This window comes from Cucumis sativus, chromosome 1, assembly GCF_000004075.3.
Source record: "Cucumis sativus cultivar 9930 chromosome 1, Cucumber_9930_V3, whole genome shotgun sequence".
NCBI lineage: Eukaryota > Viridiplantae > Streptophyta > Magnoliopsida > Cucurbitales > Cucurbitaceae > Cucumis > Cucumis sativus.
The window spans coordinates 16,771,662-16,843,750 of NC_026655.2; the positions used below are offsets into that span (position 1 = coordinate 16,771,662).

General features: G+C 31.9%; 4 protein-coding genes across 5 annotated transcripts; 1 reads left to right on the forward strand and 3 right to left on the reverse strand.

Annotated features, from left to right (window-relative positions):
- Window positions 1-4,870: 4,870 nt before the first annotated feature.
- On the forward strand, window positions 4,871-8,798 carry LOC101205385 (protein NRT1/ PTR FAMILY 6.2). The gene is made up of 6 exons (XM_011657989.2): window positions 4,871-5,030; window positions 5,148-5,253; window positions 6,669-6,886; window positions 6,978-7,522; window positions 7,668-8,011; window positions 8,097-8,798. The coding sequence occupies exons 1-6, from the start codon at window positions 5,028-5,030 to the stop codon at window positions 8,621-8,623; spliced, it is 1,743 nt and encodes a 580-aa protein (XP_011656291.1). The 5' UTR covers window positions 4,871-5,027; the 3' UTR covers window positions 8,624-8,798.
- A 4,375-nt stretch (window positions 8,799-13,173) lies between these two features.
- Window positions 13,174-16,827, reverse strand: LOC105434485 (probable helicase MAGATAMA 3). Of its 2 annotated transcripts, XM_031881722.1 has the most exons (6): window positions 16,656-16,823; window positions 15,867-16,036; window positions 15,418-15,656; window positions 14,591-14,843; window positions 14,042-14,332; window positions 13,174-13,572 (listed from the first exon to the last, which is right to left on the reverse strand). In XM_031881722.1, the coding sequence occupies exons 2-5, from the start codon at window positions 15,899-15,901 to the stop codon at window positions 14,065-14,067; spliced, it is 795 nt and encodes a 264-aa protein (XP_031737582.1). In that variant the 5' UTR covers window positions 15,902-16,036; window positions 16,656-16,823; the 3' UTR covers window positions 13,174-13,572; window positions 14,042-14,064. The 2 variants fall into 2 exon arrangements, with proteins under 2 accessions (XP_031737582.1, XP_031737586.1); XM_031881726.1 differs by lacking the exon at window positions 13,174-13,572 and having other exon boundaries at window positions 13,754-14,337; window positions 16,656-16,827.
- An 8,785-nt stretch (window positions 16,828-25,612) lies between these two features.
- Window positions 25,613-33,913, reverse strand: LOC101210874 (2-alkenal reductase (NADP(+)-dependent)). The gene is made up of 5 exons (XM_011657990.2): window positions 33,680-33,913; window positions 32,530-32,710; window positions 32,268-32,434; window positions 30,996-31,078; window positions 25,613-25,985 (listed from the first exon to the last, which is right to left on the reverse strand). Exons 1-5 carry the CDS (start codon window positions 33,911-33,913, stop codon window positions 25,613-25,615), a joined length of 1,038 nt encoding a protein of 345 aa, XP_011656292.1.
- Window positions 33,914-56,319: 22,406 nt separating this feature from the next.
- Window positions 56,320-59,273, reverse strand: LOC101214191 (heme oxygenase 1, chloroplastic). Its single transcript, XM_004150814.3, has 4 exons — window positions 58,584-59,273; window positions 57,370-57,593; window positions 56,813-56,920; window positions 56,320-56,696 (listed from the first exon to the last, which is right to left on the reverse strand). The coding sequence occupies exons 1-4, from the start codon at window positions 59,032-59,034 to the stop codon at window positions 56,604-56,606; spliced, it is 876 nt and encodes a 291-aa protein (XP_004150862.1). The 5' UTR covers window positions 59,035-59,273; the 3' UTR covers window positions 56,320-56,603.
- Window positions 59,274-72,089: the final 12,816 nt, after the last annotated feature.

Genomic DNA, 72,089 nt, shown 5'->3' on the forward strand with positions numbered 1-72,089 from the left:
GGAAAGTGCTAATTGCCATTGGTATATAGTCCTCAAGTGTTGGTTCACTCATGTCATACTTGACCCAAGCATTAAAAAAATAATATAATATGAGCCAAACTTATTGACACAAAGCCTACAACCTTAAAGACTACATCTATATACATTGACATGTAACACACTTAATATTGGTTATAATGTCCTAAGCAAATGTCAAAAGATGATTCTATAAATAATCTCATCTACATCATTTATGATAACAATTACTTGAGTGCTTATTTAAACTTAACACTTTCTATATTAATTCATGCATGTTCGGCTCGACATACAATGATACAAAACCTAAATGCATTTGCAAGCTCAAAGGTGTATCATATCAGTAGTCTAAGATGTGAGTGCCAAAACTTTCTGACCTATATAAGTTGTCTTAAGTCTCAGAAAAGCAGTTAAAAAAATATAGTTTTGGCAAGAACCCCAAAATATTATTAAACCAGCATGAATAAATGTGTGTGTGTGGCACATATGTCCTCCACAAAAACAACTCATCAAGAAAGACCAATAATATGACTTCAACAGTGTTGAAAAGCAAGTTGAAAAGAACCACTACTTCTTCTTCTCTTAATGAAAGACAAAAAGAAAGCAACCAATGGAAGGGTCCATCTGGGGTTTTTTGAGGGTCGATGCGGAGAAAATAGAGAGAAGATTTGAAAGAATTATACTTAGTGGTGGGATCATAATCCTTTTGCTTTTTCGACTAATCCTTTGTGGGGTACCAAAAGCACTTCTATGAAAATTGGGTGGCTATGTAAAGTTATTCACAACCAGCCATAATAATAATAATTCTGTCAAACAACGACCCTTCACATATCTATACGATAGCATAATAAATATTGTTTGCTTTAAATAGAAGCTCTCGTGGTTTTATTTTTTATTTATTTAAAAAAATTAATATTAAAAATGGTTTTTTTCAAAATAGTTAAAAATAGCAAATTTGACAAAATATTTACATCAACATTAATATATTTTTATCAATGACATTTTTATTTACTTTGCTATTTTTTGAAATGTTCGACGACCATTTTTATAGAGTTGTAATGTTCTACTTATAATTAATTTGAAGATTCATATTCTCAATAAAAAATAATAATTAATAATAATGTTAAGATATCATATTTTGGTTTATAATTTTAAATTAGTTCTTTAAAGTAGATTTTTACAAATTCTAGATAAATCAATAATATTAATAATTTTTATAGAAGAAATACAAGAGGTAAAGAATACCATTTTCAAATTTTATAGCAATAAAAGATGCTAATGAATAATAACAACTGTGTGAGTGACGCTAAGACTAATAGTTAATAGTAAAGTATATAGCAAACAATATTAAAGAATTACAAATGTAGCAAAAAAAATATATCAATAATAGTTAGGTTAAATCATTAGTAGACGTCACTATTGTTTGATATACTCCTATCACCTAGAATGGTTTGTCTTATAGAGTTTGAGAGTTATATATCTTACACAATTTTGTATTAGTATATTTGTAAATTGCAAGTAAGGTTGTATTTTTGGATTAAAAGTAAACAAATTTGAAAAGGTAGGAACCAAAACTAAAACTATTATAATCATATAATAATGTTTCCTTCCAAAACTCTCCCTCTTATACTCTCCACAAAAACTAAAGGTGAGAATTGAGAGATGGAGAAACTATAAGGTTATAATTTGCTAATTTTGGGAGGCTCCAATTGGTCTTTTGCTCTTCTTCCACATTCCAATCTTTTCCCTCAACCGACCTCTATCCCCAAAACATTTGCTTTTTCAATATATATTTCTTTTTCTTTTCTATATATCATTTATCTTCTTTTCTTTTCCCCTTTCTTTTTCTGATGAATCAATTTCCATATCTTCCTTCCACTCATAAATTAGGTGAAAAAACTTTTAGTGGGTTATTAAGATTTTAAGATTGTATCTAGTACTTAACTTAACTGGTATATTAGTCTTCATATTTGAAAAATATATTATGGTACTACATAATAGACTTTCAAACTTTTTAAATTGTCATAGTAGAACTCAAAATTTTTCCCAACACCTTTCTTGGGCAAATGTTTTAATGGCTCATTTTGTACATTTTAATTTTCTCGAGCTTTTCAGTCGAATACCAACTAGGACAAAGACTAAGATGGACTACTAAACTTTCCAAAATCTTTTTTTAGTATGCATGAAACTTTCTCAAATTCCCTATCCATATATTTTAATCTCAATCCCCAATTCAGTATTTGATTCTCGTAGCTATAGATTCCTTCAGGTATTTCTATTTCAATATACATTCAGAGAGAAGCTATTAGACTTGTGTGGCCACCACTGAACAGCTTGGACTATATTATAGGGATTTGCTGGTATTAAAGCGGGGAACGTCAATTGATTGGAAATTTGGATTAGGAATAGAAAATTTGGGGAAGATCTCACCTACCATAATGTTTTTGGAAAAGCATGCGTAAGATTTTGGGGAAAACTGTGTACAAATAATCCCCATCTTTATATGCTTTGTTTGTGAAGTTGAAGGGGTCTCACATTTAGAGAAAGTATGGTTTATTATTCCTTTTTATCCAATAATCAAAGGAAAGATATCTCATCAAATTGACATTGTAATTATGTAAATTTGCGAAAGTATGCGTTCATGTATTTGCAAAGCCTAAATCTTGAAAATTATACAAATTTCCATTTTCTATTAAGGAACAAGTTGTCGCAAAACTGATCGCATAGAAGAAGCAACACAGAATCATCAAATGATGAAACCATATAACGGAACTCGAGGAAATAAAGAAGTGCATGATAAACCGCTGAGGAAGCAAGAAAATGTCCGCTAGACATTGAGATTTAATTTGAACGCATACTGTGAAATCCCACGAGACATCAGAGTATGGGTCCAAGTTATTTAATGTTGGTGCACCTGCAAATACGAAAATAGTATGGAAAGACTCAGGACAGTGCAAATAATATTCCTCCTTAACCAAGGAAATGTGCTTTATGGAGGACAAACAAAAAGAGGCCATACTTATTGAAGCTTATATATACATAGATGCATGCGCGAGCCAAAGAAGACATGAAGATCAAGATCACAAGAAAGGAACCTTTGTCAAGGTTCGTCTATCCCTTTTATAGACCGTTCATCTAAAAATCAAATAGAAAAGCAGTGCATTGACCATTGAACCCAAAGAGAACAAGAAATTGTGATCGGTAGCTCGACATCAATATTATCTTCCACTTTGTATTTATTTTGTGTTGTATTATTGAATTAAGGATTTGAGAAATTCTCTATATTTTTCAATATGAACAATAACACCATCACTTCTAAATTCATTCGTCTTCTTCTCTGTCATATTGAGTAGCTATCTCGCATGTAATGAGTTGAGAAGATGGATTAGTATTTAGAAAAGGGCGTGCATGAGTATATAAACTTTAGTCTGTTTAGCTGGAAAATAGATGTCAATAAAACACTTAAGTGACTATAGGTAGTTTACTATTCGAAAGAATAAGTGACTAAGACTTAGTTAAATCAAAAGAAGATGAAAGTAATATTAAAAATAATTAAGAATAAGTTTGTTAATTAAGAATAAGTTTGTCGTGCATAACTACATCATTAACATTTGGAAATAGAGTATTTGAGGCATTAAAGCGTAGAAAGGTAGCTTATCTTAATTAGCTAACAGTTTGACACATCAACGTTACTAATACATATGGCTTGAAAAGAATGTTGGAAAACTTCTTTAACGATATTCATTGCATCACATTCTTTCACTTTTTGTCTACTTTATACTTGATTGCTCAACACTTCTCTCTGCATATACTTGCAAAAACATCGTTCATGTCACTAAGGCAGAAATTCATTAGAGTAAATAATTGCTCATAAAATATATTTGTTAATTAAAACTCTGAATATAATTTATTTTTGTTCTTTGCCAAAAGTTCAACTTAGACATCAATCATAAACGCCAAATCCCTCTCTTCGACTCTGGACTACCAAAAAATCTATTTTTAAGTTTATATACTTGAACTAAGATAGAAAAACTTGTAACATTAGTATATACTTCATACTCTAAACCTCATCCCATTATAGCTTATCGTACAACATTATCCGACAAGCTTTAAAAGTTACGACAGAGTCCAAGCTGTACCATTACATTAAGGGGTTTTCATACAAAACTTGAAGAAGCGTTTTATTGTTGTGAAAATGATGAGAACTCAAATTTAAGAAAAACTGAAGTTAAAACTGAAGAATAAGTTATCCACGTGAGTCACTGAAGAAGAAGTCTATTGAAAAGACACTATGATCTGTGATCTTCCACCAAATAAGTTATTGCACACTGTATATCTCTTTCTATTTCTATTTGTTTGTAAGTTGCCTACTTGACATACGTATTGTTTGTACCGTTGTCTAAAACTGAGTGTTGTTCGGTAATAGATAGCAATATGTATGCAAGAGAAGAAAGTAAAAGTTAAGTTTTCAAATTAGAATGAACAAGGTGATCATAATAATCCCAATGCAGAGGTCATATTCAATAATTTCCAACCACTAGAGATGTTCCATGTTAAAAAGCTTCAAAAGACTTATATTAGAAGACGCAAAGACTGAATAAATAATATAATAAACAACCTTATAAATTACCCTATATGCTATACATAAATATATTATATAAAAGAAAAAATAGAAAGAGAGATAGTAGAAGAAGAAAAGTTTGAATGAGGGCCAGAAACTTCCACTAAATGCTATCAACCTAATCCTTTGTTGCCTTTTATCAACAACAAAAAACAGTACCCTTTCTGCCCTCTCTCCCCAACCTGCTTTTTGGATTCCCTTTTTTTAATTCTCTTATTTCACAATTCTTTGCCTATAAAAACCACCCAACTTCTCCTCTTTTATCAACAACACTCTCATTTCAAACTTCCAATATTAACCATTTTAAAACAAACTCCCATCTCCTCTGTTACACACCCTTGCTTCTATCTCACTGAGCACACATCTTCTCCATATTTTTCAACCTTCAAAAATGGTTGGTCTTTTTTTTCTTTTAACAAAAAAATGACTCAAATTTTATTCTTTAGCTTCATTTTGGTCTTATTTTAAATGGGTGTTTTTAAAAATTTGAATTTTTCTTTTTTGGGTCTAGGACGGGAAGAAGCTAAGTTGGACAGTAGCTGATGCTGTGGATTACAAAGGTTTTCCAGCAGATAAATCTAAGACTGGTGGTTGGATTCCTGCTGCTCTTATTTTAGGTATCTTAATTATGTATTATTCATTATTACTTCATTAGTCTAATTTAATACTCAAACCTAAACTAAGTATCGCAAATGATTAAGTGCACTCTTGTCTCTGGTATATAGTAAAAAATAAAAATAAAAACAAGAACAATTCATAAATATATACACACATATATATTAAAAATTTACAATCGTCTGTAGTGTACAAAGATAAATTAGCACATGCAACTTCCAAGTCTTTTTTTCTTCTCATCAAAGTGCGATTGATTCTTTTTATATTTTTTTCTGATTCCATAAAGGCCTTTCTTTTTTATATATCTATTTTGTTCAAAAAGAGAATCAAGAAAAAGGTTCAACTTTTTCGCTTTGAACCTTCTTTAATAATTTAATAAACACAACTATGATTAACATCTTCATATTATGCATGCCAACTAACAAATGATATTTCAAATTACTCTCTCTCCTTTTATTTCACAGAGTGATATAAAAACTGAGAAATTTGAAAAAGCCTAGTGTTCTACGTAATACAGTACTATAAAATTTTCTGGATATGTTTCTTTCTCGGCGTTTTTCCCTAAAAAATAATAGTGATGAAATTTTTTTGCTGAGGAAATAGAAAGCAGGGAGAGGTTCGTTTAAGATTGGTTTAGGGAGGTTTTTTTTTTTGGCTTTTCTATGAAGGTTTTGATCAGCAGATTCTGTGCCAACAACAAAACTCCAAACTTAAAAAGGAGAATAATTGAGAGGGACGTACGTGCATAGTATAGATAGGAGATTAGTGACGTTTTTTTTATCCTTCCTGTGAGTATATGGAATTTAATGACACAATCTTATGTCACTTCATCACAATCAATAACTATTCAATGTCATGTGGCCTTTTTGATCACTTTGTTTTTGGTTGTAGATTAAATTAATAAGTAAATGTTTAAGAACCTGTTGTCAGGATAAATGATTGAATTACATACCTTTAAAACATGACTATATAATCCTTTTTTTTTAAAAATCTTAGATCGCAGTTCTTTTATTCTAAAATTTATATAAACTAAGTAGTGTGCATGTAAACTTAAGCAAAGAGAACTTAAGTTGTTTAGTTTTGAGAATTGTTAAGAGAATTAATTAGATATGGAGTCGGAAGCACAAAAGAACTAATAAATTATAAAAATGGACGGTTTTTATTTATTTGTGGGACCTACAAAATATTTGGACCAAAGGGAGAGTGGAATTACCCTTACTGTGTTCTTTTCTTTTAGGCCAACGTAAAGTACCTTTTTCTAATTCTACTTTCCTGTTCTCATTTCTACTAAAAAGAAAAAACTAAAACTCTTGCTTTGTAATTTCTTTTCAAAAGGAAAAGTGACGGTAATTATTGGTTACAAATATTGAATCATAAGAAGTGTTAAGCTTTACATAAATTAGTTTTTAATTTACAGGTATTGAAATATGTGAAAGGCTATCAACAATGGGCATAGCAGTGAATCTTGTGACTTACTTGGGTGGGGTAATGCATTTGCCCAGTGCAGCTTCAGCCAACATTGTTACAGATTTCATGGGAACTTGCTTTCTCCTCTGTTTGCTTGGTGGTTTTCTTGCTGATTCTTTCCTTGGTCGATATTACACTATTCTCATCTCTGCCCTCATTCAAACACTGGTATATGTTCATCAAACTAAAAATTCAATTCATGAACTTCACATATAATTAAAGATAGTAAGTAACAATGGGTTAAATTTTGGCACTTCAGGGGACTGCTGCACTTGCAGTTTCAACAAAACTACCACAGCTTCGTCCTCCACCATGCGATGGCACCAAAACCTGCAAGGAAGCAAATGGATTTCAAATGGGAATTTTGTATCTAGCTCTGTATCTCATTGCTTTAGGGACTGGTGGCTTAAAATCAAGCATTTCGGGTTTTGGAACTGATCAGTTTGATGATACAGATGAGAAAGAAAAGGCTAAGATGGCCTATTTCTTTAACAGATTCTTCTTCTTTATCAGCACTGGAACTTTGATGGCTGTCACGGTGTTGGTTTATATTCAAGATGAAGTGGGTCGAAGTTGGGCGTACGGGATTTGTTCCGTCTCGATGCTTGGCGCGATTTTGTTATTCCTTTCGGGGACTAAGAGGTACAGATACAAGAAGAGCATGGGGAGCCCTGTAGTTCATATTTTACAAGTCATTGCTGCTGCAATCAAGAAGAGAAAATTGGAGCTTCCTCAGAATGTTGGTTTGCTTTATGAGGATTCTCCTGATCAAGCTTCACGAATTGAGCACACAAAACAATTCCAGTAAGTTCATTGATCATCTACAATTTTCAAATCATTCAATCAATCTTGTCCATAGTATACAACAAACATCATGTGAAGTTCACGAAATCAATCTTTCCTAAAAAAATTATTTAAGTAAATTGATTGGTGATTCCTTTTTGCATAGATTCTTGGACAAGGCTGCAATTGTTGCAGAAGGCGATTTCGAGAAACACGGTGCTGTTTCAGCTCTAAATCCATGGAAGCTAAGCTCAGTGACGAGAGTGGAGGAGGTGAAAATGATGGCAAGATTGCTGCCAATATGGGCCACAACCATTATCTTCTGGACTACATATGCCCAAATGATCACATTCTCAGTTCAACAAGCATCCACAATGGAAAGATCAATTGGATCTTTCCAGATTCCAGCAGGCTCTCTCACTGTCTTCTTTGTAGCAGCCATATTAATAACTTTGGGTGTTTATGATCGTCTTATCATGCCTCTTTGGAAGAAATGGAAAGGAAAACAAGGTAAATTCAGATCCATCTAAATACCGATCTATTTGTATAGACATTTCTTCAAAGAATCCTGAATAGTTATCTTCCTATGTTACAGGTTTCACAAACATACAAAGAATGGCCATAGGCCTTGTCCTATCAATACTTGGAATGGCAGCAGCGGCACTGGCTGAGAGTAAAAGGCTGGGAGTGGCAAAAGCAGTCGGCGGCGACACAACTACCCTACCGATAAGTGTGTTCTTATTGATCCCACAATTTTTCTTGGTGGGGGCAGGTGAAGCCTTCATATACACAGGGCAACTTGATTTCTTCATAACCAAATCCCCCAAAGGGATGAAAACTATGAGTACCGGTCTCTTCCTCTCAACACTATCCCTCGGGTTTTTCATCAGTAGTTTCTTGGTTTCAGTTGTGAAAAGGGTGACAGGAAACGATGGAGAAGGTTGGCTTGCAGACAATGTAAATTACGGCAGACTTGACTGCTTCTATGGACTATTGACCATACTAAGCATCATAAACTTTGTTGCTTTTCTGGTATGTGTTATATGGTACATGCCACAAAAACGCAAAGACTTCCAAAAGAATGGCATAGTCAATGGCAACTTGGCTGAAGAGAAATGCTAATGGGAAGTATAGAAGAAAAACAAACCAAAGTGTTGTGTAATGTTTTGACTTTCCTTTCGATTTTCCCCTGCATTCTAAATTATCAGCTGAAGTTTGGATTGAGAGTGTAAGATGCTTTATGTATAAAGTATTACCAGTTTCACTCATCACTACCACAAATCTCATTCTTTAGCAATTCCAATTTCCATCAGATTCAAACCCAACTTTTTTGGGGGGGTTAAGGGGTAATCAAATTCCAGACCATGAAGTTAACTATTATGATCTCAATTAATTTTAGAATATGAGACTATTGGATTGACATGTCGACTCGCAAATGATTTTTATAGTGTAGAATTTTCATATCCTCATAAACTAACAGGAATCCGCAAGTTGGACCAAATCACAATATGAAGATTTTGGAGAATATTGAATGGTCGTGCTGGAAAGTTGCAAAATCCTTTTGGAACATGGAAAAGGGGTTCCAAACATTATTCTCTAACTAAAAAGAAGAATACAATGGATAATATAGAAGAAGAAGAAGAATATGCAAATGTACATACTGAAAAAGGACTAGCCGAAATCGCAATGTCATCTCTGTAAAATTTTTTTTGACAATTGTTCTATCTTCTCCGGCAATCTCCTAGGTTCCTCGTCGGCAACATTTTGGTGTAGAATAGAAGGCCTAACTTAAGAAATTAATGACAATTATTTGGTGGACAATTTGAAAAAGAAACACAATTAACTTGATGACTTAAGTTAATGTGCTAAGACTAACAACATAAGTAACAAACAAAGCCAAAATAATAATCAAAACATAAAAAACAGGCGATCCAATTCGATGACACAACATCTACATCTGAGTGTCTTCGATACAAAGAACGAGATCATATATTGCCTTATAAAATGATTTATGAGTACATGATATTGATCAACTGTACAAACCTCAACATAGAAGACTTTCATGTTGTACATAGTGAAATCTAGAATACTCATACAATATCTTGGAGGCAATCGATCTTCTCATGTACATCAAAAGCGTGCTCCCCTTGGCGTGAATTGAGAGTAGTTTGTAGAGAGACATGATGAATGTCATACCTACCCTTGGCGTGAATTCGTTAAGTGTTGTGTTTATTAAAAGTTGAGTTGTATTGTATATAAATATTGTAAATTTGGTATATTATTGTAAATTATGTACATATGACTTACTCTTGAAGAATGAAATTATTGTTGGTGTTGGAGAGTTTATTTTGTTGATCAATCTGCCTTTATTGGAATGAATGTAATATAGAAAATGGAAAATGATAAATGCAAAAAAAGTCAAGTATACTCTCTTATTTGACACGAAAATAACGTCAAGAAATATAATACTTGATGTTATTTTAGCGTCAAGTAATGAAACTATATACATGACAGTCGATTACTTGACGCTTTTTAAAACATCAAGTATAGATTTACTTGACACTGAGTTGGTCATGTATTAAAACGTCAAGTATAGATTTACTTGACACTAAGTTGGTCATGTATTAAAACGTCAAGTATAGATTTACTTGACACTGAGTTGGTCATGTATTAAAATGTCAAGTATTAACGCTTTTTAAAACGTCAAGTAATCCAAATTTTGTAGTAGTGGTCAATGAGAAGAAATGTTTCATTGGGCTCTCTTGAATACAATATTTGAGCCATTGGATTTTGAGAAGAGGGGTAAAGGCGGACGGTGAAAAGGTGAAAGCAATGGTCAATTGGCTACAATCGAGGGATGTATCTGAATTGAGGGGATTTTTTTGTTCTACCAGTTACTACATAAGATTTGTAAGAAGTTATGGAGACATTGTTGTACCTCTTACTAAACTACTACTACTACAAAAAAAAAAAAAAGGATTTAAATGGAGTGAAGAAGCAACTAATGCCTTTGAACAGTTGAACCAGGCCATGATTTATCTCCCCCCATGTTAGCTCTTCCAGATTTCTTAATACCACTTACCATTGAAACAAACGTTTCGGGGGTTAGGTTAGGTGTTGTATTCATCACTAGTAGAAAAATGGTCTACGACGACAGTTATTTACTGTCGCGAACAAAATCCATGACAGTTATTTTCAGTCATAGAAGCGGGAGTCATGGAAAGTCCTTCCATGACACTTTTCAAAAACTGTCGCAATAACTTATTTCATGACATAAAATAAATGTCGTTAGTTAGAATTCTACGACATCAAATAACTGTCATATTTTATTTTATGACAATAAATAACTATCATCATTTATGTATTAACGACAGTTAAATAAATGTCGCGAATTCGTTTATTGTGACATGTTTTAAATGTCACAGATATGTCAATCGCGACGACAGTTTTTTTTAAAGATAGGGCAATCGTGACAATTGATTTTGTAAAAAAAACTGTCATTGTTTTGGTATTCACAACAATTAATAACTGTCACAAATTCATATATTACGACATGTTTTTCCTGTTGCAAATTACTCAATTACTACAATTTTTTTCTATTCTCTTTGCCACTCCGCCATTACACGAACCATTTGAATGACAATAATATAGCTGACAATGACAATTTTGAATTTATAATATTGACACCCATATAGTAAAAAATAGCCGACACTTTAATATATATACGCTATAATACAATTTATAATATTCGTACATTTCCAATCAACTTCCAACAATTTACAAGTACGGAATCCTAGCCCTTAATCAAAAAATATTTTAAATTGCATCAGAATACATATAACAAGATTTTCTGCTAAAACATAAACGACCAACCGAGAATGTTCGTCTCTGAAAGTGTTCTTTGACAGTAAACTCATGAAGTTGTCGACTCCAGTTGAACCTAAAAGATAACATGAATATAAGCATCCATCATAGGACAAGAGAGTACAACTAGCTTTATTATTATTTTTTTAAATATGACTTAGGATTCAAATGTGTTTTCAAAGAAGGTGAAAAGTGCACCAAAAAGTTGTGATAAAAGAAGAACAAAAGGTATAGATATAGAAATATAGTCACGAGAAGACACAAGAGTATACATGGAAAGAGGAAAGAAAACATAGAAGAGTAAACATGGGACGATGATGAAAGAAAACATAAAAGAGTAATCACGGGAAGAGGAAAGAAAACATAGAAGCTACCCCAGGTTTTCATAATTGAAAAGAATCATGGGGGAAGGGGAGAAAAAGGTTGCTTATGCATACAAAAATTGCATAAGAACTGTCCTAACAATCACCTAGTCATTCCACAAAGAATTATCTCACAAAACTTCCTACCAAACAATCCACAAGTGAAGAATGGTGAAAAACTACAATAATGAATGGTAGCAAACAAACATATCAACTAAACTAACGATATGCCAAGAGAACTCTAAATGAAAGAAATGAAGATTTCACAATTAACTTTAACTTAGCTGAATGTCAAGCCAAGAAGATTGTAGCCAAGATTCTTAATTAGTAAGGATTTACATCAAATCATCATTACATAATTCCATGAACAAATGGAGGAATGAGTTAAAAGCATTGATAAAATTTGTTGAGTGAAGAAAGAGTTTTTAAGCAACAATATGCATCACAGCCCAACAAATAGTGGTATTTGCTAATAACAACCTAATGAATTCCTCCCCCTGCATCCCAGCCCAACCATAGAAATTTTATCTCAGAGCAAGTTTAATCCAAATAAATACCTGCTTGAATATTATTGGTAGAATTGGAAGGTAGAATTCAGTAACAAACTAGACAAGTTAATGAGCGAAAAACAAAAATCCGGGGATTATTTGAGAAAATCGTACCTGATACGACCATCTGAATCGTAACTTTAACTTAGGTGAAGCATATCCAACCTATAAATTCAGGAAAACAACATAACAATTAAATCATAAAACCTAAAGAACACATAAATTACTGCAAAAAAAAAAATCAGCATAAGCAAAAATATTGATGACAGAAGGAATGACTACAAACAATAAACTATGCATGCTTTCTCTCACATGTACAAGAAAGAATAATTGATGCCACACATAAAGTCAAAGAATTACAAGTTAATTAAATTTCTAAAACGACATGTCGTGGAGGAGATACAAGTGGTTGTTTCGACATGACATAAAGAAATCAACAACACTGGTGTGATTAAGAATCACGAGTCAATTCATCTGAATCAGAATCACTAGCATTATAGTCTATCGCAATCAATGTTAGCTTATGAAGTTGCCAAGATATGTTGAAAGAGGATGGATAAGATAAGGAAAAGACATTAACAAATAAGAGATTTATATTGTAACAATCAACCTGAATGTTTAGCACTAACTTTCCAGACCGACGATCGACTTCTTGATGCTTTTGTCATCTGAATTCTTCCCCAAAATCAAAATACATCAAAATACACTTGACACCTTTAAAATTAGCTTGCTGTAAAATAAAGTAATACAAAAGAAACAGGAAAAAAAAGAAAGCAATGTCACAACCACATATCTATACAACTACAAACAATAGAAATAATGAAACTTTGGTTGAATACGTTCATATTGTTTCTATATATTTTTTTTTATTGAATATGAAGCTAACCTAAACAGTAAAATGTAAAGAGCAAGATGGAAAACGTGGAAGCTTTAAGAGCCCATTCAATAACATTTGCCTTTTTATTCTTCTGTTCTAAAAGACTCCTCCAGTTGACACTGATTTTTCTCTACTTTCGAATTAATTTCAACGATAAGATTTTTTAATAATATCTCATATAAGCAAGCACAAAGCAAACACAAACAATATTTATCAACTAAATTTCTAAAAAAAAATAAAACAAACAAAATTGAGGAACATGACTAAGAAGTAAAGTAGAGGAAAAGTAGAATACGTTGGAGGTTACAACAAGATTTGAATAACGGTGCTTCCATTACCACAACCCAACCTTCAAAACTTTACAATACTTCTTACAAGAAACCAGTTCACGGGGAATTCCTTCAACAAATACTGCCTTTCCTGAACCCCAAATATAAAATACTCAAATTACAACCAAACTAAGAGAAACAACAAAGTTAGGTTGCTACGAATACAAAAATGTTCAAATACTAAGGAAAACAAAAATATGATGTAGATAAAAATTGAGAACAAGGAAGGAACAACATTCTTCAAAGAAAAAAAATTAAAACCAAAGTAAAAAAATATTACAAGAAAGAACTTACCCAAAATTTTCCGTTCAATCAAACACTAAACAAAAGTCATTTTCTACATCTTTAAAATCCACTTTATTATGTTCATGAATGATAATTTTTATGTGATAGAAATTTGAGTAGTTCAAATGTAAACAAAACAAGATTAATGTTACCTTCCCCAGCAGGTTGATCATCCTAGCAATTTAAAATCAGCCCAGTGGCTTCATGAAATTCTCATGAAATTCATAAATAGAAGTGTTGAAGTCATTTTTAGGGATATAAGCATTTAAGAATACCTCCATCTCCATTTTTTATGAAGTTAATCTTGCCACAACAACTGCAGCAGCCTCTTGGCCTTGGATTCATGATCTTCTACGTTCTTTCCCTCCATTATCTCCAAGCTTCTTCCTTCATCATTGGAGTTGAAATAATCCAGTAGTGGAACTATCTGTTGGATGTCTTTGGTTATGGCATTGGCATTAGCATTGAAGAAACAGCCATGATTCTTGGCATCCATAACCAACTCTTCCCAAACCGAGTTACTCTTTGACAGTGTTTTGATGTTTCCCAATATCCACAAACAGTACCTACTCTTAAGTCAAAGAAAAGGACTAGTTTTCAAATACATTATAATGGTCAATCGAAAGGAAAAAATCATAAATTAGAAAAACATCATATGATGATTAATTTTGAAAATTGTTTTCATTTAGTTAATGAGCTAAAAGCTCCTTTCACTCCAAATAAACAACTTGAAACTCACCCTGCGTTTAATTTAATTTGAATTATACATGTTGAAGTAAAGGAACAAAAAAAGAGTAAGCATACAGAAACTAGAAAGCAGCTACCTAGCTCTTGTAAGTGCGACATTTGTTCTTTGATTACTCGACAAAAACCCGATGGACGATCCTGTATTACACCAAACAGTGGAAATAATAATGATATCTTCCACCCCTCCTTGAAAGCCATCAACTGAACTCACCTTCACATTAAATCCATTACAATTGTACTTCTTCCCAATTTTGCGTTGAATGGTAACGACTTGAGCTGAATATGGGGACACTACACCAATGCTCATCTTTCCTTTTGAGTCAACACATGCTACAAACATATATTATATTAAAAAATATATATGTATTAAAGATTCGACATGAAACAAGATGACACGCCATGGGCACAACATGGACATGCATGTTTTTAGAAGACATACTGTTTTACAGATGAAAAATTATAGTCTATGAGTTCTGCAATTTAACAATATATTTCAAATTTTACTTTGACACACCATGTATTTCACTCTCTAGTTTTGCTATTTTATCTACGGTCTATTTAGTACGAAATAAGCATTAAATATATGTCTAACATATTTTAGTACTATTTTGATTTCCTACAACTACTGTGAGATAAAATCTTTTCCACCAACAAGGGTCTTATACATTTAGGCTTTAGTATCTTAGGGTCAAACGCAGTAGGAAAACTAAAGTATTCGATATGTATGGTACACACATGTGAAAGACACACTAACGAAGTTGAAATGCTTTCATGCTTCTAAGAAAACGAAAGAGATTTACATAAAAATAGCAAAATAATAATGTATATAACAATTTGAGAAAATTTCACCTGACACATAAGTAACCAAACTGAAAACAAAGATCAAATAGAGAAAATATTATACCTTGAGACAAAGAATGAACAATTTTGAGCACAACATCAACCTCTACCATGTTTTTCAAACTGTGTCCAATTTCATCCTTTTCTTCTCGTGCACCATTTATGTTTATGAAAGAATACGAATCGAACATCGGTCCGGGAAGAAACGTCTTTTCATAGGCTTTAGCTTTGACATTAGGACCATCTGAGATCTGACTTGAGTAGAATTTTGAGTTTGGGAAAAGGCTTATGGATGGATGCATTCTTTATTGCACATTGAGAAGATGTTTTGGATGCCCCAATGAGCTTAGCCTCTCAAATAGGGTATGAGAATTTTAAGTCTATGAAATGTTTAGGTTATCCATATGTGTACGTGAGTGTTCAAAAGGTATTTATCATGTTTAACAAATGTGTATCGAAGTGTCAATATATGTTAAAACAAATATGATTAAATAAAGGGAGAAACTTTCTTACATTGCTCTAAACCAATGCTGGCAATTGGCACTCATCACCTATGAGGATTGCATGCTTTATGTCAGCCCGTTGCATTGGAATAACACACTCACACTCTTTCAACTGTGCTGCTTCATCAATCACCAAAGCCTTCAATGGCTCTAATGACTTCAAATACAACTTAAACGTACCTGAAACCGTGCAAAAGAACAATGAAGCATTCTGAAAATAGAAATTCACAATGGTTCTTTTATTTGTAGTTTGTGGAAGACCAAGCAAATCCATGGATTGTTGAACAGATTTCAAAACTACAATGCAATTATTTCTTCTCATCAAAAGCTCCTCATATTTGTTAAATAATGATCCACACACATTGGATGCAATTACCCTCTCAAGCTCCTCAGATTGTTATCGTTAATCACACTTGTTAGATTCTCTAATTTTTATAGATTTAAACTATAACAAAATCTTGTGTTGTTTCACAAGTGCAAATCTCTACCAACCTACACAAATTCTTGAAAACAAAGAAAAGAATTCTGAAGATTGCAAAGAAATCGGCACTAACAAACAATTGGAATGACACCATCAAAAATAATTATAAAAATTTTGGTGAAGATTTTACAATCAAAGAATTTCATGGCTTAATATGGACTGGTGTTCATCTCTTTGGGAAAACAAAATCTACCCTAAAAAAATTCAATCAAAACTAGTGTTCCTCAACAAATAAGTTTTAATACAGAGACAAAAAAACAAAAAGAAAGAAATGGAAAGGAAGAAGAAGAAGAATCAGAGACAGTAACAAAACCTAACCTTAGTAAATGTCTCCAACGTCGACGGCGGGCGTTTGGTTCCAAAGATGGACAGTGGGCGACGATTTGCAGTGATAGACAACGTTGGGAGACGGTCGACGACATTTTCAGAGATCGACGGTGGTTGTTCGTCTGATGGTCTGGTCGGCGGAGTGAGGGTTGAAGAGGAAGACGGTTTAGAGAAGGGCGTGTGAGTTTTCTCTTTTTTGGAATATAAAATTAAGTTATATTTTAATAAATTTAAATAAATCAATTACTTTAATGACATCAAATAACTATCACAGAAAGGTAGAATCCGAAAACAACGTTTTATCCTGCCAAAAACGCGTGTTTTGACATTCTACGACAGTTTTTTCTTCCCTCTCTTTAATTTGGATTGCATTGAACTGTCATAGAAGCTAGTTTTTCTTCTAGTGATTATCACAAGAGAATGCTCCACCAATTGCTTATTTTAGTCTGAAATTGTCTCCACGTGTGCAAGCCAAGTCCATATATGAGAGAGAATTGATGGCAGTATAGAAATGAAGACAATATTTATTGAGCAGAAAATTCACTATATTTTCATACCAAAAAGTTTTAAAATTCTTAATAAAACAAAGGGAAGTCCAACCCCAATTTTAGAGGTGGTTGATTAAACTCCTTGGGTATGACTCTGAAATCTTGAATCAATTCGAGTTGTAAAACAAGGTCGTTGATGCTCTATCCCAAATAAAGCACGAAGTGGAGCTAAATACAATGACTGCCCAAGGGCTAGTTGATATTGAGATGGTTATGGAAGGAGGTGGAAAAAGATGAGGAACTCTAAAACGTAATCAACACTTTCTAAAGCCGAGGTTTTAGAAAGCACTAACCTTCCTTTATAAAGCAAGCAACCAACCACTGATTTATAATTAGCTTTCCCTTCCAGATCGATTTGGAAGGGAAAGCTAATTATAAATCAGTGGTTGGTTGCTTGCTTTATAAAGAAGGTTAGTGCTTTCTAAAACCTCGGCTTTAATTCCATCACTACTTCATACTTTTCATGACTCTATTTTAGGGGCCATTTAGGATTCCTTCAAACTTACAAGAGAATGAATGGAGAAATTCATTTGGTTGGTAAGAAAAATGATGTAAAAAGGTATGTAAAATAGTGTGAATTGTGACAAAGGAACAAAACTGATGCTCTTTTATCGACTGAACTTTTACTACCCTTATCTCTACCCAACTTAATCCTTGAAGATTGGATGATGGACTTTATAGTTGGACTTCCAAAGCTAGGGGAATTTGATACAATCACGGTGGTAGTAGATCATTTGAGTAAAATGACTCATTTTATCACCCTTTTAAGCATCAATTTACACTAAAGAAACTTGCTAAAAAAATCATTGAAGAAGTGATTAGTAAGCATTGGATCCTGAACTCAATCATCATAGATCGTGAAAAAAAATTTCTACGTAATTTTTGGAAGGAATTATTTTTGGCCATGGTTACGTCTCTAAAAAGAAGTTCCACATTTCATCCCGAAACGAATGGCCAAACTGAGCGAGTAAATCATTGTCTCGAGATTTAACTACGCTTTTTTTGCAATGAGCAACCCAACAAATGGCACAAGTGTATGTCATGAGGCAAGTTATGGTATTATACCACTTTTCATTCATCTACTAGAATAACCCCATTCCAAGTAGTTTATGGAAGGCCCCCACCCCCACTAGTTTTATATGCACTAGAGGAAATTTTAGTTACAATAGCATAAAAAAATGTTATCATAGACTTTCGATAACATTTTCGAAATACTACCGTAGTCCATGTTATTGAGAGTTCATGACTTTTCCATTGCGTTTTTACAATATTATAAAAACGCTATAAAAAGTTTGTTGTGATAGAACATATTCTATAAAGGCTTTTCATAAAGCGAAATGAAAATGCTATTAAAAAGTTTTGATAGCATTTTTATTTCGATGAAAAAGCGCTATCAAAGCTTTTCAATAGCATTAAAAATGATATGGAAGAAATGCTATAAAATTGTTTTTATAGCATTTTATACATGTTGTCGTTGTAGTATTTGACTTTCCATAACATTTTTGTAGAGATATTAATAGCACCATAGAAAATTGATATATGATAGTTTTAATTCAATGGTGATAGAAACATTTCATTATATTTTAAAATGTACTATAAAAGTTTTATAGCAATCAAAAAACATTATAAAAGATATTCTATAGCTATTTTAGATCCATTATTGAAAGCCTCTTGTTTTTACTAGAGCACTATTCATCGTAACAATGATGGATTTTAATGTTAACGAACTTTTTTTATTTAAATTTTCTTTTGCAAATAATATTGCAAAATCATATTATAACCATCATACATACTTATAGAAGTCGTTTGCCTAGGCGAAAAAAAGATGTAATTCACATTTCAACAATATTTACCACAATAATTATAATGAAAATCTTCATATTTACATCATACAAAAGAAATAAAGCACTCTAGTCATTCAAAATGTTTGATATAATCATCAAAATTAAAGCACGTTCCAACTTTCGTACGATTCTTTTCCTTTTCTAGCTTTGGATTTTTATTTGGAGAGATTTCAACTACATTCACAAGTTCAGAATTCCATTAGTGTTTGTCATCAAGGCCTTCAATGATAAAACATATAAATGGTAAATAAATAAAAAGTCATAGCTTTCGGTAAGTATTCATAACAAGCAACAGACAATCCAATCCGTGGATGGCTCAACCAGTATCCTAAACAACAAGAAAACGAAAATCTCTAAACTTCACCTAAAAACCAATTTTAGTCCTTGTAAATATTCAAGCAAGAAGGGTTTGACATTTTGTCAATAGAGGTTATTTTGGGTCAGGTTGCACGCACATGACAAGGTCACGACACAATCGAGCAGCAAGGCGCGCGCTGAGGCTACACGCATGACACTGTCGTAAGAGGTTAGCGCAATGCACGGTGGGCGAAGAGCACCAAATGTGAGGGGCACTGGGTAAGCGAAAAACATGTGTGCAACACCTCTTGCAAGGCTAGCACATGTTTTCAATCTCTACAGGCAATAGTTTGGGAGTAACACCACAATTTCTAAATGATATTGTTAAACATGATTTCAGGCTCTACAAGCAATAGCTTGTGAATAACATCATGATTTCCAAAGTATTTTTTGAACAATAATTTCAAGCTTTACAAGTAAAATGTTTTGTTAAACATGATCTCAAATTATTATACAAACCATGTTATTGATCAATGTTTATTGAAATCATATTTCAGGTTACATTATGATTTCATGAATTCAAGGAAATATTTTAAATACTTTCAGGAAAATATTTCATGTTTTCAAATATATTTGTGTCATGCCCGAATATTCCATGAGACCTATTATATACATGTGATTAACTTCATACTCATGGTATGGTTGACGAACCTATTTTTAACTATGGGTCATCATGAAGGGTATATTGTTATGCCTTAAATGAGGAGGGTTAGCTAATCATCGACTATTCCGTCTTCGAACAAATGGGTAAATATTGTCTGTGGCTATGGAGGACTGTCTTCGAAAAACTATGCCAATATTATAAGTTTCATGTTATGATTGTTTACTTATAACTGTATTCAAGCTTCAATTTTATAATAAAACGTTTATGAAAACTTGTTCTATAAAACCATTGCTCACTAAGTTTTTCAAATTACCCTTTCAAAATGTTTTTCCAATTTGTAGGTACAAATTGTGGATCTTCGTGTGCTGAATCTACGATTGTCAGACTAACTTAGTTTTCATTAAACAAGTATATTGTTTTGTTTCAAAATAGTTATGTGATTGTCTAAATACTTATACATTGTTCTTTATCCATGCTACGTTATTTTATAAAAGATTTCAAGTGGGTTGCACTACGGTTTTAAAGTATTTCAAGTTAGTTAAAAGACTTTTGATGTCGAATGTTTCATGTTTTAAAGTCATGTGTCAATTGAGGTTGTTCCGAAGACAAACGACATCAGCTGACATCACACCGCGTCTGGAGCCAAGCAAGCCGATGCTTGGGGTGGAGTGTGACAGTTGGGTTATTAATTTGGATTAACAAAGACTAGCCAAGAAACAGCTGCACTTTAGGACCCAAGAAACAGCTACAATTTAGGACCCAAGAAACAGCTACAGGAAGAAATATAAGAAAGCTCTCAAGAAATGTAGCCAAAACTTCCCACCTCAAGATTACACAAAAAGATGTGTAGAGGCCGAAAGCGAGTACAAAACAAATCATGAAAATTTCGTTTAATTTTATTAAAAGAATCTCTAAAGGCTCACGTCTGTTTCTCTCTTTGGCAAAAATAAGCTCATTGTTTCAATTATTCTTCAGCACTTGGATTTTCTTTCCAATTTAGTTCTTTTTATAGATTAGTGCACTACCACTAGTTTTTCTTCTTTCAATGAAATCATTAATTCACCACCCACAATCTTTCTTAAATGTTAAGTAAAAAACAAGGAATTGACTTAGTAATTCATAAACCAAAAACTTGTTACACTGTGGAGAGCAAATTTACCTAAACCAATGGCACAAGTTTATTGGATATATCAGTCCTCCTGTCGAAGTTCCTTTCTTGTAATATTGGCTTACAGATTGACCTTCGAGGCTTCATTATTTGATTCTTTATATCTAATATATTCATGTTAGTAGATTCTTCTTCTATCTTTACATGTAATTTTAGTATACAAATACATTCTAAGTAGATTCTAAAAACCTCAAAACTGAACTTTATTATAAGTTAAATTTTGAAGTAATCTTGAATTCCAACGAGGTCTTTTGGAATTATCTTGTGCATTTTAGATTTTTGTTGAATGTGTGCTTGGAAACTTTTGGTATCCTTTTGATTACAGTTTCTAATTATAGGTTCTATTTTTCTGTGTTAAAAATTAGTTCTTATTGTACTGCATCCCCTTTTCTTTTTTTGAAATTTTAACTTATTTTCAAGATTCATCGAACAATTGGGTGCTAACATCTTAAATTAGAATTAGGTCTTTGGTAGTTTCTATACTTTGTTCTTTAGTTACTCTTTACGTTGGAATTCTTTCCTTTTTTGTCTAGGCTTTTTCCTTGTTAGAATCTTAGAATAATTATGGAAAGATTATGGGAATGTATTCTTTATTTTCCTAAATCTTTTCCTTTTTTATTCCATTGTGTACTATATTTATTCTCCCCTGTACCTATTGTTTTATTCATTGGAAAATAATAACAACAAACAATCGTGGTTTTTCTTCCGTTATTCGGGTTTCCACGTAAATTGGTGTGAACTCGTTGTCTCTCTCTTCAATATGGTATCAGAGCGGGACAATGAAAACACCCTAGAAACCCAAAAAAACCAAACCACTTATGAAAATCAAACATAAGGGACAGCCATCAATTTTAGTGCTGCCGTAGCTGCTGCCATCGATGCTCGGATGAGTGCTGCCATGGACGAATTATTAAGCCAACTACAGAAAACGTCAGAAAATAATTTTTCGTCATTACCGCAGTCGTCCGCGCCGTCACCGGACCACCACGCGCCTGGTTTTCTTCCTCAGACGGTGCCGACCATCCCATCTGTCCAACCCTTTTCTTCGTCCGCGGCCTATATTGCTCCCCACGCCCCGATTTATGTTCTGCCATCTAATTCCAATCGGCTACCACCGCTTCTGCCGTCAAATCTGTATGGCCAGCCACTCAATGATCCTAGATACCATCCCGATGTTAAAAACTCTCAAATTCACTCAACATTTGAGGTTGGTGAATCTTCGGCATATTCCAACCGTAACGTGCAAGCTTCCTCGGGAATAGTTCATCAACAATTGGAAGGGCTTCGACAACAGATAGCAGCACTTGAGGCTACCTTAGGGACGACATCCACTCTACCGATGTATTCTGAGAATCCGGTAAACTCGTTCCCTAATGTATCCTCTCCTTATGTGACTAATACGGTGACTCAGTCTTCCATGTATCATCTTTCAGGAGAAAAGTTGAATGGCAACAACTATTTCTCATGGTCTCAGTCAGTAAAGATGGTCCTCGAAGGACGACAAAAATTTAGCTTTCTGACAGGGGAAATACCTCGCCCCCTACCGGGCGACCCACATGAACGATATTGGAAGGCAGAAGACTCTATTCTTCGATCCATATTGATCAATAGTATGGAACCTCAAATTGGCAAGCCGTTATTGTTTGCTGCAACAGCCAAGGATATTTGGGACACAGCCCAGACACTTTACTCAAAACGTCAGAATGCCTCTCGTCTATACACGCTGAGAAAGCAAGTTCATGAATGCAAGCAAGGAACCATAGATGTCACATCATTTTTCAATAAGCTTTCTCTTATATGGCAAGAAATGGATCTATGCAGAGAACTAGTCTGGCGTGATCTCACTGATGGTGTACAATACTCGAGAATTGAAGAGAATGACAGGATTTATGACTTTCTTGCTGGTCTTAATCCTAAGTTTGATGTAGTTCGAGGGCGTATACTAGGTCAAAGACCGATTCCCTCCCTGATGGAAGTTTGCTCTGAAATCCGCCTCGAGGAAGATCGCACAAGTGCTATGAATATTTCCGCAACCCCTACTATTGACTCTACTGCTTTTAGTGCAAGATCTTCTAACAGTAGCAGTGACAAGCATAATGGAAAACCAATTCCTGTCTGCGAGCATTGCAAAAAACAATGGCATACCAAAGAACAATGTTGGAAGTTACATGGTCGTCCCCCAGGAAGTAAGAAACGCCCTTCCAACGACAAACAGAACACAGGGCGGGCGTATGTGAGTGAGTCTGCTGAACCTCCTCAACAATCCGATCCACACAAAAACCAAACTGATCTCAGTCTTGCCACTTTAGGTGCCATTGTCCAATCAGGTATACCTCATTCCTTCGGTCTTGTTAGTATTGATGGGAAGAACCCCTGGATTCTGGATTCTGGTGCCACAGATCATTTGATTGGGTCCTCTGAACATTTTGTATCTTACATTCCTTGTGTTGGGAACGAGACAATTAGAATTGCAGATGGCTCCTTGGCCCCCATTGCTGGAAAGGGGAAGATTTCTCCTTGTGCAGGGCTCTCCTTACATAATGTTTTGCATGTGCCCAAACTATCTTATAATTTGCTTTCGATAAGCAAGATCACTCATGAGTTAAACTGCAAAGCAATATTCTTACCTGATTCTGTCTCTTTTCAGGACTTGAGCTCGGGAGGATGATTGGCACTGCCCGGCATAGTAGGGGACTCTACCTCCTTGATGACGATACCTCTTCTAGTAGCATTCCTAGGACTAGTCTCTTATCTTCCTATTTCACTACTTCTGAACAAGATTGTATGTTGTGGCATTTTCGTTTAGGCCACCCTAATTTTCAATATATGAAACATTTATTTCCACATCTCTTCTCTAAAGTTGAGATGACTACCTAATTTTCAATATATGTTCTTATCAAATGGCTTCTCAGACCAAACTTCGACTTCTGCGTTAGCAAGTTGGGCCTCATTGATATTTACGTCCCAACTTGAGGGGGAGTGTTGGAATTCTTTCCTTTTTTTTCTAGGCTTTTTCCTTGTTAGAATCCTAGAATTATGGAAAGATTATGGGAATGTATTCCTCATTTTCCTAAATCTTTTCCTTTTTTATTCCATTGTGTACTCTATTTATTCTCCCATGTACCTATTGTTTTATTCATTAGAAAATAATAACAACAAACAATCGTGGTTTTTCTCCCGGTACTCGGGTTTCCACGTAAATTGGTGTGAACTCGTTGTCTCTCTTTTCAATATTTTACATCAACTTTTAAGTGTGATTAGAATTGTGAACCAATATACAAATTGAGCTCAACGAAGGATGTATTGAGACATTCATACGTTTCATATCCTTGAAAGTTGAAAATAAAATATTAATGATAATTGAATCCTTGTATGTTGTAGAGCTTCTCAATGGAAAAATGGCATGGTAAGAAATGCATAATGCTTGGAGTGGGGTGATACCTCTAACTATTATCATTGGCAATGCCGTCCTTATTCGAGGTTAAAAAATATACGAGATTCAAGCAAAATATATTCTAAACCTTTTCTTTTCCCTCTTAATTCTAAATCTTTGCCCTTCTAAAATATGGGTGCGTGAATCAGGTTTGAAGAAGGGCTGTGCTTTTCAATGTGTGGTGGCTTGAAATATGTGGAAGAATACGTTGCACAATGTTATTCTATAAAACAACTTATACAGCTTACTTTGTACTGTTCCAGATGGGCACCTTGCTTTACTTATCGATTCTGTGACATTGGAAATGCTTGAAGTGTTTGTTTGGACCCTTATTTGGATAATCCTCGAGGGTTGCACTGTCAAGCATCGTTCATCATGATGCAGCCTCAATATAAAAACATGGTAGGGTTAAAGCGATTAATTAGTTACCTCTTTGAGTAAGATATGTCTTTCTCTGGATTATCATCTAATTATTGTGATAAATATTCATTAATCTTAGAAATCTATTATGCATGCTTTGTAGTTATTATTATGGAGAGAACTCATTATTGGCAATGGAGATTGTGTCTTGAATTCGTAGTTTTTATCCTCGTGTTGAGGAGGTTTTTTTCTTCACATCCACGTTAAAATTGCTTATGCTCAATGGTAGATTATCATTATTATTGTTTCAAACTCTTGAGCAATTTCTTATCAAATATGAGATAAATATTGATCCTAAGAATATGGTGTTTATATATTTCAAACAAGCTGGAGTGCACATCTTGAGAATGAAAGTATATATATAAATAGTGTTTAAAACGTTCATTTTTCTCTATATAAAAAGCACTAATGAGAGAAACGCCATAACAAAATAAATCCTTATCCAAGCAAATTAGGCAACATTTAGATTTGTAAATGCAATAAAAGAGAGAACCGTAACACATTATAATCAAATTTATTTGGATGCACCAATTCCTTTTACATCCTTTCTTGTTTTGAATCTATCTCTCTTGATTCACTCTGCAAATTTGACAATCTTTTTTCCAATATTATCACCTTTAAACAACCCGATGAAAGCAGAAGGAATATTCTCAACCCCAACTGATATGTCTTCAAGGGGTTCAATTTCGCCAGAATGAAGGTATTGAGAAACCTTAGAGACAAAATTTGGAAACACATCTAAGAAATCTCCTGCTAAAAAGCCTTGAACATTGATTCTTTTGTACACCAAATCAACCATGTTTGGCACTGCCTTTTTGGAATTAGTGTATTCAGAAATAACCCCACAAACTGCTACTCTTCCAAAGGGTTTCATGTTGGCTATGGCTGCTTCTAGCATTTCACCTCCCACGTTGTCAAAATAAACATCAATCCCATCTGGGAAATACCTATAATTTATATACACATATTTACTTGGTTAAACTCAAAAGTTTGAATTGTTTAAACTCAGTTTGATAATAATGATTTTGTTCTCGTTTTTGACAACAATTTAGTTTATCTTCTTTTAATTTTTTAAATTAACTCTATAAATGCCCATCTTCTACCTCTATAAAATTTCTTGAGTTTGTTGTTTTTTTTTTCTTTTAACAGTGGTTAGTGCTAAATTTTGAAAAGTTAAAAAGAAAAAAAAAAGAGTATCTTTCTAAAGTTTTGTTTTTGTTTTTGAAATATGAACAAGAGTTTCATCCGTGTACTTGAAGAAAAAATGCACGTCATTGTAAGAAATTGGGAGAAGAAAAACATTTAGCTTTAAAAATAAAACAACAAATGTTACCAAAAATGAGAAAGTTTATATATATATAATTTATGTTTATTTTCTCTCAACTTTGTTTCCATGGGGTGTTCCAAGGAAACAATTAAATTTGAATGGATTTTTTAAATAAATGGATAAAACTATTTACTAGCTATAAAAAAAAAGAATTTACAACTCTTACAATGTAGATAAAAATTGATAGATTTCTATCAACGACGCTCCGTAGTTGAAACTGATATAAGTATATCAACTACAAACGTAGATAGAAGTTGTTGGTTATCCATAATAGAAAAATTGATAGAAGTCTATGGTTTTTTCTTTCTTTTTATTTCGCATCTTTATATCTTGAGAAAATTTCTAAATTTGACTGGTTTTTAAGTTGATTTTTTTCCTTTTTCCAAATTCTAAAACTTTATAATAAAAAAAATGTTTTTTAAAATCCTTTTTTTTTGTTTTCAAATTTTGTAGAAAATCAAATTTATATAAAATTACATATGGAAATAACTTTAAAAATCAAATGATTATTGTTCACACAAGGTTTCGAGAAATGTTTTTCGTGGAGTTGAACTAATATTTATGTTGTATTTTGTGTTGATTTGATATGATGTAGTTCGATCTCTATTAGTTGTTCCTTTGATTCTCTCTCGATTGAATGTGTTCGCTTGATGTATGAAAGCGAAGCGCTTGATGTTCTTGAAGTCGTAGTCTTACTCTTGATGTATGAAAGTGGAGCACTTCATGTTCTTGAAGTCGTAGTCTTTGAAGAATATTTGTATCTCCAAAAAACTTGAGTTTCAGGGAGTTGTCTTCTAATTGTTTGAGAAAATTCCTTTAGGCCTCTATGGGGTAAGATTTTTTGAAGCCCCATCAACGAAGAGAACTCGTATATTTATAGAGTTCTCTTGTGAATTTTATGGGCATGACTAGTCCATGGATCATATCCTCTAGGCCCAACCATATGGATTTGGACCTTATTTAGTATTTAGAGTAAATTAAACTTATTCTTTTTTGCTCAAATAAATATTATTAAGGGAAATTTCATTAAATGACAAAAACATTTAGAAAAAAACAGCTTATGACGCCTATTTTTTGCATATCGTGAATATGACAAAATTAGTGATATCAGACAACTATTAAATGGTAATCATAGGGTTGTCGACTTTTAAATTTGTTACTTTTGCAATTATAAAATGTAATGACTTGAACCCTATTATCATAAACTTTTTTGCTATTTTTGCAAGGCTCTATTATTTAATTGGACCAGAATAATTAATTTGATTCAATGGTCATTATGAAAATATGTGGCGTTATCAGAATTGGTTAATTTGTATCTTCAATTTCAATTTAAGACACATGTCAACTTTTAGTTAGTCCCAAATTCATTTATTTTTTGTCATTAAGATGGTAAATGACGTGACAATTTGTGATTGGTTCAAAATTTATGTATTTATGTCCAGAAGCAACTTTCTCTTCATGAGTAATGGGATACAACTGTGAATCTTATCGTCACCGTTTTCTTCATAAAATTATTTTTCCTTTATAGTTTTCATCTCCCTTTCATGTTGATCGCTTATCATCTTTAGGCAATCAAAAGTAGATATTGAAGGTTGATTTTTTTTTTTTATGTAGAGATAGTTAGTCTTTTGAAACCTGAAGTTTGAATGGAATGAAGTAGATGTTGGACATTGGTTTTCTTGTTCTTTTGTGGCTATACTTTGTTTTTGAAAGACGATCAAGCAATTGGAATAGAAGTCATTTGCTTGATTTCCTTCGATTTTTTTACTTCTTTAAACGATGCATGATTGTTGTCGACTTCTACTTGCTGACAACATGATATGGAATGACTTCTAATACTTCATCTAGATTACCATAAAAAAAGTTCCTTGGGAGGGGCTCTAAACAGTCATTAGTCATTGAGGTTGGGAAAGATCATCATCTTATACTCTTGCATTGGCTTAGGCTTTTACGTCTTTTTGTTTCTTCTTTTCCTTCCTTTTATGAAGATTGCTTCTTTTTCCAAGCTTTTGATGGTAGTGCAACTTCTTTTAAATGATATTTGATTGTCTCCATTTTTGACGAGTCAAGACTAACCATCATCTTCAATAGGCTTTTCTTTGTTTTGGAAGTCTGTTGTGATCACTTTTTTTTTTTTTGCTGAAATCAGACAACTATAGGTTTGAAAGTCCCAAACTAAATCAAACTTTTTCTTTGATCATAGAGTGGAGTTTATGGTAGAACACTTGAAATCATATCTCAATTGCAACACAATTCATCTGAGCTACTTCATCAATATCTAGCTCGATCTTCTTTTCAGGAGTCAATTTTAGAATCAACTCTTTGAGCATGAAACATTTTTTTTAACAAGGTGACTAATGACCCGATGATACTTGTAATAGTTAGGATCATCTACTTTTTCTACTTGTTCTAGTCGTTTGCATTTGATCAGCGCTTGAATAAGTTCTTCTCTATCAATTGCTCTAGCATGTTTGCAACATCAGAGTTAGAAAATGGACAAAGTTTTTTTGTCTTTCTCTAAGAGTTGAGCGTCGTTTTTCGTCGACGCAATGCTTTCTTTCAACTTTAATTTGTTTCTTTTCTTTTAGAGAAAGATTTCAATGGAATTGCATGAACGACCATAGGCTCTTTTATGACACTATTCATGATCTTTTTAGTATCACCGACTTCATCCATGTCATTTTTCATTTTCGAAACTAAGAAATTCTTTGCTCCCTTGCTCGCAATACTCAATTGATCTCTATCATGGCCGCAAGTTGCCAACTCTTCAAACGTGTGAATTTTTATTCCCTACAAAATAAGAAGCTACTAGTGCATGCCTTGGGTGCACATCTCCACTGTAGATAGTGCTATGAGCTTGTCTTTAAAATCCAATCTTAGAGATTTCCATTAGTTTATGTAGTTGATGACTGGATTTCCTTTCTGCTGCTTGGTGTTTGTCAGCTCCATCATGTTAACGACACACTAGAAGTGATTGAGGAACTCTTTTTCCAGTTGTTCCTCAACTATTATTCACTTTTGAAACCATATCAATATACCACTCAAAAGATTTCCTTTCAAGCTTCAAACAAACTGTCTAACCAGTTGGTTTACTCTACTTTCTACATTCACATACTTTAATAAAATGAGTAGTGTGTTGTTTTGGATTGCCCCTCCCATTGAACTTTTGGAACTTTGGACGTTGGTACCCAACAAGCATTCTTAGATTGTTGATTATCTTGGTATATGACTTGGAGTACATAAAAGAAGTTTGTGACGGTCCTCCATAATAAGCTCTTATGGAGCTTGTGATCATATCATGCAGCTGTTTGATTGATAGGAAAGCGATAGAGAATTGACTATTGTATCTAGTTTTCCTGCAACAAAACTTTTTCTTTATCGTCAACTTTGGGAGTCAAAAGTTAGCTCCAATCAGCAATTTCACGAGCCTTCATATGATCTTTCAAGGTGGCGATTCCTTGGTCTTGCTCCTCAACATCTTTCATTAGAAGATTTATTTTCCTCTCCATCTTTGTCATGGTTGCCTCGGTTGTTACATCTACCATCATGACAGACACTACTTCAAGGTGTGATTCTTTCTTTGACAGATCAAAAGAAATAGCAAAGTTGTCGAACAAAGAATTCTCTCTAATGATAATTCACCTTTAGGAGATTCTACTAGTTGCTCCCCAACTCTTTTATTTTGAAAGGACAAAACTTTGTTCTTGTTCTTGGATGATCTTTTTGAATGACTGCGAGTGAGTACAGTTCTCATGTAAGCGTCACTTACATCAAAAGATTTTGATGCAACTTTCTTTCATGTCATTGGTTTGCTTGTAGATTTAGTTTGCTTGTAGATTTAGATAGCTAGCGATCAAGAAAGAGATGAAAGGTAGACAGGTCCCATTGGACGTGCCAATTTGTTCGCATGAGGTTTTCAAAGAAACATGTTACGTGTTATGTGTTACGTGGACTTGAACTTGTGTTTATGTTGTATTCGTGTTAATTTGTTGCAATGTGGTTTGATTTCTAATACTTGATCTTCTGATTTTCTCTTGGTTGAATGTGTATGATTAATGTTCTTGAAGTCGAAGTCTTGGAAGAATATTTGTATCTCCAAAGAAGTTGAGCCTCAAGGAGTGGTTCAACCTTTAGGAGTTAGAGTCTTGTGATTGTTTGATAGAATTCATTTTAGGTCTTTTAGAGTAAAATTTTTTTGAAGCCCCACCAATGAAGAGAACTTTATTTATAGAGTTTTTTTGGGGGTTTTATGGACTTGGGCTTGGCTAGTCCATTGATCAGACCCTCTAGGCCTAACCATATGGATTTGAGAATTATTTAGCATTTGAGCTAAATTAAACTTATTTTTTAGGTTAAATTGGACTTTAGCGCAAATAAATAATATTTAATTGGACAAGAATAATTAACTTGATCTAGATGAAAATAATTTGACCAATTTGTGTTTTCAATTTCAATTTATAACACATGTCAACTTTTAATTAGTCACAAATTCTTTTATTTGTATTTTTCTTAATTAATTTGATAAATGACATAAAAATTTATGATTGGTTCAATATTTTTCATTTATTTGTTATAACTCTATATTTCAATAATTTTAACATTTTTTTATATTTATTTGGATAATACTCACTTCTCTAAAGTTGTTGTCAAATCCTTTTCTTGCTTGTAATTGAATGCATCATCAAATCCAAGCTTTTCTTTGAGCAATGTCACCTACAATTCCACATGTATTAGACAGAGTGACCCAACCCAAATACAAATTATAAACAACATAAATATATCATATTATGTAACAAAGATTAGCCATGGCTAGCCTTATTAAATATTAGATGTATATATGATATTAAATTCTCATTCATTTGTTGACTTTTTAATTTTTTTTCATGAATTCGACATTGATATCACAAATTAATCGACATTTTCGTTACATCATAATTAGAAATCCATAAAAGTACACAAATAAAATATATGTATTTTAAAAATCAATTACATCAAAATATGTTAATAATCTAAATGTAATAAGAATAATAAAATTTTTAATTAACTTAATTATTTTAAAAAATTTATATCTACTTGTTTAAATTTATTAGTTTATTATATTTTTATTTTTATTTTATAAATATCTATCCATTCAATATTTCTATTTTTCAGACTAACATTTTTTTTTTTTTTTTTGTTACGTCTCCATTTTAAACTTTTGACAAAATATAGCTTATAAAAAACATTATTCATATATGAACAACTTTTGTATATACAATAGTTTTCTTTCTCATCTATGCAATAGTTTCTTTAATATAAATTGGAGGTGAGATTTGCATTCGAGATCTAGTCCTTAGATACATATAAATGTCAGATAGTCCTTAGATACATATAAATGTTTGATAGTTTAACCAAATTCTTGTCGGCATAGAATGCAATACCTAGATATTACAAAATATGTATTAGCCTCGTAAGATTTTTCTTTGAAAGCTTAGGCTTAAAACTATACAAATTCTGTCATCACTTCATATAGCGTGTATGGGTTTGATTAAATAGTTAGATGATCTTAATAATGTTTCCTCTCCAATGATCTTTCCTCTCCAGTTTTTCCTCAATCACTTCTAACCGATCATTGACCAAATAGAAAATAAGTTTTATTTACCGTGTAACTAGAAGAATGTATCATTGGTAAATAATCAACACGATAACAATAGACATAAATTTAAGAAGTTTAGATGAAAGTGTAAGAGACAAAACATAAAATTTTTAAAACTATCGAGACAAAATAAAGCTCTCTAAAACCGATGATATCAAAATTGAAAATTAAGCAACAATTTAATATGTATAAACCATTAAAAATTAGGTAAATGATTAAAAATATTAACAACCCATATAATAATATATTAGAGTTTAGAGGAGAAACCTTTTGATCAGAACCGGCACAACCAACAACATAGCAACCATGCAATTTTGCTAATTGTCCAACCAAACTTCCAACAGAGCCAGAAGCAGCAGACACGAATACTCTCTCTCCTTCCTTTATCTTTGCTACTTCAAACAAACCAGCATATGCTGATAGCCCACTAAACCCTAATCAAAACCACACATTAAATTTAATTGTTTTTTTCTTTATCTCACATGGAAACAGAAGATTATTAGTTGATGAATGTTTGATTTCAAATTACCTAAAACGCCAAGATGGTGAGTCAATGGAAATCCCAAAGTGTCCAATTTTCTAAGTAAGTTGGTTTGAGCTTTTACCACACTGTATTCAGCCCAATTTATGAGCCCTATTACTATATCACCCTCCTTAAACTCAGGGTTTCCTGAGGCCAATACTTCTCCCACTCCCAAAGCATCTATAGGCTGTCTCAAAAGAATATATATATTTTCAAGGAAGTTGTTGTTACAATAATATAGCCAACGGTTAAATTTAGTTTAATTTTCTTTTTATTTCTCTTAGTAACTATTAAATGTAACCAAAGCTGGGAATTATTTGATGAAGTCGTAACAATGATATGATGACTAAGAATTAAAGGTTGACACTTTCCTCATTAAACAGCCCATAGATTTTTTACTTTTGCATGCATATATGTATCGGTCATGATTTTACCCTTTTTTTTTATGCTTTGACAAATATAAGATGTTCAGTAGCATATAAGCTTTGAATTAAAACATTAGTTTCAAACCCCTATTTTCTCATGGTAATAAATAAACAATTTTTTGAGATAAAACATAAAATCAGAACTCCCGATCTTAACTATTTGGTTTATTAGAACTAAGCTTATAAGTTTATTTTCTACTAATTTTTAAAAATCAAAAAGAAGTTTTTTTTTTTTTTTTTTTTAATTTGTCTACAAATTCAAGTGAAACCCATAATTAAAAAATAATAATAAAAAAAAAGGAATAAATTTTAAATTTTTAAAAAATAATAAAAAATCATTACTCAATAGAGTATAAGTTCAGAAGCTTATTACAATAATATTTCGCTCTAAATATTTTCCTAGCAATGGAAAACTAATTAGACAAACGGTAAAAGAATTCAAGAGTACACTTATAAATTACTATTTTGGATGAAGCAGTGATGATCAGTGATGATCATATATGATATTACTTTCCACATCTTTTAAATTAGAAAAAAAAGTTGTTAAAGAATCGAAAAATCAGAGATAGACAAAAAAATGTAAAGAAAAGACCATTGATCTATACATAGATTATTTACAATATGTTAGTTAGCTACATTCAAATAGATGAAAGAATTAACATATGTTTAGTCATTCAAAGAAGCAAAAATCAGATTCAAGACATTCCAACGTAAGAGAGATTTGAATTTACCTGAAAAGGAATGACGGGAGCCGCAAAACTAGAAGTTTTATGGGAAGAACTAAAGCTTTTCATACGGTTAATTTGATATGGATCAATTGAAACATAAAGGTTTTTAACAATAATATCGTCACTCCCATGTTTCACTAACACAACAAAATCTTCGCATTTCACCTCAAAATCTGATTCAACTGGAAATTCATCAATCCCTTTTCTGGTAGTCACAATTCTATTTCTCACTTCCATTTTTTTTCCAACTAATTAAAAATATGTCTGATTTCACTAATCAAAATCCTTGGAAACATATAGTTATTATATACTAAAAAGGGAGTATATATATAAGAATGATTCCTAAAAGGAAGTGACAAAATTTTGGAATACCCAATAACAAGAAAAGACAACTCTTGGCCGGCCAGGGCAATGTTGTAGTTGCACTTGATAAATGCCACTGACATTGACACGATAAGGTCACATTATTGCTTACATTTCAACCCAACGAAGAGGGATATTGTCTTTGTTCATTTTTTTTTTCTGTTTCTAGAAAATGTTAAGCTAAGAATTTAGGGCCAATTGGAATTTACTTTCACCAAGTCACTTGTGAGGTAGGAAACACAACCATACAAAGAGCTTGAATATTGAATATCGTCGACCACACTGCTCCAAATACCACATAGTTTTGTCATACTAATACATATATATATCATTTTTCATTGATTGTTAAATACTATTTTTAAAAGTTGAAAAGGTTTTCCAAAATAAAGGAAGGAATTAGGTGAGAGTAGTGATTAACTTAAACTTAATGGGGCATAGTGATAGAGATTAAACATGCACCGCACAACAAAGATGGAGATTTTCCTCTAGATACAAAAGATTTAACAAAGAACTCTAAATCGAAAAAAGTTTGAAATTAAGATTTTTCAAGAAAACTTATATTTGTTGAAGCTCTGATGGTTGCTTGGACCACCACTAGGACTAACCTACTATCCTCCAGAGTCAGAATCGGGTTATGGAAACTGTTGGATGAAGGTAACTGGGAGAGAGAACAAAGATGGAAATGGTTTTATGGAATTGGGTTGGGCGAGAAAAACTTTATTTTGGTTAAAATTACACAAAAAGAAAAATAGCTCAAATTTTGTCTTTAAAAAGTCCAACCCCCTTCCAGAAGACCCAAGAGTCCAATGCAAGCTCATGGGCCAACAACACATAACCCACTAAGCATTAGTGGGTTTAATGTCTTCATAGTGTGGTAACACCTAGCCCACTATAATTAGTGAGATTATCCAATAAGATGTTAGATTTTTCCACTACCTTTGGTCAAAGTGCAAAATTGTCATTTGGTCAAAGTCAAACTTTAGGGCATTTGGGGCATAGAATGAGTTATTATAATTTGTGGTTATTATAGTGTGTGGATTATAATAGTTTGTATGTTATTATAGTCTGTGTTTGGGATGCAGATTATTATAGTTTTAGTTATTATAATCTATGTTTGAAGAAGTGAAAAATAGTGAAATGGGGGAGTGAGGAATAGTAACATATAGGAGAGATAGGGGACGATGAATAGTGAATGGGGGAGTGAAAAATAATGAGAAATAGTGAAAGGAGGGAGTGGGGAATATGAGAAATAAGGAAAAAAAAAATAGAATAGTCCTAATCTTAGGATTATGATAATCCTTGAGGCAAACATGGGGTGAGCTAAACTCCTTCATAATTTGAGGACCAAACTGCCCCTAACTATTTAAACAAAAAAGTCAACATTTTGACTTTTCACAATTTTGTTCGTCTTGACTAATTATCAAGATTCAAATCACATTTGAATATATTGTCTGTTAAAGTTTGACTTTTCAAAGTAAAAAAATCAACATTTTGACATTTTACAACTTTGACTATTTTCATCATTTTCAAGCTTCTGAGTATGAATCTGCATGCATATTTTAATGTGCAAATCTCATTTAAACATAAAGTTTTATCTCTAATATGAAATTTGTCAGCAACATCACATATACTTGTTAGTTTCTCTCTCCTCACCTAATTTGAACAATTTGACTTATTCCATCATATGATTCTAAATTAATTCTATATGAGCTAGTAGGAGAACCTAATGAACCTATAGATCATGGGCTCCAACGAACCGAGATTAACTAATTAAACTGTTTTAGACTGAGTTAATAAACATTTGTTAATTAATAGGTCATTCCGCTAAGGTCTCGTAGTTGAACTTCTCTTATTATAAGTATATTTGTGTCCATTTGATATAACATATTGATCAGTAAGTTAATACTTCCCAAGTTGTTCGTTACTTCGGCTGAGTCAAAATACCGTGTTTTCCTGAGACTATATCTTGTTCCTTAAGTTCCACTGATGAACAATTGGTTTTAGGTCCAACCTACGAACTAAATCTCTCTCGGGTCATTATTTTTCAACCGATACAATATATTTGTACATATTAAAAATGATGCAGGATATCACAGATTCACGGATATAGTGTATTTGCAAACTGTTTAGTTTTGAAAAATCTTAACTAAATTTCTTTTTTCGGTCTGGATAAAATTGCACCAACATCCCCTATGTTTATGTTTCCAATTTATACCCGTTTTTCATATTTTTAGGTTTCAAATCAATTGAATAACAATTTATTTATATAATTCATAACATATATTTAGTAATAACTATTTGAATTCAATTTTTTTCATACCCCTGAAATGATGGCTAATATAATTTTATCACTCTATGTTTCATAAAGTTCTACATAATATTTATTTATATTTTATTATATAATACATAATTAATATTTGTCCTATTTCGAATTTGAATCTTATATTTTATAACAATTTTGAATTCTTTTAGACGATCCTATCATATAGAAACATAAATTCAAAATTTAAGAATTATTTATTTTCTTTAAAAAATTATAAAAATACGAATCGTTAATAATAATTTGAATTTAAAACTTTATCATCCCTAAAATTGTGTTATTTAGTTGATATTCCTAAAATAATGACAAATAACAATTTGAAATTTGAAACTAAAATTTTATTAATTTTGGTATTTTTTCATATGTTTGATATAGGAAAATCTTTTATTAGTTTTAATTTGTTTCAACAATTTTCAAATTTATTTATTTATTAACAAAAAAAATTTAATAATTTCGATTTAATCTAAAATATTTCATTGAAGCTTCTTAAAAGAATTTATGGTTAGTTAATAAATATATTTCATTAACCTACTTAAAAATATTTACTACTACAAAAATTGGTTGACTTTACGTTAATACAATGTCAAGTAAAATGTATACTTGACATTTTTAAAAGCGTCAAGTAATCGACAGTCAAGTATAGTCACATTACTTGACAATAAAAAATCGTCAAGTATACATTTATTTGACACAGTTTTAACGTCAAGTAATCTATCACATTTGACGTTTATTATGTCATGTAAAGTCGTATACTTGACGATTTTTGCACATCAAGTAAGATTGTATACTTGACACTATTTAGACGTAAAATAAGATAATATACTTGACATTATTTACCCATCAAGTAAAATAATATACTTGACACTATTTACATGACAAGTAAAATTGTAAAATTGACACTATTTATCCGTCAAGTAAAATAATATATTTGATTCAAGTAAGATAGTATATTTGACATGTATTTAGCGTCATGTATACCATTTATTAATATATTAAATATACAAAAAAATTATTTCTTGTTTCCTCCATTATTCGTTTCAATAAAACATATTCATTAACAAAATAAACTCTTCAACTAGTAGTTACACAACAAAAATATGACAAATAATTTAGTATAACTAGTAAACTAACAATAATTTTATTACTCTAAGCAATGTCATCAACAATTACACAATTCCAATCCAATATAGTCAACTAAAATTTCCTATACGTGGCCTATTCTAAAATAAAAAATAATAATAACTATCTTATATAACCAAAAAAACATGTGTGATATGCCAAAACTAAAATCAATCCCCTTACATCTATTGTCTAACGTAATAAGCATAATGGCTATAAACAAAACATTTACAAAAAAAAAAAAAAAGTTATGGGCATTTCCATGTGTTTAGTCATTTTCAAAATTAACAAGAGCATATTTAAGTGTGTCTATCATATATATTGAGCTAAAAATTCAGCTCACTCCGCTTGTACTTCATCCAATTCAAGTTGTGAGTACAAACTTCTCGTATCAATCTATAAAACATAAAAAGTCGAGTAGACACTTTGATAAAAATAAAAATTAGTCATATTATACTATATATAATGTTTCAGACATATTGCATACAAGATTAAATGAGCAAAAAAAGTAAATTGAGCACCTAAGAAAATCCTAGAATATAATTTGCAAAGTAGATCTCACATACTTGAGATTATTACAAACTAGTATTTCTAATTAGATAAGTAGATATTTTCATAAACATGCCACAGTCAACGATCAATACTTGAATAAGTCAATATAATAAATAGAACAATGGGTTTAGGTGTATAGAGAGTATGCTTATCGTACTAACTGCTAAAAATGTGTCACATGCTAGAAGAACCCACGGCTAAAACAAAAACACACAACTGAAACTCACCTGAAAATCGCTCTAATCTGTCACCAAAAACAACACTCTCAATATCTCAATCTAGCTGTTTAAGACACAAAAAAGAGAATATTGTAGAGTGATCTCTAGAGGATTGAAAACCATTTTTGAATAGTACAAATTATTTCATAAGAACCCAGAAGCAGATAATTATCCAAAATCAATCGATCCTACAAGAACAATATCTCAACTTTTATAACTAATTGAACAAACCTTAGTTTTAGGAACCAAATGACCTTTGTTCTCATCTTTCATGTCGACTGTAGAAGTAAAACTTTTGTTTCATAACAAAACTAAAACGAATATGAATTGGGACGAACAATAGAGAGATATAAATCAACAACTTGGATATGAAGCAACAAAGTAACATTAAACATATCGATAAAAACTCATAAGAGTAACATTAAACATATCAATAACTTGTTGTAAAAAGAATCTCATAATTGTTGTGTAAATGTAATCACTAACTTGGTAGTTTCACCATTATAGTAGATCATATTCGTGCAAAACCTAATAAAAACGTAATTTACACTTTGTAAACTACTGTAGCCACCTAATTTTATTCTACATATTTTTATCATTTTCTTAAAAAAAAAAGAATTTTTTATAATATTTGTTATTTCTTTTAAGAAACAAAAAGGAAAATCACTTTAGTAATACCACATTTAACTTATTTATATTCATTTTCTTAAAAAAAAGAAATTAATAAACTCTCCTTAACTCATTTTTAAAATAAATAAATAAATAAAGTCTTCTTTTTAACTCATTTTAGGAAAAAAGAAATTAATTTGTTTTAAGTAAATTCTTTTATTTTAGGCAAAAAAAAAAATCATTTTACTTTTACACAATCTGATGATACTTCATTTTAGGAAAAAGTAAAATTTACTTTATTAATATAATAACAAAATTTGATTTTATTCTTATTATATTTTCCTAATTTGTGGTACATCCGACTCTATAAATAGGAACCCTTGTCATTTGAAGAGAGGCAAGAAAATTTTCTTACAAAGAGTGTCTAGAGGAAGTGTTAAAGAGAAATTTTTTTAGAGAATCTCTCCCATCTGGAAGGAAAAAAAAAACTTAGATATTTTTATTTATTTATTTATTCTTACTCTCTTTTACTTTGATTGTTATTATTTTTTTTAAAAAAATTAATCTTAATCTTTTTCATCTCCCTAAAAAGTAGGGAAAAAAAAAGACATGAGACTTTTTTTCTTTTGATCTTTACTTTATTATGTTTAAAAACATATATATATATATATATATATATAAAATTTCATTTACTTATTATTTATTAATATATTTTTATTTGTTGTCAACGTTTTTTTATTACTGTTTTTTTAAAAAAATTCTGTTTTTCTTCTTTTTAACTTTATTACAGTTTTTTTAACTTCCGTTTTTGTTCATTTTAACTTTATTATTATAACTATGGCTTTCTATATATTTAAAACTTATTATTGATTTATTTATATAATTACTATTTATTTAATTAATTATTTTTTAATAATAATTATTATTATTATGATGGGTGGCGGGAAGTACACCTTTTTGTTTAAAAAAAAGTTTTTCTTTCTCTTCTATTTCTTCTTCCTTTTATTTCTTTATTTCTTCCTTCCTTTTTCATTATTTATTTCTTTCTTTCTTTCATTTATTTATTTCTTCTTTCTTTTTATTCATTTTCACTATTTATCGTTTCTGTTTTCTTTTTATTTATTTTAACTTATTTTCCTTGCATGCATAATAATTATTGTTATGTAGTATTAAACTTATGAATATTTTGTGCACTTTGCAATGTTATGGTATTTTATATCAATTTTTTTTCTTCTTATATCATATTTATCTTTACTTTTTATCATTCTAAAAAAAAAAATCCGACGATGGAATTAGAAATAATCAGTTGTTTTGGAGTCCAAGATCGATTCCCAATAGTTTTTTAAAAAATAAAATTTTATCTTACTTGCTTAATCCGTCGTGTGATATATTTGATTTCATTGTTCATTATTTCCTATTGACCTAAATTTGAAGTCTTTCTTAAATTTTCTTTTTTAACCGTTTAGAAACTTTTACTTTAAAACTATCCTTTTTATTTTTTTAAAAAAAGTTTAAAATATAAATCTATATTTCATAAGTTTTCCTAATCAACTTTTTTTTAAATAACTCACTTCTATTTCGCTAAAAAAAATCCTAAGATGGAATATAGAACTTTATCTGAGACCGTTATTTCTAGATTCTTGAGGTGAGGGATGATATCTTTGGGAGTCCAAGATTTGATCCCAAGAAAAAAAAATGAATTTAATAATATTTTAAAAAATATATATTTGAAGACTATTCTATGATAGACTTTGAGAAATAGTAATAATTTCTCATTTTCTTGAGGTGAAGAATTTTCCTCAATATAGTCTAATTAATGGAATATTATTCCACTTATTTTATGGAATCATTGCTTCAAATATGGGAGTGATGAGCAAGGAAATAAGACATAAAATTTTTTTTTAATAAATTTTATTCAAGACTTTAAGTTTGGCTACTGTTTTCTAGACGAGTGTTACGAGGTGCTAATACATTTTCCGTACGCAAATGACTTACGAACCCAACTCTATTTTTTGCAGACCATTTAAAATAAAAAAACTTATTTACTTTATTTTGGTGTCAAATTACACCCTAAAAAAAGGATTGGTGGCGACTGCTATTTTTCATAAAAAAAATAAAGAAACTCTTTTGAGGACCTCGTCTCGGACACGTGGCGATAGTTTGGCGACTCCACTAGAGATTTAAGATTTCACCTTGAGAGTTTGGCCTTTTCTTTTGTCTTGAATTTTTTTTTATGTTTATTATTATTTTTTTGTTTTATTTTCTTGTTGTAGCATGTTGTTTATTTTTGTTTCACACACAATCACATGCCTCCTGCCAAGGCTCTACCCTTTAAGATTAGAAACGAGGATGGAGTAGTGTTGACCTTCAATGTGCTCCCGTGCAGGCACACGAAAAGTTCTCACTTAATTTGGTTGTGTGATCAAGTGTGATTATACATCATTTTGAGGACCTTTATCATATAGGACATTAGCATTAACTTCACTGAATTTCGTGGGTTTTTTTTTTTTTTTTTGCATTTTCTCTTTCACTTATTTCATGTCACATTCATACTCTTCTTTTATTCAACCTTAGGATGATAGGCACTCATTCGCCCAATCTAGTTGCCCAAAATTTCCCTAGTGAAGACTCATGGGAAGGCATGACCCAATGGTTAGAGAAGCTGCAGCAAGAGACAGATACAATTTGGCCCAAAAGTATAGAACTTTCGCTTCCTCAGACATGTCGCTTAGAGATTGTCAACAACAGCATGGAAGGTCTGAAGAGCCTATGGGAGAGTTTGACTAAGGAGCATAGAATAGAGTTTGTAAAGGCATACAGGAATATAACTGACCTCAAATATACTAGCATTAATGCACATGCTCTACAAGCATTGGTACAATTTTGGGATCCTGTGTTAAAATGTTTCACATTCAACACATTTGATTGAACTCCTACTCTAGAAGAATATCAAGCATTTATTAGCATACTACATTTCATCTGAAGTAAGGTCTATGTGCATGATAAAAAATTAACACTGCAAAGGTCTTTATCCAAGTTCATGGGTAATGTTCATGCATCTGGTATAAAGGAGCGAATGAAGACCAAGGAAGGAAGAAATTGTATCCCTATTGATCATTTAATTAACCTCGCTCGTGATTGTTTACCATGGAAGAAAGGTTTGTCCCTTTTGGCCCTTTGTATTTATGGTACAGTTATCTTCCCAAGAATCAAGGGATACGTAGAAGAAGAAGTGGTTAAATTCTTTGTTGGAATGGAAAGAGGAGCTAATCCAATCATCTCGATCCTAACAGAAACCTTCAGATCATTGAGCTATTGTTGAATCCAAGGCAAAGGGAAATTCTTCGGTTGCGCTCCAATGCTTTTCATATGGATTTCCAGTCATTTGAAATACCCAAGTGAGTTTGGGTGTCCTCGGATAGAGTTTAGTAGCCCTTGGAATACTACGAGGAATACTGTTAAGGACTTCAATGTTGTGCGATGGAATCCTAAAACTTTGGACCTTTCGTCATGGATGCGTTTCTTTGGTCATGTAACAATGGAAGAAATAGTCTGGAGAGCACCGTGGGTGCCAACAAGTCCTTTAAACATATCGTTGCGGACAATTGCTATTTATTCCACTTTTAGGCTTATGGGGAAGGATTGCCTATTCTCCTTTATTGGTATTGCGACATACATGGTCTAAACAATTTGCACTTCATACGAGGCTGACGAGATGATTGTCAAGGTACAAGAAGCGGTAGAAGCATGGAAGGTTGTAAGAAGAATGAAAAGTCTGCGACATTGTGAGGGTACTACAAATCAGTACAACATTTGGAGAGCCGCTAGAAATGGATTTGAATTTGCTACTACTCCACAATATTCAGACCCCATCAATTTTAGGGTAAGTCATGATAATCAGGAAAAGGAGTAGAAGCAGTTGAGAGAAATGAGTCATGTCCTAGCAACAGAGAATGAAGGACTGAGGAAAGAAGTCAAACGATGGGTGCAAAAAGCTACAACTTCTGAAAGGCAACTTGAAGAAGCGCAACGACATCTTCAAAGACAGTCAGAGTTGGAAAAAGACATGAATTCTTTAAACATTGAAGCTATTCAAATTAGAAAGAAAAACAAAAGATTACTGAGAGATATTGCTACTATGCATAGTGAAGCTGAAGCTCAAAAAGTGTGCATTAGAGAATTGAAGCAGGAATTAGAAAGAGTGAGTAAGGTTGTTATAGATTTCCAAAGTGCATTAGACGAGCAAGCCACATCATCTCAAAGAATCACTACAAAAATGGAGGCTCTAGATAATTTGGCTAAAGAGTATAAAATATGACTTGCATAAGAAGAGTGCAAAAATACACTTCTACAGGAGACTGTTACAAGTTTTGAACACCAGCTGTTGATTTGTCGCAATGCACGAAAGGTGGTAACAGAAGATCATGCTCGATTATTGAACGAGCACAAAGAAGTGTTAGGAGATTTTGCAATTTGGAGAGATGACTATAACATTATGAGACACAGATATGAGGTTGTTAGAAGACAAATTGAACAAGGAACGAAAAAGCTAAGGCATATGGCAAGAATGTCATATCAGCTCTCAACACGAGCTATAGTCCTTCAGGAAAACATTGTACCAACACAACGAGGCGATCGAGAGTTGTCCCACTTTCTAGAGATTATAGGGCATTATCTTGGGCGTTTTGGGTGCTACCATTAGAGTCTTAAACATATAGTTCGTCGTAACTTTCTAGATTTTCATATGTAATAGTAGTAGACTTTCAAGGTTTATTTGTCATCTTATTTTGTGATATTTTGGAATGAAAAGACTAGTTTTTATCACCTTTTTTTCTCCATATTTTTTTTAAAAAATTAATTAAATCGTTATTTCTTTCTTTTATAAAAGGAAGAAAAGTCAAAAGGTTAAAAGATACAAAATAGCTCGGGATTCACTTCCCCATCATCATTACTGGACAAGAAGAAAGGCAAGGATAATGGATGATCAAGTTAATGATCAAGTTCAGGCAGTACGTCAAAACGTGGAGGAATTGAAAGATCAGATGGCAAAAATTCTAGAATTACTCACTGCCGAGAGGGGGAAGGGCATTGCGGGGACATCTTTATATGTGGAGATCAGTTTGAATCAAATAGATGACACACCTGCATTCCCTTCTGGGTTTACTCTACAAATGATGGCAAGTGCACCGTATCCTCCATCATTTCCTGCACCAGAGTCAAATCAAACCTCGCAACAAGTAGCTCAAACAAGGGATCCAGTATTCACCCCTGTCATGGAGGGTGGTAGGAAGGTTTTAGAGGATCAAGGTAGCAAAAGAAGACTAGAGTTCTTAGAGGAAAGGTTGCGAGCTATTGAGGGTGCGGATGTTTACAGGGATGTTGATGCGGCGCGATTATGTCTCATCGCGGACGTAGTAATCCCTCCATAGTTCAAGACTCCATTTTTCGAGAAGTATAATGGGACCACGTGTCCAAAGAGTCACTTGGTGATGTACTGTCGAAAAATGTCAGCTTACACTCATAATGATAAATTGTTGATTCATTGCTTCCAAGATAGCCTAGTTGGCCCGGCTTCTCACTAGTACATGTATTTGGATGGATCACAAGTGCATAGGTGGAAGGATCTTGCTGACTCATTCCTAAAACAATATAAGTATAACATTGATATGGCACCCGATCATCTAGATCTTCAAAGGATGGAAAAAAGGAGTGTTGAAACTTTTAAAGAGTATGCACAACGATGGAGAGAGTTAGCTGCACAAGTACAACCTCCCCTAACCGATAAAAAATTGATAACCATGTTAATAAATACTCTTCGGGGCCCAAACTATGATAGAATGGTTGGAAGTGCCTCAACTAATTTCTCGGATGTCATAAGAATGGAAGAATTACAGATTTTGCTTCAGAATCAAGAAAAATAATGACACCAAAGAAGAAGGAAGGAGAGGTGCATGAGATGAACTCGACTCAAAGAACTGCTACATGAATGTCATCACCGATAGTTGGACAAACAAATTACTCTTCTAATCCCCATGGTGGTGACATAGTCAGCCAAATAGTAGTTTTGTAAAGAATAATTGGCGGCAAACTCACTTCGACCCCATACTCATGTCATATACTGATTTGTTGCCACAACTACTGAAGAGTCATCAGGTTGCTTTGGTGCCTCAATAGCCTTTACAACCACACTACCCCAAGTGGTATGACCCTAGTGCAAAATGTGAGTATCATGCTGGAGCAGTGGGGCATTCTACGAAAAATTGTTTTCCATTGAAAGCAAAGGTACAAAGTTTGGTAAAGGCTGGCTGGTTGAAATTTCAGAAGACTGGGAAGGAGCCAAATGTCAATCAAAACCCTCTCCCAAACCATGAAAATCCTGTCATAAACGTCGTTGTTACATTAGTAAAGCATTACAAGAGTGATGTATATAAGGTAACTACATCAATGAGGATCCTCTTTCAGATTCTTCATGAAGTTGGATATATACCACTAAGCGCTGATGATGGCAATGTAGGTTTGAAGTGCAAAAATTGATGGACGCAAAAATTTTAATAGTGAGTCAGACGAACATACAAGAGGCTGAGATTGATGTGATTTTTGATGCGACATCATCTGTACAAGAACCACTAATCATCCAATATGAGGAAAAGCCGGATAGCACAACATGCATTCAGATGCATAAGACAATAACTGTAGAAGTACTAGGTCCTTTTCCTTATAAGAACAATCAAGTTGTACCATGGAAATATGAATGCCAATTGATAACAAATAATGTTGCCTCTGTAACAACGGGAGGGATAACTCGTAGTGGAAGATGTTATACACCATATGTTTTAAAAGATATCTCCAAAGAGGATGAAGTTCGACGACGTAAGGGCAAAGCTATGGAGATGATAGGTGGGGATGATTTAAGTGATCTAAGCAAGGTTTTTACTGCGAAAACCACATTAGCTGAGAAAAAGATAAATCAGGAAGTTGTCTCCAAAAAGGAGTCACTTGAATTTTTGAAATTGATTAAGCGGAGCGAGTACAAAGTGATTGAGCAATTACATCGTACCCCAGCTCGTATATCGATTTTATCATTATTCATGTACTCTGAGCCACACCGTAAGGTCTTGCTAGATATTTTAAATCGAGCCCATGTGGGGCATGACATTTCAGTGAATGCACTTAGCGAAATTGTGGAAAACATAACCGCTATAAATTGCATCTCCTTTATAGATGAAGAAATCCCCCCCTGAAGGTACTGGACATACTAAGGCATTGCATATATTCGTGAAGTGTAAGGATCATCATGTGGCGAGGGTCCTAGTGGATAATAGATCATCTTTAAATATAATGTCAAGCTCCACTTTGATGAAACTTCCCAAAGATCCATCGTACCTAAGACCAAGTACTATGGTCGTTAAAGCCTTCGACGGTGCTCGTAGGGAAGTAATCGGAGATATAGATGTCCCTTTCAAAACTGAACCTTCCACTTTCAATGTTCCATTTCAGGTAATGGTTGTAAACTCCTCATACAGTTGTCTACACGAACGACCTTAGATTCATTCAGCAGGGGCAGTTCTGTCTTCATTGCATCAAAAATTGAAGTTTAGTGTAGAAGGTGGTCAAGCTATTGTCTACGGAGAAGAGGACATGTTTGTAACAAAAACATCAGTACTTCCTTATGTTGAAGCAACAGAAGAAGCTCTGAAATGTTCTTACAGATCATTCGAAATTGCTAATGCTACTATCTTTCCAACTGAAGGTTTGGATATCGATCGTTATATGTCTAAAACATCCTTGATCATTGCAAAGACAATGATAAAAAATGGTTTTCAAATGACCAAGGGTTTAGGAAAGAATAATCAAGGAGGTTCTTAATTGTGGAAAGAATAATCAAGGAGGTTCTTAATTGTTCTCTCTTCCTAAAGCCAATGAGAGGTTCGGGTTGGGCTTTAAGCCAACGGCTTCTGATTGGGAGAAGGTTCGAGCAGAAAAAAAAAGAAAAAAGAAGCGCACGACTTGAGGGACGTGAAATGAAGAAGGAAATAATGTACATACCTCATCTATTCGAGACATTTAGACTTGGAGAAAGGTTATTCAATACAAGCCAAAGAAAGGGACGTAACGAAGATTCTGAGACCCCAATTGTTGTTATCTCTGAGAATGTTATTTCACATCATCCATTGGTTTATCAGTGTCCACCAGATTTTGAGTTGAACAATTGAAAGATCAAGAAGACGCTAAATGTCACTAAGGGATCACAAAAGGGCATCAGGGTTGAAAGCGACATCAGTGACGTTGTTGATTTTGAGGTTCCAATATGTAATCTTGAGCAAAATATTGAAAGCGACGAATCTGATGTATCTCCTGAATTACTAAGAATGATAGAGCAAGAGGAAAAGAAAACTTTACCATATCAAGAGACTTTGAAAGTTATCAATTTGGGAGCACGAGAAGAAGTGAAGAAAGTACAAATTGGCACTTTGCCTTCAAAGCAGGATCAATCAGATTTGGTAACCCTACTTCACGAGTTCAAAGATATATTTGCATGGTCCTACCAAGATATGCCCAATTTGGATACAGAAATTGTAACTCATCGATTGCCTCGTAAACCAGAATGTAAGCCTATACGACAAAAGCTTCGTAAATTGAAACCTGAGATGTTGATTAAAATTAAAGAAGAGGTTAAGAAGCAGTTTGATGTTGGTTTCTTAGTAGTGGCAAAATACCCAGATTGGGTAGCAAATATAGTCTCAATCCCAAAGAAATATGGAAAGGTTAGAAGATCAAGAAAAAACAACATTCATCACTTTGTGGGGAACGTTCTGCTATAAAGTAATGTCTTTTGGTTTAAAAAATGCAGGAGCAACTTATCAGAGAGCAATGGTTACACTATTCCATTACTTAATGCATAAAGAAATTGAAGTTTATGTTGATGATATGATTGCCAAGTCTAGACCTGAAGAAAAGCATGTAGTTACCCTTCGTAAGCTTTTTAAACGATTGTGGAAATTTCAATTAAAGTTGAATCCGGCTAAATGCATATTTGGAGTTTCTTCGGAAAAGTTATTGGGTTTCATTGTTAGCCAGGAAGGCATCAAGGTGGATCCAGACAAATTAAGGTGATAGTAGGCTTAAAGCCACCAAAAACACAAAAGGAGGTTAGAAGTTTTCTAGGGAGGTTGAATTACATTGCACGATTCATTTCACACCTCACTCAAACTTGCGAACCAATTTTAAAACTCCTTCGCAAAAGTGAGATTTGTCACTGGAATGAAGATTGTCAAAGAGCTTTTGATAAAATCAAAGACTACTTGCAAAGTCCTCCTATCCTTGTCCCGCCAACTCCAGGACGACCATTAATCTTATACTTGACAGTGAAAGATGGGTCAATGGGATGTGTGCTAGGGCAACATGATTCTACTGGAAGGAAGAAACGAGTTGTCTATTATTTAAGCAAGAAGTTCACGAATTATGAATCAAAGTACTCACTGTTGGAAAAGACGTGTTGCGCCCTGACATGGACAACTTAGAGATTAAGACAGTATATGATGTACTATACTACGTGGCTCATTTCGAAGATGGATCCTATAAAGTATATTTTTGAAAAGCCATCTCTGTCTGGAAGAATGGCTAAATGGAAAGTATTGCTATCCGAGTATGACATCATCTGTGTTAAAAGAAAGACAGTAAAAGGAAGTGCAATTGCTGATTGTCTAGCTCATTTGTCAGTTGAAGACTATGAACCAATGAAATTTGAATTTTCAGATGAGGACGTCATGACAGTATCAGAGACACCGCAGGATACAGAAACATGGACGATGTTGTTTGATGGAGCCACAAATGAAGTAGGACATGGTGTGGGAGCTATTCTAATGTTTCCTGATGGAGGATCATATCCTCTAACTGCTAAGTTGTACTTTAATTGCACGAATAACATGGCGGAGTATGAAGCATGCAGTATGGGAGTTCAAATGGCCTATGACATGAAGATTAAGAAGTTACAAGTTTATGGAGATTCTCTCTTGGTAATACATCAACTCAATGGGGAGTAGGAAACCAGAGACTCTAAATTGATTCCATATAACAAGTACATTCGAGAATTGGCTCAAACGTTTGAGTCGATTACATTCAAGCATGTCCCACGTGAAAGTAATCAAATAACAGATGTATTGGCTACTCTATCTGTCATGTTTAATGTGGCATAGAATGAGAAAATTCAACCTATAAGAATTGAAAAGTGTGAAGCACCGATGTATTGCATGAACGATGAGCAAGAGTTTGACGAAAAACCATGGTACCACGACATTAAGCATTACATTACATGTCGAGAATATCCTTTAGGAGCATCTGGCAATAGTAGACGTACCCTTAGAAAGTTGGCTATGAACTTCTTTCTTACTCTAATACTATCTTAAATTTAGTATAGATTATTATAATTATTATAATTCATCAACTATAATAATCAACTCAATGCTTCAAACACATTATAGTTTGTCGTATATACTAATATGTGCAACTACCACAAAATATGTCTTGTACCAACTTGACACTTGCAATTTGTACCTACTTGACATCTTTTTATAAAAAATGTCAAATAATGAGTACTATTGAAAGTAGAGAAAGAGAACACACACATTTACGTGGAAATTCGAGTATCAGACGAAAAACTACGATATTTTTCTTCTTAGTATTTTATGATAAAATACAACGGGTACAAGAGGGGAATAAATAGAAAAATACAAAGAGATTACAAGATTACAAAATGCATTGAAAAATATTTCCCAATGTTCTCTTCAACAACAGGAAGGACGTCAGAAATATTATGTTGGGAGACCCATTCCCGACGCAACACAAAGATGCTTCTGGATTGACTTTTCCCCGACGTGCATTTGGTCGAGAGGTCAAGGTGTCGGGGTAACCTTATATGACTCCCCTGACATTCACGAGGACGTCAGGAGAAGGTGTTTCCCGAAGCTACATCATGTAAACTATTTTCGATGTCCTTACATTGGTCACGAAAAGACCTATTTTCCGATGCAATATGTGCATCAGGAATAATAATTTGAGTTTTTTTATTTTAATTTTAAATTTTAAATTTTTTGTTCGATTATAGTTTTTATTTGATTTCAATTCGATTTAATTTAAACAAAAACTGAACAACCAAAGTAGTAAATAATATGTCCAAATCAAAATTGTATTATAATTAAATAAATGTTTCTCACAAGAACACAATTTCAAATTTGTTAAAAGAAATTACATGAAAAAGAAAATTAAAATAATTTAGCCGCAGACACCATACTTCAACAGGTCCACACCTTCAACGACAAAAAATTAAATTTAGATATATATAATGCTAATATCACTAATAATGCAAAATAAACAATGTTAAAGTTCAAAAATACATACCTCGGGTTCTCCACTCACGATCCTCTCTGGGTCCGACTTATTTCTTCAATCTTCTTCATCATTTCTTCCATTTGTTTAGATTGCAGCTCAGGCATCCTTCTCTGCTCTTTAATCATTTGTTTAGCTTCTTGAACCTTGAGTTTTTACTGCTCAATGAGGACTACATTAGCTTGTTTTCCTGTCGTAGAATGCAAACATGTGGTCGAAGAACTGCTAGAAGGACTCTTGTGGGACTTGGATCTAGGTCCCCAATCAAGACCTTTTGAGTAGCCTAGATGCTTAGCCAAAACGATCTAGAAAATATCATCCTCAGAGAGGGGCTGAGATCCCTTTGGTTAGGTTGGGACTGAAGTTCCAGCATTTGACTCTACAACAAATTAAATTTTATGTAAGTTATGAATTGGAGAAGTATAAGTACAAAATTAAGACAAAATCAAATTCAAACTTACATGCGCATCAGCAGCCGCCTGCGAAATGAATTGTCCACTCCGAGCGTAGGTTTCTCTGAATAATTCCAGTTGGTCGACTAACAGACCGTTCTTCAGCGAGGTCATACTGTAGTTGTCGAAACGACTTCGACCTGCTACTATGATTGTAAGGTTGCTTCTGTCTAGCGGCCTTGCTCCTACATGAAAATGTTTATTAAAAGTACACATGCGTTGAGAAAATTAAGTGAAATAACACATACCATTGCAATTTATAGATCTCACCTGAAATGCATGGCTCATTTAGTGATCGCATAGGAAGTGTCAATCTTCCATACGGCCCACCAATATGCTAGATGGGTTGGCACGTGCCTGTTTTGGGTCGTTGTATTGTTTGAAATGTCTGTGACAATCACTCCTAAACTCTTTGAAAGATGTGAGCATTTAATGTTCAACAAATCTAGTAAGTGTTTGATCGTTGAAATCAAACACAAAAAAGCGCTAGAAAGAAAAAAAATCACATGTTAACTTTGTTTATATAATGATGTGTATGTCTCTACAGAAAAACTAATGCACTCTTGATTTTACCTGTAGATTGCCCTTAACGACCTCAATGTATTCTCTCCCAACATCGGTCCACTTAAGGCAGCAAACTGAAAATGTATTTCTCACACACACGTTAATGGTGTTGCTAAACCATACAACATGTGGAGATATTGGCTTTTCCGCTCCTTGAGCTATGATAATTAGAATTTTACCATTCTTCTTAACGTACCACTCCAACTCCAAGTTTCAAGATTGTTGACGTCTTCTGGGAGTCGAAGTGGGTTGAGACACTTCTGTTGTAGAAATCAAGTCATGTTAGAAACAAATTGTGACTAAATGTAATTGTTTGCACTTAAATCACCGAGGACGTCGTCGGTCCTACATTGTTTAACTCATCGTCAAACTTGAGAAATAGAGCATCTGTGTCATTGAAAGTATTCAGGAATGAAGACATGGTACCTTTAGACATATGACCCAAAATTAATTAAACAAATATGAGTACATGAAACTGAATGCGTATAATGAAATATGTGAGTATGTGGTTTTTCAATATCATTCATCATCACTTATTCACCTTAATGGGACAATCGGTCATCCTCATCGTCTATGAAGTCGTCAGCAACGTTTGAACACCGATGTTCGCCTACTTCTCCACCAAACATGGTTCTTAGAAAGATAACGTCGATGTCCCATGAAAGATATTTTTTCTCTTATCCCGAAGCACGATCTATCTCTCATGCATATAGGACATGTTTGATACTCTTTTGTACTTCACCCCAATAAGTCACTATACGTCAGAAACTCATTATCGTCCACAACAATGTTGCATACAATTGAAAGAAATTACTGGTAAGGGAATCATACGTACGCACCCCAAAAGTCCATAACTATTTAAGTTCCTTAATCAATGGTCTAGGGTAAACATCAATTTCCCTACCAGTAGATTTTGGATCGAGAATTAGCAATGTCGTGAAAAAGTTGACTCTTTCATGCATTTTTAGGGTGGCAAATTGTAAGGAATTAACACCACAAACCACATACTGTACGAGGTACTCATATGACCGAACGGATTAAACCATCTGAAGCTAACCTCAGACGAACGTTCCGTGCATTTGTAGCAAAATCAGAGAATTCAGAATCAAAATGTTTCCATCCATCCACATCGATTGAATTTCTCAATACATCATCTGTTTGAACACGTTTGTCATGGTGTCATCTCATGTTAGAGGATCTTTCTTACAAAATAAATAAGTGTTGTAATCTCGGTATCAAAGGAAAGCGACCCAATACCTTATACGAAATATTTTTCCTCTGTTATTGGGATTGACCTTGTACCAAGACTCACCACAAGTTGAATAAAACTGCAAATCCTCAAACTCTTTCCAATATAGGACACAGTCGTACTTACAAGCATGGATAGTCTCATATCCCAACCCTAAGTCACGCAATTTTCATTTGGCTTAGTAGAATGAACTAGGAACATTGGTACTACACATTGGAAACACAGTTTTTATTAAGTCTAACATCATGTCAAATGATTTATTACTCCAACAGTTTAAAACATTTACATGCATCATCTTAACCAAAAACTTCAGGGAAGAGTATTTAAAACAACCAGGGTATAACTCACTACAAGCTTCATTCAATAAGTCCTGAAATATGTTTGTTGTTTCTTCTTCTATATCTAACTCAATATTGAAAGGCATCTCATTCTTCAAACCTTCCTTTATTTCTCATTCATGTTTAATCAGAGTTTGTAAATCATTAAGCATACCAAACATTTCATCTTCTTCATCAAAAGGGTTACTATTGGTTCTTTCATCAAAGTGGTTACTACTGGTTCCTTCATCAAACCTTTCAATACCTCTATAGAAGTTCACTACATCTCCATGATACAATCATTTTGTGTAGGAGGAAAATATTCTAATGGTGAATAGATGTAGCTCCACACCCTCTAATGAGTACCAATTTGAGTTCATACATCTCTAACTTACATGAACACCTTATTCGTTTGTAAGCATCGACGTGGAACTTGGCAATCTCTAAAAATTGGGACACTCTCTCTGTACTCAACCGATAACTTATTCGTAACTTTCATCCAACCCTTGTCCATCGTTAAGTTAAAGACCTAAAACATAAATATGTTTGATCATTAGTCCTATATTCCTCCTATCAAACCCTATAAACTTAATTACTCCATGAATAAGCTATGTCAAATCCTCTCAATCTTTTAATTGTCTTTTAATTGAATCTAAGTTCAAACTACAAAGACTACAATAACTGCAGAATAGCCAGAATAAACTAATCAAATACTCTATTATATCTAATTAATTCTAAACCAAGTTTGTACGGAAGAGAAGAGACTACTATAATTAATTGCAGGATAGCCATAAGAAATCAACAAAAAAAATTCCTAGTAGTTCTAACAAATGAAACTATTAAAAAATAAACAACAATAAAACTACAACCCCCCCCCCCCCCCATTAAACCCTTCCCCACACCTAAAAAGTTCAATTAAACCCCCTCTCTTCACCCCCCCCCCCCCCCCCAATTAATTTTTTGTTCGCCCTCTCTAATTTTTAATTCAACACCCCCTCCTTAAAAACAAAACATAATTTCTAATTCAAATCATAATTTCTGCATAATTTCCATTCTAAATAAAAATAAATTACATCAAAATTAATATAAAAGAAATCTACTTACTTATATGCAATGACGAGTGGTGGAAGACGACAATGAAACGGTGACGAGTGGCAGAGACCGACAGTGAGGTGAGAAATATCCTCTTCTCCTTCTCGATCTCCCTCTCTCTCATTTTCTTTCTCTTTTCTCTTTTAATTCTGTAAAACAGAATGTCGAAATAGCCAACATATTCCTAGCGCATCACTAATGACATCGGGAATAGGTACCATTTTCCCGATGTTTCTGATGTTGCGTCAGAGGAAGGCCAACGGTACAATTAATGCTTTGCCCCTTACCCGACGCGACATTGTAGATGTCGGGAGAGCCTACATATTCCTGACGTCATTAGTGATGCGTAGAGAATATGTATATCCTTTTTTTTTTTGAAGTTTCTGACGTCACGTTGGAGAAAATTTAATGGTATAATTAATTATTCCAAGCAGTCCGGACGTGAGTTAACATGCGTCTGAAAAAAGCTCCTCCCTCGACGTCAAATTTGGTGCGTCAGAAGAAACCCCCCTTCTACATACATTTGGTTTCCCGACGAATTTTTGTGCGTTGAAAAAATTCGATTTCTTGTAGTGTAAACTAGGTTGTTAGCAATATTAATAGCGGCTTTATTATCACAAAAAAAGCTTCATTGGTGTCTCACGCTCCTAATGAAGATTAGATAGGACTTTCTGAAGCCAAATTTCTCACATATTCCCAAATTCATAGCTCGGTATTCAGTCTTGGTGTTGCTCTGGCCACAACAATTACTTTGCTTCTTACTCCTCCAACTTTTTATACCTAATTAACATATCCATGCATACATGGCCTATATGGTCGACATTTTTTGCATTCCCAAAGGTGACATGGTCTACATTAATATTCTTGATGTGATAATTTAATATGTGATCATGAAGAATTTGTTTTAATCCTAGTCTAGTTTTTTTTTTTTTTTGTCATGAGGCTCTTATTTTTATCACTAGTCCTTGACACCATGTCGCTGCGATGACCTTTGTTTTATCCCTGGCATCGAACCTTTTTTTTTTTTTGTCATGAGGCAGTTGTTTTATCTCTGGCCCTTGACACCATATGTTGTTGCGATGGCGCTTGTTTTATTTTTGGTCACCAACTTATTTATTTTTTTGTTATGAGATGCTTGTTTTATATATTTCTGGCCCTTGACACCGTGTCGCTGCAATAACGCTTGTTTTATCTCTGACCTCCAGCTTACTTATTTTTTTTGTTATGAAGCACTTGTTTTATCTCTTGCCCTTGAGTACACCATGTTGTTGTAATGACACTTGTTTTATCCCTGACCTCCAACTTATTTATCCATTTGTCTTGAAATTATAGTAATTTAAGAGATTATAAATTAAAAGTTTATGTTTTTATCGATCGCTGGCCTCCAGCTTATTTTTTTTTGGAAGCTTAACCATAATGGCATTAACATTGTTGATCATCTCCAGCATTGTATGCCTTACATGTTCCCTGCTTATCTTTTTATTCATTATATATTTGCTTGGCAATTTTGAAACAACATTTTAGAGGCTTTTGGATGGTCTAGTGCTCACTCCAACAATATTTATGACATCCTAAGCTCTTTAAGGGTGAGACACCCATTCTTTAGTTGCAAGAAGATTATTTGGTTGGCTATTCTTCGCCTTACTTTTAGAATTTATGGGGCATGCGTAGTAGGCATTTCATTCGGATTCTGCTTTCTATTGTACTTTCTTTTGCATTGTATTGTCCACGTTTATTTATTGGTGTAAAATTGACTGTAAAATTGAGCACCCATTTAACAGCTTTAGCTTTTCTGTCTACTTTCCAATTGGTGCTCTTTTGTAATTACCTCTAGGTGCTTGGGGTTTCCCTTTATTTCATTTTTACCAATGAAATGGTTCTAATGAAAAAATGCTTAGAAAACCTTAAAATACATTTCATACAATGTATTGTTGAATCACTCTTTGGTCTATTGTGAACATCATTCAGCTTTGTATAGCTAACCCAAGTACTGTTACAAGTCTTTTAAGTGAGAAATCATTCTTTTAGAAAAAAAAAATATTCTTTTGTATATATTTTTCCAATGCAATTGAAGATGTATAGAGGCAAATACGACCTGAGCAAGAATATACTTTTTTTATACATCTAAATATTACTCTCTTCATTATTTTTATAAGAGGAATAAACTCTTGGAACTTGGAAGCAAATAATTCCATTTTCAGAACCTACATTTTGAATCATATGTAACATCAAATTACTCTCAAAGCAGTCTCTCTCGTATTGTTGCGACTCTCTTAACTATCCATTCAAAATGCAAGTCAACTTTGTTTTTGGTGTTTACTTTATTGATACTCTCAAGTTTACTAAATTGCCATTCAATCCTTCTCTCCTCTCTCGTAGCCAACAAAAATAAATTAAAAAAAAAACAAAAAAACATAAGCTTTCTTCCAATAAAACAATAGCCAAATTGATTCCTGTAAATACACTTAAATATCCCTTTCAGGATACAACTTTCAGAGTTTACAAACAGATACATTTTTTCCTTAAATAAAAGTAGAAGTTCCAAGAAGGGAATCTAAGAAATTTAGGCTTGGACAGAGATGGTGGGTATAAATAACCCATTAGAGCTGTACAAAAGAAAAATAGCATTACTATGGTAAGACAAGCAAGTGTCGTCATCGTGTTTGTCGCTGTCATTGCTGTTGTCATCATGACAGTATCAAACGAAGAATTTCTCCGGAGTGCTTAAAAGATTTTTCAGTTTCCTCAAGGCAATGGTTCTTCTCCTCCCTACTCCAGCTCTGGTATAAGAACAAATAGTAATCAACATTGTGTTTAGTATAGCTTTATCGAAAAAAATGGTTTGGTAGAACGGAAATTACAAAAGGACATTCTAGGAAGGAAGAGAGTGACTTACTTCGGCGACTTTGTTCAGCTTCTCCCTTACGTTCTGCAATATTTGGGAAAGGTCACCGTCCCATTTATAAAATTCCAACTCCTTGTTGTCGAGTATCTTTTCTGCTACCTGAAGTAGATGAACGTAGAAGTGTGTGAGACCAAGTCAAATTATAGTTGCAAGGGAAGAACTAACACAGCTTGAAGACAGGAAAGGATTACGTGGAAACGTAGATTATATGATAGTTATGTACATGACTGTGAAATTCCAACAAATATAACGTTTTGACACTTTTAAATAGTTCGTTGCAACTTTAGGACAAGTAACAATAGCCAGCTGAATTATGCTCAAAACAAATACTTTCAATCTTTATATGGTAGATTATACAATAGTTCTGTGTAGGGAGCACATCATAACTAAAAATCGTTCACTTTAAGTCTTTTACTATCAACTCATGGCAGTCAACTCAAAACCAATCATGTAACAAGAAGAACGAATATGAACATATGGTGAATGTGAATATGCATACATATATATACAAAGCTCAGAAAGAGATTTTCAAGAAAATGTTTGTTTACCTTTCGCCCAATCATTCTACCACCAGCAGTGTGGGCAAAGTATATATTGTAAAAATGGCAAATAAATGCTTGAGGATCCTTTTCCGACAGCTCTTCGAGATAACGAGCATAGGTGACTCCAGGAGAAGAAGGTTCTGGAATGGCATAGCCTTGTTCTTTGAACCACTCCAAATCTTTTGCCAATGGTTCAGACCTTTCCAATCCTGTGCTACTGAACTCTGCATCTATTACCACATACAAAAGCCTTTATCAATTTCCCACAATAAGCTTTCCTACGAAACTTTAGTGTGAACTTGAAGAAGAATCATGCACAAAGCTTAAGTGTCATAAAGATTACTAAACAAAATTTAAATAAGCCTTCAAATCATAATCAAGCAGATCTAACTTAACAATATAACAACAGATCCTAATTTCTCCACCCACATATATCTTGGAAAGGTCTTGCCAATAACCTTCAACATAATTTGAGTAGTAGCCAGTGTATCCATAGATGATTTTCTACTTGATAAAAGAAAACGAGAGAGAGGGTACAACAAAGTCGCTTACTTTATCCAAACTTGGAAAGACCATCAATGTCAGAAATCAAAAAGAAATTATGGGTTTTGATGTTTAAAGGATCAAGATCGATAACTGAAAAGAAGATCAATTGGTGCAGATTCATGTATGCAAAGGACTAACATTCAGACGACTTCGCAGTAATAAACTCATAATCAATTCAGTTACTCACATATGTCATTCATAGAGCTTTATGTTGTCTCCTGTAACTTATCAACCAAACCACCACTAATACCCCCAACCCTCTTTCTCAACACTAGCATAAACAAAATACATGTGATTTTTCATGGAAGAGAAGGCCGGTTAGGAGAATCAGAAGCTCGCGAAGCTATTGGAAGTTATTTTATCTTCAAAGAAAAATAAATTAACTGCACAATAGTGCACATCTTTCTCTTTTTCGTTTTAATGAGACAACAGTGCACCGATTCAAAAAAAAAAAAAAAAAAAAAGCTCATGCAGCAAAATCAAATCACTGTAACCCCCAAAATTCAAACTAGAAAAGTTCATAATAAAATATTCAGCGAAGGAATATACTGAATAAGACAAACATGAGCATTATAAGTAAAAACTGGAACAACATTTGCTACGGCCAGAGTGAATCCAAGAAATCAGGAAACAAAAAATTTGAGGAAACAAGGAAATCAGCAAAAACAACTTACAGGAAGGAAACGCAGCCTTGGCCATGATTCTATCCAGAGTATCGTAAACAAGTTTACTATCCACAAGAAACTTCAAATACCCTTCAACAGTCGGCTCCCATTTAGCAACAGGCCCTTCTTGGGGTTCTTTAGTAACTTTCTCACCTTCTTTCGCTTGATCCCTAGTATGCAATTTCATCGCCACAAACCTCATCTCCTCAACAAACCCTTTAGATTCACCAGGGTACCTCTTCTGCGGCTTCTCCGCAGTAGTAGCCGAAACAAAGGGCACAGTCCTCATTCGAACTGTTGAAATCCCAACTGGATTCTTCTGAAATCGAAGGGAAAAAGGAACCCGTTTGTTGGGTAAGAAACAGGAATCGAAATTTGGGTTCGAAAAAGAAGTGGGAATTACGAAAAGGGTATTTTTGAGAAGGGATTGAGAAGGGGAAAGTGAGTTAATGGAAGCCATAATCGAAGAAACTGAGTAGTGGGTAAGTAGATTGAAGAGTGTAAGAAAGAGTCGAAAGAAAGAAAGAAAGAAGGAAGAAAAGAGAGAGATGGCTTGAACAAGGGGTTCACGTAATCTTGAAGAAAAAGCTATGGAAGAGGAAACTAAAGAAAACTGATGGTACCAAATAATTTGAAGATGACGGGGGAACGGAGAAGCAAGGTTAAGGAATGGAGATTCAGTCGCTGCTGGATAACTCCAACCAACGTGTGTTTATTTAAAGCGCATTTTTTCCTTAATTATTTTTTTCTTTTAGACAAAATTAAATTGGAAAAAGTATAATTTTTTTATTATTAAAAAACTGTTCCATTTAACACAAATTTGGAACTAACTAAATTGTTCTTAAAATAACATTTACCATTTCTGTTAAAGTATTTATTATTTCCTTTTCAATTCAAATTGATTTGTATATTATTTTTCTGGTAAGAAATTATTTCTTAAATTTAAATTTCATCAGTTGTATCCACTTTATCAAATTCTGCCTTAAACTTAGATGAACTTTGTAAAGTTCACAAAAAAAAGTAATAATAATAAACATGGTTTTAAAAAAATTCTTAATTTCAATGATTTATAAAATTAAATGTCGATAAATTATTATGAATTTTCATACGAAGCTTATAAATTTGAGGATTAACCATGCCTTCATCAATTTTTACTCAAACTAACAAGTTTTGAGAGATTTTTACTGTTCCTTAAAAATGAAAAGAAAATTATCAAAAATAAAACAATATTTGACAAAATATTTTTAGTGATTAATTTTGTTGGATAAATAATTTATCTTTTTATTTTTGAAAAAATCTCTTACAAAAGCTACATTCTTATTTTTAAAATCCAATAACAAAAATGGACAAGAATGATTGAAATTTCTCCTTCATGCCTATTATGTTTTTTGTTGTTTATTTTTTTAATTTAACTGTACAATTATAAATTCTACCTCTAATTTAAATGTGTTGATTTCAATCTTAAAAGAATTGTGTTAGACACGAATTATCTTGAAATCAACGTTTTGAGACAGAAAAAACAAGTTTTATAGTCCAAGAAAATATCACTTTTGTAGGAAAGTATTCGTGGACCGAATAAAAACAATCTAAAATGAAAATTTTAATAGCTTCCTAAAGAAAAGACTAATGCCACATCATTTTAATGTCAAACATATCACTACATAAAATATCATAAAAATAATAAAATTATATATATATAAAATAATCTTGATGTCTTGGGTGATTCATATCACTATTTTAAAAATAAAAAAACTATTAGTTTTCAAGCTTCATATTTTAAAGGCTAAGCTATAAAATAGTTTTTTTACAAAATAAAGAAATCTCAATATAAACTTAAACATTTGTTAAGTTATTTGATATTAAACTTTTTCTTTTTATATAATAGAAACATCAACTCAAAATATAAAAATATCATTACAGATAGAAATCTAATAGCATCCATGATACTAAACTCGCTTGCTGAACCTTTTTAAAAAATTAAAATTATAATGAAAAAGTAAATTTGAATATATACAAAATCTTATGCCACTTTTCTCAACAATATAAAAATTCTTCCCTTTCATTAAGCACTTCTCTTTTAATAAAGAAAACAAAGAAAACTACTCCACGTGGTCAACCGATTTATATTTCTTTATGATAATTTTTAAAAATAGAAAAATGATTGTAAAATTTTAATCAACCTTCAAAATATCTATTATTTTTTTACTATAAGAGATAAATACTTTTTATTTTTTATTTATTTATGTAAATTTCTCTTTCCTTTTTACTTTCATGAAATAAGAAAAGTTAAAATCAAGTATTTACATTATTGTCCAAAGTAAAAACAAAACTTATTTAGTGACAAAAACTAATCTGTAAAGTCAACTTATATTTATGCCAAATTATCAGATTGAGATCTCCATAAGAAAGATACGATTTTAAACTTTCCAATCTTCACAAAAGAAGAAGAAGAAAAAAACTTTAACATAAGAAAAATGCTCCCATTTAAGTACGCTTACATATTTTATTCTACTTTTGACATTTATTTATATTTATGTTCAACTCAGTCTTCCAAAGTTTGAAAATTGAATTTTCATATCCAACTTTCCAAAATGAAACTTTCTTATTTTTATTAAAAAGTAAATTGAAGGAAGTTCTAATAAATAAAAATTTTGTTATACTTTCCAAGTTTGAAGTTGATATCTATTTAATTATTCAAGTTTGAAAACAAACATTTTAGTTTTGAAGTTTGAAAATTAGTTATAACTTTTAAATGGTCTATGAAGTGTCATGAACCGTTGGTTAACTAATGAAAAAACATGATGTGTTCATTGAATGATGAGTTAGATAGCTAATAACAAGTTTTATCTTAAAACCAATTGGTAATTAAAAGAGTAGTCCATCTATCTTATATGGTATGCAAACAAAAATACCTGCAGCGGTAGGTTATATATTTTGGGGTGAATAATTTTACTTATTAAATCTTTTAAGTACTAAATTCAAAATTTCAATGTAAAAAGAAAAAAGTATACCTATACTAAATTAGGTTTATGCTGTAATAATACTTTTGAGCTAATAATTACTACCTAAATGTATTTGCTACATAAAAGTATGATTCATTAAATGAGTTAAAAAGAATAAAATTTAAGAATTCTTTCAAGTGTTTCGAGTTGAATCCTTAGCGACAAAAAGATATATTAAAGTAGCTCAATTTGATAATAATAATTTCTTTTTAAAGAAAATTGAATCATATGACAAAAAAAGAAAAAAAGAATAGTTGATAGGATCTCTTTTCTATCTATAACAAATATGACAAATATGATAAGTAATTAGATATATTAGATGGAGACTAGTAGATATTAAAAAAGTATTTACTTCTAAATTTGCTACTTTTTATATTTAGAAAATGTAATAACATGAGTTGTATTATCATAAAAATATTTTTGCTATTTTTGAAAATGTGCCAAATTTTTAATGATTGAGGAAATTTAATAGCCTAGTGTGTAATATAGATTGAATAAAAGTTTAATGTGTAATAAAATGCATAATTAAATCGATTGAGTTTCTTACAAAGAATCTCAAATGCATTAATTTTTTTGCTATACCTTTCAGACCAATAATGCACACAATTGTGTTGACTAAATTTTAAATTGTTTGGAATTTATTTAATAGAATACTTCATGGACAATTCAGTTCATTTTTTAAATGGTTAAAAGTGACGGATTTAAAATTGATATTACAATGTGGTAAATTTAAAATTTGATTTTTTATAACTGTTTGATAACTGTCTTATATTACTAATTATTTGTTATATTTATCATATTTATAATACAAAAAAAGAAAAATGTCATGAACTGTTTTTTTATATATTTTTATCAAACTTTACATGTACGTGTATATAGAAGATAAGTAAACAAATATTTATATGATCTTAACAAATCTAAGATATTTATGACTTTTCTTGATTTCATACCAGGATGAAAATATTCATGTTTATATGTAGATATATTATCGTAAAATATGAAAATGGTAATTTATTTAATTAAATAATATTACTAGTAATAATATCTCTAACTTCACTTAGTTATTAATCTAAATAAATCTTAAATTTTGTAACTTACAAACAAAATATCTATAAAATTAAAATTAAAATGAAAATTACATTGGATAACAAAAAAAAAAAAATTAGAAAAAAATATTTTTGTATATTGCGAATATGACAAATATGACAAGTAATTAATGATGTCAAATGATTATCAGATGAGTATTAGATGATTATCGAAAGGTTATTAGACAGTTATTGCTTTTAAATTTGATGCTGATACAAATTTAGAAAATGTTGGGATATAGATTTTATTATCATAAAAATTTTACTATTTTTTTTAAATTTTAAATTAAAATCTCAATAATTGATGTGAGCTCTTATGTTAGAATTTAAAGGTTTAATCATGATTCTCGTGGTATTTAAAAAAAGTAAAATCTAGGCAAGTTGCAAGGAATAATTGAAATTTAATAATTTTATTGATTCGATGTAAATTTGGATTTTGATGCTGAAGAAGAGTGTCACATCTAATGTGCAATATTATATATTTTGAATGCTAACGGTGTCTAATATTTAACTTATAGACGTAGCTAATGTTTAATTGGAATGGAAAAGCATTCCAAGTCATATGATAAAGAGAAGTTATTTTGAAATTATTTAGTGTTACAATAGTTTAATTTCTTATTTTTATATTTGGTAATAATGCACATGCCACATTTTTCTATTGAAAAAAGAGTATGTCCAAAATAATAATAATAAAAAGAATATTATGGCCAGAAAGTATGATAGTAAAAGTAGCAATAAATAAAATAAGTAAAGTAAAAAGCTGGATTATCATGAAAGTGAAAATGTAATTATACTTTGAAGGTTTTCTGTGGTATTTTAAAAGTTATCCACTCCCTTTTAAAAAAAAATTGCATCAACCATCTTATCCTAGTAAGTCTTTCCTTTCGATACTGTAAAAGTTTTGTTATTTCAAAAGAAGTGTTACACACATTCTTAGGGACAATCAATTTTTATTGTAAAATTAAAATTTTAAATATAAGTGACAGATATAAAACTATTAAGAAAAATAGATGTTTTTAAAGAAAATTGTAAACTGTTACACAATTTCCACTAGATTACACACTTTCTATTTTTCTCTTATTTTTCTCTTTTTTTTTTTTTTTGCGAGATCTCACACTTTCTTCTTTTTATTATTTATATACACTTACATATTCTTCTTTCCCTCGTTAATATATATATTAAATATTTAATTTCTAAACATATCTTTCTTTACTAAATTAACTTTTTTTATTCTATATATTAAATATCTCAATCTTAATTTTTTAAATTAAATTTATCATTTTTTAATTTAATTTACAAAATTATATATATATAGTGAAGATTGAAGATGAGATATTTAATATATATATATATATATATATATATATATATATATATATAAAGATTTTAAAAAAAATTTAATAAAGAAATATATTTTTAGAATTTGAATAATTAATATATATATATATATATATATAAATAAAAGGGAGAAAAAGAAGAATTTGTGGTACTCCATCATAATATATATAAATAATATAAAAAGAAAGAAAGTGTGAAGCTAAAGTATTATATATATTAAATATTTTAATTTTCATTTTTTTATTAAATTCATCTTTTTTAATTTAATTTAATTATTTTAAAAATTATACTTATCTTTTTTAAATTTTTAATTAAAAAATATATATTAACAAAATATGTTATTAAATATATATATTAACAAATTAAAATAAAAATAATAATAATTCAGCCAAGATGAAGCTTACTTTCAAAATAATAATCCCAACCATAATTTTTAATAAAAAGTTATTAGTTAAGTTTTTCTAATTTAATTTGCAATCAAACCACAATTTCCATTTATCACCTTTAAATTATTTTATTATTCTTTTTTTTCTTTTGTCATAAATATTAAATTTTTTATTCAATTACCATATGATGATCAAGTACATTCCTAGCTTCAATTGTTATTATTATTATTATAATGTTGGGGTAAGTTAAACTTCTCTTAATTATTATTATTACTATTTTAATTTGTTTAATATATTTTTAGTAACATGTTGGGTTAATATATATGTGTGTTTTTTTTTTAAAGAAATTGAAAATTGAAAAGAAATATATTAATTAAATTAAATTGAAAAAAGAGAGAATTTAACACAAAAAGGATAGAGTGAGGTATTTAATATATTTATATATATATAAGGAATAAGAAAATGAAAAAAATAAGTTAATTTAATAAAGAAATATATTTTTAAAAACTGAATATTTAATATATATATACACATTAATGAAAAAAAAAGAATACGTGGAACCTATTTATATTGTATATAAATAATGAAAAAAAATGAAAGTGTGAGATAGAGCCGAATATATATATATATAAAAGAGAAAAATGAAAAGTGTGGAGTCCGGTCTATGAAAATTGTATATCCCGTCTACAATTTCATCTAAAAATATCTATTTTTATAAATAATTTTGTATTTATCATATTTTGTTAGATGTGTTTCAAAATTTATATTATTTTTTAAAAAGTTTTCAAATAGAAATTAAACTCAAAATCAACTTTCCTTTCCTGCATTTTTCTTTTATGGATATTACATTGTTAATATTATTTTAATTTATTACTATATAAAATCATCTCTCTTGTATATAATATTGTTTGCTATTAATATATTTCATTAATATGATTTGGCATTATTATATATTTCAATTTGATAATAAAATTCGTTTTTTTTATGGAGGTTCGAGAGCATTGGAGAAGGAAAGGGCAAGTTGGGTATCTTGGGATTGGGAAATATGAATTATATTTTTCTCCACTTGGTTTTAGAAATTGAAGAGTCCAAGACACGATGTTTCAAACAAATAAAATATATAAAAAGAAAATCTTAGATACGTGACAGGTTGCACCTAATCCTAATAATGTAATACCATATTTTGTTATTCATCCTTTTTTTTAAGTATCCTTCTAAAAAATTATGGTTCGGTAGAAGGGGCCTATATGAAAATTGAGTTATGGGCGTGCAATCAATTATTCTTATTAAAATATGTCATTATTTTAGTCTGTCAATTGTTATAGTTATTTTTGGGATAGTTTATTATAGTCTAAATTATTATAATCTTAGTTTTAAGTGTAAATTATTATAATTTACCTGATCAACCTACACATGTTACTAACATCTCATCTAGTGACATATCCACTCCTTTGCTATACATCGTCGCGATATCTTGATAATGTGAATCACCAAGGGGAGCACCGCCATTAAAATTGCAATGCACATTAGATCCCACATCAGCAAATTAAGGTCTCCGAACGTGCTTCTGTTGCCAAAGACATTAGACAGATCATCATAATATGGAAATGATTTGTGTAGAAGGCCTTTAACTGCAGGATGACTTTGTACAAACATAATTCAGACAAATTAGTTGATGATTGGGATTATAAAAGTACATAAAATTGTAATGTGAAATTAATACCTTAACCCAACTATCAAACAACTCTCGTTCTGCGATGCATTTCAAGCAGGGGAAGGAGGACATTCCTCTCCATTACGATGAAGCGTAGATCATCATTAACCAAAATCATATTCAAGTTTGACTTCCATGCCGCATAATTTTCACCGGTTAATTTTTCGTTTTTAAGCAATTGAATAATTGAAAAAGACATGTTGAAACAATCAATTGACTGTATTAGTTATCTTTGTCTTAACCCATTACATAAAATAATCTAATCAATTCAACAAAAACAAGCAATCAAAGAACCCTAATCAAACAAATAATTTAGTTTTTGCAACGATACTTCAAAAGTTTAGAGCAACAACCACCAAAGGGTGATCAACTACTCCTCTCTTGAATTGAGACAATCTCAACTAATAACTAATACCAGAATAACTCATGTTCCTATAGTTCTTAGCTATCGTTGTTCGATCAATAATTCATTAACTAACTTAATTTATCCCTTAAGTGTGACCCTACATTTTCATATCCTAGAGGTACGCTTCAACAAGCTACCGAAAGGAAAGACAATTGTTGAAGATTAACTTAAGAAACTTTATCCATTTCTAGAGTTTGCATTGTTCTGACTTCAACATTCAAGCCCTCCGAATGGATGGTTGTGCTAAAATGACACGTTGGCGGATCATAGAAATCTTTAGTGAAACCTAATGGAGGAGACCGTAGGATACATTGACACATGTCCTTCTCCCACTTACTATGAATATTTCCCCTATTCACTTTGTTATTGACCCACACAAACACTCTCCGAAGGGAGGCCGCTCTCAGGGTGACACGAAGTCGAATATGAATCTCACGTGTGAACTCTTAGGGACGTGAGAGCTAAAAATTGATATATCACATATATACCATTTTTCTTCCACTAAAATGTTCTATTAATTTAAAGTTTGCTGTATTTAGCTAAATCCCGGCTAAATGAATCGTCTATTCTTATTATAACTATTATAATAAAACTTTACTATAAACTTTCTAGATGCATTAAACTATTTAATTTACCTAGTGACATCTCATTCTTAATAGGAATAAAGTTAATTCAACGTCAGTTCATGGTCAGTTTTCAGGTAGGAGGTGTTCCATAAACCGTCAATTTAAGTACTCCTAGCCTTAGACAAAACTTTATTGGTCTCCCCTTATAACCTTAAATCCTATTCACGCTTAAGGTTTCTATGTGTATATTAAACCATTTAATTTACCTAGTGGCATCTTATGCTAATAAAAATAAGATTAATTCAACGCCAGTTCCGGCTCAGTTCCCAGGTAGGAGGTGTTTCGTAAACCGTCAACTTAAGTACCTCCAGCCTTAGACAAAACTTGACTGGTGGAGTTCTTTATGACATTATCCTATTTGTCCTACTTAGTTTCATTAAAATTTAAAAAATATAATTATAATTCTATTAGAATTAATGTGATCTTAGGTCTATTTAATTTTAAATAATTTAAAATTAAACCAAATTAATCCTAAGATCTTATGTTTGTATGCAACTCTTTATTATAGGTTGACGGTTTCTAATTATCAAAATTTTATAACATTATAAAATTAATTAATTAATCCTATAATATGCATACTATGGTTTAATTAATTAAAATAATTTTTTATTAAAAAAATAAATAATGCAACATGCTAAACATTACATTAATATAACAATTATATTAATATATGAATGTAATATACTCGATGCAAATTGATTTTCATCTTAATTAATACAACACATTAAAAAGAATAATGTAAATCAACCAAGCATACATAAGACATTAATTTAAATATAATAAATTATATTTAACTAAGTAATGTCATGCATCATTCTTATCCAATTTCATATATTTAAAATATCAACGAACTTTAAATAGCTTATGAAATTCAAAATTATACATTAATACCGTATATTATAACATTTCTAATATATAAAAATGCATGAACATACTTAGAAAATCATGCAACTAAAATATAACCCTTATATTTGAGAACAGTGCATGATAATTATAATTCTAAGGTGAAATTTTAAATTATATGACATACTTTACGCACATAATTAATTTAATCATACATAAAATATAAAGATTAAATAGCAAAATAGATCGAATTTGACATCTCTAAAAATTAAATTAAACATAAAACATAATAATAGATTAAATAGCAAAATAAACCAGAACCGATGATGACCTCGTTCAAAGATAAAGGATTAGCCACTGCAACAGCAATCGGTTATTGTTCATCAACACATGGAAAATGTATATCTTCGTTTCAAATTTTCCTTTTTTTTTTAAAAAAAATCAAATTCGCTACTGCATCGAAATCGTCACTTCACACTAACTCTTGTCATCGAAAGCCATCGAACGACACTGACTTACATACTCGATTATAGAATTAAAATGTCCAAAACAACATGCCTTTTACATCAATTAAATAAATGAAAAACTGTAATATAAGGTGCCAAAATCGAACATCTACTTTGCAAAAACCATTCATAATGCAAAAATAAAAATCTCACCTAAACCAATGCAAATTTTGAAATTCCCAATTAAAATTTGAGATGACTCTGATACTAATTGAAGGGATAAAAGTCTCGTGGCAGCGAAAGATTTTAAAAAATTATTCCTCAAATTAATTTGAAAATTCCAAAATACCAATACATTGGCAAAAATTTAGAATCAAAATTCTAAATAAAAAACTAAGCATGCTTTTTATTTAAAAGATAGAGAGAACTTACTTTTGTTGACGTTTCTAAATCTGCAGACCACCAAATTAAGACATTACCCGTCAAAGACCTTATCATTTGAGATGAGATTGGTTTGTGAGAACCAATTGTGATGGAAAAAAGTTTCGAGGTATTTGAGAGAAACTCTTTACATTTTGCACAGTACAAAAACCTTGACTTTTTTTTCTTAATCAATTCGTTAAAGAAATCTGTTTTCTTCTAGATATTTACAACTCACTTTCCTTCTTGGAATAGGAAAAGGAGTAGGAGCCAACAATGAGATTCTATTATTAAATCTACTAATTAATTAACAATTAATCAATTAGTTAATAATTAATAATTTAATATTTTATTCAAATCTTATTTGAAAGAATCTTTCCAATATCTTATAGATTTATATTAATAAAAATAAAATTATATTTAATTAATATTTCATTTAAATCATATTTGAATGAATATATCTCCAATATTTTATAGATTTAATTAAGGAATTTTTTTAAAAATAATAGATTTTACAAAATATTTACAACATATAGCAAATTCTATCACTAATAGTCATTGATATGTTATAGTGATAGAAGACTATCAGTGATAAAATTCAAAATTTTGCTATAATTTGTAAATATTTTAATTTATTTTTCTATTTTTAAAAATGTCCCTTTAACTAAATCAAATTTAATTAAATAAAACTAAATTATTAATTAATTCTTCAATTAATTAATAGCTAAATTAAATATCTTAGATTTAACTTAAATTAAAATTGAATTATATTCATGTTGAAATTTTTTGTCCTAAAACTCGTAGTTTGTAAATCATATTCTGTTCAATAAAGTTGTTATTGAGAAATTAAATATTATAATCTTAAATCCAATAAATCAAGTTCCAAGGCTATTTTTGAATAAACTTGAACTTTATGTGTAAACATAAACGTGGATCAAGTTCGAGTATATAGCCTAAATAGTCTATAGTATATGAAATAAAGGTTGGGCGCCTTATTTAGAGAAACTATGGATGCGGCCCACTTTGTAGTACAAACGAGGTGATCCTAATCGTTCATGTAGAGACATGAAAGTGGGGGCATCCTATGTAAAATGTTTACATAAGACTGAACCATGAATTAGTCATTTTTACGTTATAACACCGTTTACTGTTTAAAACTGACTATCTCAATTATTGATGACCTAGGTAACTTAGTCTTAATCCTGAGTTAACTATGAACTCCTGTTCACACGAGATTATCCTTAGATCTGCATAGGTGAGGGCAGCTCATCAGCGTTGGCCCAATAAGCCTCCCATTTCAGGGGTAAGATCGGGTGGATAGCTGGGAACATAGGGTACAAGATGGAATTCACTCCTACCCGCTTTAGGGTTAGTAGATAGGTTGCTCTCTTAAGCACTGAATCCAAGTCTTGAACAAGGGGCCCCACCCTCTCATTGGCCCGAGAGGGATTAAGTTTATAGGTTGAACCTTAAACCAATTGTTCAATAGTGGATTAGTGGGACTTAAGGAGCAAGATGTAATCTTGGGGGTAAAACGGTATTTTGACCCAGCCAAGGTTACGAGCAACCTGTGAAGGATTAACTTACTGATTATGGTTTTATCAAATGGACACAAATATATCTATAGTGAGGGGAGTGCAACTACGGACTTTAGTGGAATGACCCGTTAGTTAACGAATGTTGATTAACTCGGTTTAAAAGAGTTTAGCTAGTTAATCTTGAATCGTTGGAGCCCATGATCTATAGGTCCATTAGGTTCCTCTGCTAGCTCATATGGATTAAACTTAGAACAGTGTGATGAAATAAGTCGAATTGTTCGAATTGGGAGAAGAAAGGGAAACCGACAAATATAGTGATATAGTCGTCGGTCTTCTAATTAGAAATAGAGCTTTATGTTTTACATACTATAAGTATGAATGCGGATTCATACTAAGAAGCTCGGAATTGATGGAATTGGTCAAAAATAGTAAAAAGTCAAAATGTTGACTTTTTGACTTTGAAAAGTCAAACTTTGACCGGCCTTATATTCAAATGTGATTTGAATTTTGGAAAAATGAATGCGGATTCATGCTCGGGAGGTTGGAATTAGTCAAGACGGACAAAATGGTAAAAAGTCAAAATATTGAATTTTGACTAAGAAAAGTCAAAGTTTGACTTTTGACTGGAAATATCTAATGACCATTTTACCCTTGGACTAAGTTAGTGGGAAAATCCAACATTTTGTTGGATAGTCCCACTAACTCTTAGTGGGATATGTGGCTATATGAGATATAGACACCTAGCCCACTAAGTTCCACAAATTGTTAGTGGAACATTAGGTGTTGAGATTTGGCAAATGAATTGCATGCATTTTTGCATGTAATTAGGCTATAAATAGAGGTGTTTTCAAATGTTGAAGGACTTTTGCCTCTTTTATCATTTTCATCATCTCAACAAAAGAAAAAAGAAAGCTTCCAATCTCATTTTATCTCCATTACTTTCTACACCAAAATTGGGTCCCACAACCCAGTTCTTTGTCTAGAGGATAGTAGTTGAGTACTAGTGGTGGTCTCGGTTAGAATTGGTAAGAAGATATCAAACCTTTTGAAAGCTTCAAAGGTAATATTTCTTAAAACCCTAATTTGATTAGTTTATGGTTATATGTTAATTGTGGCAATTAGGGTAGAAATTCGATTCTTTTTCCGCTGTGCATCACTTAGTTCTAACAATTCAAATATAAATTTCTCTCATAACCAATAATTTTAATATGAATCCAATTCAGATTAAATTAATATTTGAACTCATTCAAATATTTTATCTCTTATAAATTAATTTTGAAATATCAAAAATTAAATTTATATAATAAAGTTTGATAAACTTTATATTATAATAGATCACTATACATTAAACTAATTTTTAAAGTAAATTTGAACATTTCAAATTATAAATAAATCTCATTACCCTTTACGAGTTAGGAATGGGACCTAATAGATATACAGATCAGAAGCTACAATGATATGAGATTAATTAGCTGAACTGATTAACCACATTAATCAATATTCCTTAACTGTGGATACACTCCACTAAAAACTCACAATTGAACTCTTCTCACTGTAGATATATTTTTGTGTCCACGGATAAAGACCAATAACAGTAAGTTAGTCATTCACGAGTGTTCGTAACATCAGTTGGATCAATTTATCGTTTTACCCCTGAGTTACCTCTAATTGTTAAATGTTAGTGCTCCTTTAATGAATAACCTGTTTATGG

Bases quoted from the DNA above. Each gene is read 5' to 3' on its own strand.
- LOC101205385 (XM_011657989.2), top strand. The intron at 5,254-6,668 runs GTATCTTAATTA...TTTAATTTACAG, and splicing joins TCCTGCTGCTCTTATTTTAG to GTATTGAAATATGTGAAAGG. The intron at 8,012-8,096 runs GTAAATTCAGAT...CCTATGTTACAG, and splicing joins GAAATGGAAAGGAAAACAAG to GTTTCACAAACATACAAAGA.
- LOC105434485 (XM_031881722.1), bottom strand. From the start codon at position 15,901: ATGAGTGCCAATTGCCAGCATTGGTTTAGAGCAAT. The intron at 14,844-15,417 runs GTATAATATTTT...ATATGTTTGTAG, and splicing joins TGTTCATTCTTTGTCTCAAG to CATGTGTTGACTCAAAAGGA. The intron at 14,333-14,590 runs GTAGCTGCTTTC...ACTTAAGAGTAG, and splicing joins GTCGCACTTACAAGAGCTAG to GTACTGTTTGTGGATATTGG.
- LOC101210874 (XM_011657990.2), bottom strand. From the start codon at position 33,913: ATGGAAGTGAGAAATAGAATTGTGACTACCAGAAAAGGGATTGATGAA. The intron at 32,435-32,529 runs GTAATTTGAAAT...GGTTTTGATTAG, and splicing joins TCACCATCTTGGCGTTTTAG to GGTTTAGTGGGCTATCAGCA. The intron at 31,079-32,267 runs GTTTCTCCTCTA...GTGGAATTGTAG, and splicing joins GTGCCGGTTCTGATCAAAAG to GTGACATTGCTCAAAGAAAA.
- LOC101214191 (XM_004150814.3), bottom strand. From the start codon at position 59,034: ATGGCTTCCATTAACTCACTTTCCCCTTCTCAATCCCTTCTCAAAAAT. The intron at 57,594-58,583 runs GTAAGTTGTTTT...ATGTGGTAATAG, and splicing joins CAAGGCTGCGTTTCCTTCCT to ATGCAGAGTTCAGTAGCACA. The intron at 56,921-57,369 runs GTAAACAAACAT...CATCTACTTCAG, and splicing joins GTAGAATGATTGGGCGAAAG to GTAGCAGAAAAGATACTCGA.